This window comes from Rosa rugosa, chromosome 4 (assembly GCF_958449725.1).
Source record: "Rosa rugosa chromosome 4, drRosRugo1.1, whole genome shotgun sequence".
NCBI lineage: Eukaryota > Viridiplantae > Streptophyta > Magnoliopsida > Rosales > Rosaceae > Rosa > Rosa rugosa.
The window spans coordinates 32116611-32188323 of NC_084823.1; the positions used below are offsets into that span (position 1 = coordinate 32116611).

The 71713-nt window shown below is 41.8% G+C and overlaps 4 protein-coding genes, 1 long non-coding RNA gene and 1 other non-coding gene across 7 annotated transcripts; all 6 read left to right on the forward strand.

The window, feature by feature from the left end:
* The first annotated feature begins 2266 nt into the window (after positions 1-2266).
* On the forward strand, positions 2267-3397 carry LOC133743907 (uncharacterized). The gene has a single exon (XM_062171979.1). The coding sequence runs from the start codon at positions 2350-2352 to the stop codon at positions 3196-3198; it is 849 nt and encodes a 282-aa protein (XP_062027963.1). The 5' UTR covers positions 2267-2349; the 3' UTR covers positions 3199-3397.
* A 1401-nt stretch (positions 3398-4798) lies between these two features.
* TRNAD-GUC (transfer RNA aspartic acid (anticodon GUC)) lies at positions 4799-4870 on the forward strand. The gene has a single exon. It is a non-coding gene; the product is annotated as a tRNA-Asp (tRNA).
* A 945-nt stretch (positions 4871-5815) lies between these two features.
* Positions 5816-7144, forward strand: LOC133744658 (aspartic proteinase CDR1-like). The gene has a single exon (XM_062172728.1). The coding sequence runs from the start codon at positions 5816-5818 to the stop codon at positions 7142-7144; it is 1329 nt and encodes a 442-aa protein (XP_062028712.1).
* Positions 7145-13390: 6246 nt separating this feature from the next.
* Positions 13391-19708, forward strand: LOC133745370 (SH3 domain-containing protein 2-like). Its single transcript, XM_062173432.1, has 10 exons — positions 13391-13564; positions 14863-14976; positions 15114-15183; positions 15270-15418; positions 15924-16025; positions 16107-16304; positions 18330-18392; positions 18487-18612; positions 18995-19069; positions 19388-19708. The coding sequence occupies exons 1-10, from the start codon at positions 13505-13507 to the stop codon at positions 19493-19495; spliced, it is 1065 nt and encodes a 354-aa protein (XP_062029416.1). The 5' UTR covers positions 13391-13504; the 3' UTR covers positions 19496-19708.
* Positions 19709-24052: 4344 nt separating this feature from the next.
* LOC133745368 (uncharacterized) lies at positions 24053-39199 on the forward strand. Of its 2 annotated transcripts, XM_062173430.1 has the most exons (7): positions 24053-24390; positions 24667-24816; positions 25952-26476; positions 27285-27416; positions 37468-37515; positions 37607-38034; positions 38427-39199. In XM_062173430.1, the coding sequence occupies exons 1-7, from the start codon at positions 24063-24065 to the stop codon at positions 39045-39047; spliced, it is 2232 nt and encodes a 743-aa protein (XP_062029414.1). In that variant the 5' UTR covers positions 24053-24062; the 3' UTR covers positions 39048-39199. The 2 variants fall into 2 exon arrangements, with proteins under 2 accessions (XP_062029414.1, XP_062029415.1); XM_062173431.1 differs by lacking the exon at positions 24667-24816.
* A 1881-nt stretch (positions 39200-41080) lies between these two features.
* LOC133745371 (uncharacterized) lies at positions 41081-53420 on the forward strand. Its single transcript, XR_009863562.1, has 3 exons — positions 41081-41195; positions 52762-52836; positions 53171-53420. It is a non-coding gene; the product is annotated as an uncharacterized LOC133745371 (long non-coding RNA).
* The last annotated feature ends 18293 nt before the right edge of the window (positions 53421-71713 follow it).

Here is a 71713-nt window from a genome sequence, read left to right on the forward strand (position 1 = left end):
ATGAGGAATATTAGATAAATTTCTTTTTCTTAAGTAAGGCCTGGTGAGGCTTTCCTCAAGTTTTGATTAAAGAAACTGTAAAATATATGGGGGAACGTGGTGCCTATACCCCAGATTACAAAACTCATTAAAAGAACTTCCTGAGATAATAACAGGAGTCTCAACTAAAGAAATGTATACTAACAAGCATCAATTAGCAAAAAATGCTCTATTGGATACTCTATTTGCTTTACAATTGTGGTGAAGCCATAATTTACTACTATGATCATCTTTCCTACTATGTTGCCACCAGAATGTAAATCCGGTGGCACCTAGTTTCATCATGCCACTAGGTGGTTGTAACCATTTGACAAAGTAAGGAACTCGCTGCCTACTTAGATCAGACAAGACACTTTGAGTGCACACACATGCATATAGCTCAACTAGCACTACACAACAAATGTACGGACTTATTACCTCAAAAAGTGCAATAGAACTAAATAACATAAATAAGCAAATACTTTAAGTAAAGTAAAAGCCAAGGCAGGGCCTAAGATATGAGCCCAAACCCAAGCACTAGCAAGGAGATCATATCCATGTAAGGCTCAGCTCAATTCAAGCACAGCCCCTACCGACTGCCCATTGTCCCAGTCGCACCACCACCAGCGTCAGGCCACCACTTCCAGCACTCCACCAACCCAGTTGCCCCGCACTCTCTCAACCTGGCTGCTCCACCGCCAGCGCTCCATGGTCCGCGCTTCATGAACTTCTTAAGATTGAGGACACCACTACCTCATAGCAAGTCCAAACAACATAAGTCGTCCGACGACAACACCCCTAGGACGCTATTAGTATTAATAGTTGTGACCTTGAAATGTCCCTAGTATAATTAGATATTAAAGTCATACACTCTTTATTCTGGATCAAATTAATGGGCCAACAGGTTTTGACTTGATTGGATGCTCATTAGATAGACAAGAGAACAGCTTAGCACTTTTAGCTGATAAGATTAGTCATTCTACTACAAATTAATGAGCTCACTAATAAAATTGTTGCTAATGAATCAAGTTAGGATAATAATTAATTTGTTGGAAAGATTCGATTGTGGAGTCTTGATCATCCTGAGCCTATTGATGCGACATCTTTCGGCTCCAAAGGGGACCCTTTTTTTTTTTTTGTTGGTTATCCCTATCACACCCCACCTTTAATGGGACGCAAGCACATGACCTCCTAATTCCTAAATGAAAAGTCATTGTCTTATCACCCCACCAAACACACGCACTTACCCTTTTTTTTTTTTTTTTTTTTTTGAGAATACGCATGACGCACCTACCTAGATGACCTAATCGTGAGAAAAAATAAAATCGAGTAGTGTTGAACAAATAATACTAATAGAAAATCCAACTTAGATTTTGCATTCTTAATTAGTACCGTCTAGCCTATTGTAAAAAAATTTGATGTCCAAGTTAGTATGTACTTTCATGGATCATCTCCAAATCTTGTCAAGGCTTAGATAATCGCATTATGGTGTCTTGAGATCACGACGGACTTCTTATAGATACAATGGCTAAGCGATGAGCCTATGACATTTCTATTTTGGTCACACTTTTCACCTTACCAACAGGCATTGAATTTTTCTGAGGTGGATAATTCCACTCACTCATTATTATTGATTCTAAATACCTTCAAACAACCATTTGGTTTATATATAGTTGATGAGATTAAGAGAGTAATAGCGTACCTAGGTGTGGATCTTGCAGTCTTGCAGAAAGAGAGAGAGAGATTGATGCGCGTAGGGATATCGAGAAGGTTTCATGCATGGCAACGAGTAATTGCTTCAACCAAGGAACCGGTTATAGAAATTTCATTAATCTACAGTTACCAGCGCCACAGTGATCTCCGGGCTTCTGGCTTCTAAAAGCTGGGTTGAGGCTGCTTCTACTTTTCGACGGAAGCCACAGCAGCTTCTGAAAAAAGCTGCTCACAAGTTCAGTTACCAAACGCTCATGGGTCTTCTGCTTTTAAGCGGGGGGGGGGGGGGGGGGGGGAAGCCCCCCAAACGCAGCCTAAGATGATGATCTCCTAAATGAAAATTAGTTGTTCATAAAAAACGGTACGTCTAGAAGAATACACCAAGAAAAATGATAAAAAGAGACAAAATGAAAATCGCAGTGGTCGTCTGAGAAGAAGGAGGTGGAAATCGTAGTGGGGCCAACGGAATGACAAAGCCGGACCCACACGTTGAAACTTCACCCACAAAACGCCAAAATCAAGAGTGTAGCCGTTACTCTTCTTTTTCTTTCTTTGTGCGGCCAAAAGCAGTAGGGCGGCTTCTACACTGAGCTCGCTCGCTCCCCAACTTTGACCGTCATGGATTTCTCCCACCTCTCCGACTCCGAGGAAGACTCCGCCGTAGAAGACCTCCTATCCCAAGCCAAAGACTACATCCTCCTCGAGCAGCTCTCCGCCATCAACTGCTCCGGCTTCACCGACTCCGTCCTCCCCACCGACCTCGAGTCCCGCTTCTGCAGACTCAAGTCTTTCCCCGTCACCAAACACAAGACCACCGCCTCCCGCCCACCTCAAACCACCGCTTCGTTCCGCCATGATTCGGTTCAGGCTGAAAACCCAGATGAGAAAAAGGCTCCTAATCCGAAATCACAGTCTGGGTATGAGTCACCGCCTTTGGAATCGTCGGAGTTTTCACCGGAAAAGGGAATGACGGCTGCGAAACCGAAGCCAAAACATGGGTCGGTTTCGTCTCGCTCGAATTCTTCGAATTCATCTCCCGATAGTGCAATTTTCTCACCGGCCAAGAGAGTTTCAGGCAAGAAGCAGCGTTCTAAATTGAAATCGAAATCTGGGTGGTTGTCTTCTCCGTTGGGTTCTTGCAATTCGTTGAGGAATGATTCTCCTTCGCCGCCGAGGAAAGCCGGTTGCTTCTGGTGTTCTCCAAAGACAAAGAGTGCTTCTTCTCAGAGAAAGAGCAAGGAAAATGGGGGTGTTGGTGGTGGGCTTGGTCTCAATTTCAGCGACGACGATGAGCTCTTGTCGGATTTGGGAAGCTTTTCGAAGAAAGAGCAGAGCAAGATGCTAAAGAAGGCGATGAAGGAGGAAGAGAAGATCAGTAGAGAAGCTGAGAAAATTGTCAAGTGGGCTAAGCAAGAGTCGGCTAGAATGAATGTCACTGGTATTGATGATGAACTTAGTGATGATTAGAATAGTATTACTACTATGGTAATTAATCATTTTGGTTTTGATGGAAGCAAATTAGCAAGTATAGGTGGAAATCTGTTTTTGTTTGTGTGTTCATCTTATATATAAGTAATGGTATACATGAAAGCTGTGTTATAGATGGTGAAGTTCCTTTGAATTGTTGAAATTGAATGAAATGTGCAAGAAAAGTTATCTTGATACAGAGATATTGCGTTTCCATAGTTGAATTATGTTGCTCTGCCCATTAGATATTTGCTCTTTTGCTTCTTCCAAGTTGAGAGAGTTTATGGCACGTTTGTAATGTTTACTATATCCATATTTCTTTCTCAAGTTCTCTGGGATTGATTTATAGGATTGTGGCGCAAGTTCAAATCTTTTCTGAATCTTGTGAATAAAAGATATTGCAATGATTTTCCATAGTGTAGATACTCAAGTTTGGGCTAGTTCGAGATATCCTTGTGTTTTTTGCCAAGTTGCCGAAACTCCTCCATTGACGATTGATGGGATGAGTTTAACCCAAAACCCTCGGACCATCAGACCATTCATTTCCACTTTACCTGTACTTCAAGAGTTCGAGTCTTCAATTGTGGCTCAGAAACATAGAGGGGATTACGTTGCCTCTGAAACATCAAACATGATAGGATTCCATATCAAAATCAAAACTGTAACATAGGTTGGTTTCATCACCTTTGAATTCGTCAAATTCGTCCCCAAAAGGTGCAATACCACCCCAAATGAATCCCAGCCTCTGTCAATCAAAGGTGAAAACCGAGCCATTTTCTTCGCCATTGGTTTGTTCTAATTCTTTGAGGGATTCTCCATTGCTTTTTTGGTCTGAGGGATTTTCCATTCCTGCTGACCAAAATTGGTTGCTTTTGGTGTTTCCCGAGAAAAAGTGCTTCATCCGACCAAAAGAGTAAAGAAGTGGGATTATTGATGGCTTGGTCTCAATTTTGTTAACTACGACAATGGGCTTTTGTCAGGTTCGGGTAGCTTCTCGAAGAACAACAAACGAGGATGCCAAAAGAATATGCAATGAAGGGGAAAGAGAAGTTCAGCATAGAAGCTGAGAAAATTGTGAAGTTGACTAAGCAAGCTTCAGCTAGCATAAATTACACTGGCATATATGAAGTTACTGATATATAATAGAGTATTATTGTTACTATTGTCATTGATAAGTTTGGTTTTCATCGTCAACAAGTTGGTTGAAATTGTTGTGGTCAATATGTTTCTCATTCTGTAAATCTCATGAAAGTGTAAATGGAACTATGGAAGATGTTTTGCTTCTTGGAAGTTGGCCACATTACCTGGAACTCTGGAAGTAGCAAATGAACAAGAAGTAGCTCCAATTGCTTCAAATTATTAAACGTAGGCAGAGAACAGCGCAAGAAATTAGGAGCCAAAATTGACCGATACTCCAATTATGCATCTATAATTTGATAATTTAGTTATCTAAATGTGGAGCAATCACATAAGTGATATAACTAAACTATTGTACCAGAATTTGAATAACATATCCATTCTATTAAGCTTTTGGTTACAGAACTTACACCTAGCTAGTCTCTTTGTATTTCTACCAGACAACTAGCAACTATAAGACATGGTCGTTGTAGTATAGTGGTAAGTATTCCCGCCTGTCACGCGGGTGACCCGGGTTCGATCCCCGGCAACGGCGTTTTAACTTTTTTGATCCCGAGATACGTGACTTTATTTTTTTGGTACGTGACCTTATTTTTTGTCATGATAAGTTGTATGTTTTAATTTTTTTCGATCCCCAGATGTGTAACCATATTCTTATGGTACGTAATCTATCTCGAGTACATAACCTTATTTTTTTCATATGTAATCTCATAAATTTGACTTGGAGACATAAGTTTTCATATAATTCTGGTTGTTGTTGATCGGCATGGTTGGAGCTAGAGAAGAAGGTTGGAACTTTGTCAAAAAGAGAACTATATATGTTGGAGTATCCCAAATATGACAAGATAAATTGCTGCAGAACGGGTATGTTCCATCTTTTGGCCAGTCTGATGTTGAATCACAAATTATGATAAGGACAATTGTAGCCGTATATTTCTAAAAATGACCTAGCCCTAAGAGAACGGGAAATTATTGAGATCGTAAGTAAGGATAAAATAATTTGGAATGACTAGTAAATTTAGTAGATGTAGGACTGAATAATTCGTAATAGAGTACTAGACTAACCATCAAGCTGATGTAACGTGATAAACATAAGTGAATTATAGAACAACAAAATATACAGAAATTAAGAGAAAAACTAACAGCTTGTAAGTTATGAAATCAATGAGAGGACGGCAGGACGCTAATCAACTTTTGAGTTCTTGACTCTCCATATTTTTTCTTAATTAATTAACGCCTCCATTGAGCATACCATAAATTAACCACATTGAATATTACCATAACATGCATGTAATAATAATTTACCCCTACAATTATATAATTTTCGTTATAGTGCGCCTGTTGACCTTCAGTCTTTCACCCGTTGTTGTCCCTTGACCTCCCAAATCATCCCTATAATTACCACAATGCAATTCCATCACCTTCTTCATCCATCACCATCATCATCCCCCTCCCTCAAAAGATTTTTGAGTACTTCACTATGGCGTCACTAACTCTTGCATGCTTCACCCTCCTTATATCAGTGATTGCCACTACTACTACTGTAGCTGCTTTCACCGTCGATCTCATCCACCGCGACTCCCCACTCTCTCCCTTCTACGACTCCTCAACCACCCACTTCCACCGTCTCCGCGACTCCTTCCTCCGCTCCATCGCACGTGCCTCGCGCTTCACACGCGCCACCACCAGCTCCCCAATCGAGTCAAGAGTGATCTCGAGCTCAGGAGAGTATCTCATGAACGTCTCCGTCGGAACCCCACCGGTGGAAGTCCTCGGAATCGCTGACACCGGCAGCGACCTCATCTGGACCCAATGCAAGCCATGCAAGCAGTGCTTCAACCAAAACCCTCCCCTCTTCGACCCAGCTCACTCCTCCACCTACAAAACCCTACCTTGCCAGTCCAGCTCATGCTCCAACCTCGACCAAGCCACCTGCGCCACAGCCGCCGAGTCCTCCAGCGGCCAAGACACGTGCCAGTACAGCTACCGTTACGGAGACCGCTCCTACACACGTGGGAGTCTCGCTCTCGAAACCTTCACCATCGGATCAACCGCCGGCCATAGGGTCTTGCTTCCGAAGATTGTCTTCGGTTGCGGCCACGAAAATGGCGGCACCTTCGACGAGTCAGGGTCCGGTCTGATTGGGCTCGGTGGCGGCCCACTTTCTTTCATTTCTCAGTTATCAAAATCGGTTAACGGAGGGAAGTTCTCCTATTGCTTGGTTCCTACGGCAGCCAAATCCGATGTAGCGAGCAAGATTAGTTTCGGTACAGCTGGCATTGTCTCCGGTGCCGGCGCCGTTTCGACTCCTTTGGTCTCCAAACAGCCCGACACCTTCTATTACCTCACGCTCGAGGCCATTAGCGTCGGAGAAAAGAAGTTACTCTACAAAAGCCAACCAAACAAGGCCGTCGCCGGAAGTGAGGGTAACATTATCATTGACTCCGGGACTACGTTGACGCTGCTCCCACCCGGATTCCACGACGACGTCGTTTTGGCTCTGGAGGCAGCTATTAATGCAGAGCGGGTTAGTGATCCTAGAGGCGTTCTGAGTCTCTGCTTTAAGAGCAAGAAAGATGATATTGGTGTTCCGGTTATAACGGCGCATTTTAGCGGCGGCGCCGACGTTAAGTTGAACGCTTTGAACACGTTTGCGAGGGTGGAGGATGATATGGTTTGCTTTACCATGATTCCGTCCGATGAGGTTGCGATATTTGGGAACCTGGCTCAGATCAACTTCCTGGTGGGCTATGACCTAGACGATCGGACTGTTTCCTTCAAGCCAACTGATTGCACTAAGCATCTCTAATCTGGAGAAACATGATTATGATATGATCGATGATGATCAGAATTCAGAAAATATATATGTTATGTTAGCTAGCTTTCTTGTTGATGCTTGAATTGCATAAAAGGAATTAAGTATGGTATTTTCTTTGACTTTGAAATCGAATTTGAAGTACTTTCTATAAATTTAGAAAATTTAGTCTCGAATCTTGTGCAAACCATCTTAATGATTCTTATTTTCGCTATGGAACATCCAACAGAACACAATCGATCTGCGAACTATATATATATATTCCCTGCAGACACCTTATATCCAATATGACTGCTCCATATATTTGATTCAAAGTCTCTGTGCTGAGACCAAGTGACCAACGTACCCACAAAATTGATGGTTGAAGGTCTTCTTTGGCTTCTGTTTCTGTTTGTATTTGTGAAATTGTGGGTTAATTAAATGAAGCAGAAACACGGATCACTGGCCACTCTGCCCTTCAAAGCCTGCTGGACTTTGCTAGTCGTAGCCATGAAGCTGAAACTTTGATGTGGGGTGCTTGGTAAGGGACGTGCCCCATTTGATGATACAGGGTCATCGCCTCTGGCGTGCGCCAACACCAACCCTAGCTCGCAACGCAATCTACCAAAGCTAGAAGCCAAGCTTGCCCTTATTTTCTCATTATATAGAGATATAAGGAAGGGTGGTTCTAGTTGGACCTCCAAATTTGCTATTTGGACCTCCCATGCTTAGTACACCTCTAATTTACTTTTTAGAATACTTGAAAAGCTAAGTAGACCTCCTTATTTTTACCAAAATGCCCTTGAACATGAGATACAACAATCTGTTATTCTACTTTTTATCTCTATCTTCAACCACGAGAAGAAAAATGAATCAAAATCACATGACATTGCTCTCTTGTGAGTAGGTCTCTCCTCCACCAAAATTAATCAGATGGTTGGTTCTCGATCTTGATATGTTGTTGGAACCCCTTTGAATTTGCTAAAAGAATGATTTCAAGGGTATTGGGTTGGAAGATCGAGTAATAACTATATCATAATATTTAATTAATTTAGTTTAAGAAAATTTCAAATCAGATTGTTTTGAATTTACCTTTGTAATAAATGATAGGCCATGTATAGAAATTATTATTTTTACTTAATTGTTTTAAGTAAGGGAAAATTTTATTCGCACATCCCTAATTACTTAATACACACCTCTTACTTAATACACCACCCATTTGATTTCTTATTCTATCATTTTATTAAATACACCACTCAAACTACCTAAATTATCCTCAAATCTCAAAATTCTATATAAAATCACTATATATAAATCAATATTAAAATCATCATGCTAAACTAACTTTATCATAATCACATATATAGAATGTTATCATAATGAATTTAAATGCATTTAATTATCAGAATCATCATAATAATTTTAATTTTCTTTCAATTATTATCATGAAATCCTGTACAATCTTAACAATTTTGTTATTCAAAATTGCTGGTAGTCAAAATTGTTGAAAAATGAACACATGAAGAGGATCCCAACTAGGTTTATAACTGCATATATTGTTATTATTTTCTCTTCATTAGTTATCATGAAACAACATATACAATCATAAAGATTTTGTAATGCAAAATTGCTAGTAGTCAAGCTTGAAGAAGAAGATTCCAATTAGGGTTTATATATATCATACTAGGTTTTATTTTCTTTCTATTAATTACCAAGAAACAATATGAACGATCATAAGAATTTTGTAATGCATAATAGCTAATAATCAAGCTTGTCATGAACTCATGACAAAGATTTCAACTTGAATTTATAACAATATTAAAAGCTATTAAACATATTCCAATTATAGTTCCTTTTCTAATATGAATGTCTTTTCAATCATTTCATTTACCCATATAATCTGATTTTAAATGTAAAAAAATTAGAATGTGTATGAAGTATTTAGGGATGTGTTAATAAAATTTCTCTTTAAGTAAATTATAAAACTATATAGACAATATATTCAATCAAAAAAAAAAAAAAAACTATATAGACAATATAAGGAAATATCGGGAAAAAAATTTAAATTGAATGTTATATTTGGTTGGAGGAGGTAAGAAGAGTATTTATTTATTTACTTACTTAATTTTTCATTTTTCTCTCTTTGTCCTTATTTGTCTTTTATATAAGTTGACAAAGTCAATTAATAACTGAAAAAAATTGGAGGTCCAAATATCAAATTTAGAGGTCCAACTAGAATCACTCTATAAAGAAATCAAAAATGTGCTAATCGCAACCAAACATAAAAAAAATAATAAAAAAAAAAAAAAAAAAAAGGCCTTATAGGAGAGGGGCGCTTTCAATTTATTGAAGATGATCACCCAGCTTTTTGGAGATTTCATCTCTCCACTGCTCCATCGGCTTTATCACATGTCCACCACCTTCGTCTACACCCTTTCACTTTACTGTTCTAAAAGTATTTTCTCATCTAATATTCATTTTTTTTATCTCCATCCCATCCAACTTACTTCATGATGCAGGTGAGATTTATACTAGTGATTTACACAATGCAAGTTATTCCAAATTACCAGTATGTCACGTAGAACTAGCAGTTTTGTTCAATTAGCGTCGGTTTGAGTAATCTGTAAACTAAACTATAGTAGTGATATTATGTATATAATATATATTGGTCCCTTTTAAAAAAAAATAAAATAATAAAATAAATAGCAGAGGATTAGACAAAATTAGTATATATATGGGTGTGTGTGTTTGGTGGGGTGGTAAGACTTTGGTCTCATATATAAGAGGTCAAGAGTTCGAGCCCCCTCAAGGGTGGGAATGGTGTGGGGTTTTAAAAAAAAATTTAAAAAAAAAAAAAATTAGTATATATATAATTATATATATATATATTTTTTTTTTTCAATAGCAGTCGGTTTGGGTATCAACTATCGATCAATAATTACCCAATGACAATCCTAAATTTACTTCCAGGAGCCCACTGTCGGCCGTTTCTCTATCTAAATTTAATTTATAGAAGAAAAAATTACAAGGAAATGGTGGAACCATACCAAAACTCTTCCAAAGAAATGCATCAATAGAAAAATCGAAAATGAAGTAAACTAAACCAACCTGTTGCAACCAAACACACCCGAATCCCATATCGCTCCAAACACATGCATGAGCACCTCAGCCTAAACTCCAATAGGGATGGATCCACGCCGTTCCACTCCCCCGATTCGATCTCCATGAAAGACTTGAGACTTGATGATGGTCAACGCCATCCTTGAAGTCGGGAGACACACCAGCCACTGAGACCGATGAGAGGCTAGGGTAGCAGGCGGATGCTGGCCGAGGAAGCCGAACGTTGTGCAACCCTCCACCCAAAAAATCTTGGGCGGCTAGGGTTTTTCCATAGAGAAGCACTCGCACTCTCTCATATCCATTTATGTTAATCGGTTCTTTTGTTGGCATGACTTCTATTTACACACTAGTTAATTTTTGTATGCAGAAGGTGCCCCATGGACGACGCATAAATTCGTTTTCATTTCTTCTTGAGATGTTTCTTTAGATTTGTTAGATGTTGATATGATAATATAGAATGAAGAAGTGAGGTGACCTCTTGGAGCTCGAAACAAGCCAAGGATGGAGGAGATTCATCTGCGGAAGCTGGAGACGACGTCGGCAGCTGCGGGGGTAAAGAAGAGGAGGTTCACCTTAGGATTTAGTGGCGGAGCTAAACGAGCGTTGCAGCTGGTAGATCAGGAGGCTGTGGCAGTAACGTCGGAGGAGTATGATACGACCATGGTCTTGGTCAGTAACGATCATTTGGATGTCCTCTCTACGTGAAGCGGTCCTACAATTTTTTTAATAAGTGGGGAGGACAACGATCTTACACCATGACATTGTCTACTGGTTACATTAGTGCTTCATACAGGGTAATTTCATCTAGGTTAATTGGCCACCTTATAACATGTATGGTTCAATATTGATGTAACTCACAGAATCTAGACCAGTGAGTCATGATATTGTTACCTACATTTATATTCTTAATGGACTCACAACCTTTCGTTAAAAAAAGAAAAAAAGAAAAAAAAAAAAGAAGTCATAACATTACCACAGCACTAATCAAGACGCCAAATAGAGAGAGAACCGTGACCACTTATCCAATTTTAGACTAAAAATTGTCCACTTACTCCACTAAGAGTTTTTTAACCCCATTTACCCAATCTAACAGTGTTTGACAGTATTGCCCTCATACTCCCTCTCTAACTCTCTCTCTCTCGAATCCCCTTCTCCTCCCAGACTCTCTCTCTCTCTCTCACTGCTCAACGACCTAGAAACCTCCAGAAGGATTCAGAGCCTTCGAGACCCAATCGACGACCCGTTGACCCAAACGTGCAACCCGATCGGAAATCTCGTTTCCGGCAACGATACGATGGCAGACTACTGGGGTTAGGTTTTTCTCGACGACGCCGACGTGCCACTAGTCACAGATCGTCCATGCATGGGTCGTGGAGAGAGAGAAATAAGCCTTCGATCTGATCAACGACCCAAAAACCTTCTAGAGGCTCTGAATCCTTCTGGAGACCGGCGATCATCATGCTCAATAAGGCTCTGAATCCTTCTGGAGGTTTCTGGGTCATGTCCTCCGGGATTCGGTGGCCGTACATGGCGATCAGCAGCGGGATTCCCATGACCAGAGTATTGGGAAGCGTGGAGAGCGAGAAAATCTTGATCATCTACTCGAGGCTTCCGTTTCGGGTGAAGTTGGTCCAGAGGGCCAGGGCGAAGGGCATGATGATCTTCTGGAGAGTGTCGGCGGCGATGAAGCGGAAGTTCATGGTGTAAGGGTTGTTGGTGGAGATGAAGTGGAAGGAGAGAAGAGGAACTGCGAAGATTGCGTCGAAGCGGTTGATTCCGGAGCATTGGTCTGGGGAGAAGATCTTCCATCACCGGACGGAGCCGTAGGCTAAAATCATGGCCACGTAGGCTAAGATTTTTTTTTTTTTTTGGCAGAAGGCTTATAAGGAAAGAAGAAAGAAGAATGAAAAAACAAGTTTTTGAGTGGTACCATACATGTCTATTGCAGGCAATAATATGCATATAAATTGATTAATTATGCCTGTAGTGTATTCATTTTTGTTTTGGGAGTTTATGCAATTAACTGGGAGGGCAATAATATGATTATTGGGGGGCAATAATATGGTTACTGGGTATTATTAGGGGGCAATAAATTCAGACGCCGGAATCCGGTCACCAGTTCGGTAGCCCGATTCTGGTGACCGGTCGCCTGATTTCGGTCATTAGTTGCCGGATTCCGGTCGCCGTTCGTCGGAGTCGGGTCGCCGGAGTCGGGTCACCAGACGCCGGAGTCAAGCAATGTCTCTAATGACTTCTTTCTCTAAGTGACAAAGAATGAGAGGGCAAAATTGTCCTAAAAATAAATAAAAATGAATGAAAAAATACTTAATTGGGTATTAGGGAAATAATCTCTTAGAGTGTTTGGGCAAGTGGGCAATCTTTTAGAGTGTTTGGGTAAATGAGCAATTTTTAAGCTAAAATTGGGTAAATGATCATTTCCCCTTAAATTTATGATTTACCAAATTCAAAAAGTGAATAGCTAGTGAATATTACATATTGGCGTTAAGGGCATATTTGATTTCTCAAAATATGTAAGATCAACACATCGATCTCTAAATGAAAAATTCTTAGTTGGCATTTGTTTTTTAATCAAATATAAAATTTCATTGATAATAAATGGTCAATTTATTCAAAAAAAAAAAAAAAAAATGGTCAATACAACCTTTGGATTAAGGTGGCCACATTCAAAGTCCTCCTTGATCAAAGCAAAGTAAAAAAAAGTACAACCCCCATAACTTCAACTCCTACAATCAACTAATTTCAGAAAGCCATGGTGGCCCTGCTTCCTTCCAAAATCTATCCTCTCTGGCAACCATAACATGAAAATTCTTAGTTGGCATTTGTTCAAGGGACTTATTTTTCTTAAATAATTTTTCTTTTCGATTACAAAAGAAAATAACAATAATAGCTGTGTTGTTGCATGGAAAAACCTTTTCACAATCGCCATCAAAATGCAAAGCAGTGGCAGCAGTTAATGACAGGTCATTTTCCCGAAGAGAGTGAAAGAGCTCTATGCCTATATCGTTAATAAAACGGTAAGAAAGTTTTTCCTTTTGGTCTCAAGTTGATAAAAATGTCGTAATCAAACGGAGTTTAAGGAGAAGAAAAGAAGAACTTGGTTACTTGGTTCATATTCCGTTCCTCCAAAAAGGGACGAAACCAAAAGTCGCCACTTTTTCTTGTTTTTTTCTGTTCCCTTTAAAAAGCCACAGAGACTTCTCTCTCACAGACCCATCAATCTAGCTTCAGCTGTTTATGGAGTCCATACGGAAGCAAGCCTGCAAGCTCAGGGAGCAAGTCGCTAAGCAACAGCAGGTCTATGCTTCTCTCCCTCTCTCTCTCTCTCTCTAGCTCAGCAGATTCTCTTCAACTTAGCTTAGCATCTAACTCTTTCTGTTTGTCTCCTTTGCTTAGTTTGATTTTTGTGAACAATAAATGAGTTAACTTTTTCCTTGAGCATTTGGTTTTGGTGGTGTTGGTTTTTGACTGATTTTGTTGGATGTGGATTGTTCAAATTTTGGGTTGTTTCTGTTTGATAGTTCCAAAACATTGTCCAAAATTTCATGGCTTTTGGGATTGTTGTATTAAATCATGCACCTTTTATATCATTTGATTTGAACCAAGATGAAAACTGAAGGAGAACGGCGATATAGAGCAAGATGGCTACTAGATAGTGATAAGAAAGGCCTAATTTTTACCCTCCGGGTCTGCGATTTAGAGTATTAACAGGGTCTTGGAGCAAATGCACTCTCATTTCTTCACACAAGTTTTGTGGCATCATACATGGAAATTTAATATTGGTTGAACTTACCGAATTGATCATATGTGCTGTAAGAATGATCCTTTTCATTTTTTGCCAAAAGAAACAAAAAATATGAAGGAGTTTACTGAAGGGTGAAGTACCTTCCATGCCTAGTAGCTTCGATAGTGATAAGCTGCAGGCAGAGATACAAATTAGTTAGTGCTAAATCTCAACTTAGAAATCCTTTCCTGTCGTTTTCCATGTGGATCGTCCTTGATCCTTCACCAGGAGACAAATAAGAAAAAATAAAATAAGATTGAAGCGGACGGTTTTCCCAACAGGCTTTTATAATTTGGAGATTCTGGATAGATTAATTGAGTTATTTAGAATTCCTTGACATGCTCTGTATCTATGTGGCTTCAGTCTCCGAAACTATCGGTTGTGAATAGAAAGAAAATGTCTTGACATCCCACAAAAACATCTCAAGATGATATGTATTTCCTTTATATGCTCAAGGACTGGGGAAGATTATGTAGTTGGTTGGACCTTAAGATTATGGTATATAAGTCCGTTCTTTTATTTTAAGAATGAATTATAAGTTAAATCCATAAAAAAGTGATGTAAGTTTTGATATTGATACATTCGTCAAACAAACTAGATTTTTGGAACTTTTGTGTGACCTTAGGTAGTTTCTGGGTTCAGGCTTTTAGTCACATTTGATCTTTGAGTCCAAACAAGAGGAAAGCTAATGTGTAGAGTTTCTTGTTACTTCTTAGATAATTTAGTAGAAGAAGAAATAACTTTGTGATTGAATCAACATAATTCCATTTTGTTAAACCCGGGTTCTCAATGGTATTTTAATACGTTGCAGGCTGTATTGAAACGATTGGGAAGTTTAAGTAATGAAGCTGTTATGGTTGATGAAGCTGAAATTCTGTGCCATCAACAACTTCATGATTTATACACTTCTACGAGGGCAGCGAAGGTACAATTATGATGCTTGTCAAGTTGGCTTTCATTCAGTGCATTCGATTTCACCAATGACTCGTGTGAGGCACCACTTGTTAGTGCATTCAGCAATGGTTTATTTTTACAAAATTCTTATAAAAATTATGTTGCCAGCATTTTCAGCGGAGTATTGTTCGGGGAGTTGAAGCTTTTATTTCCATTAGCTCAAAACAAATGGAAATAGGTGACAATGCTTTCCCTGCTTTGCTGTATTTGGTTGCTGACTGTTTCTACAAGTATAGCTGATGAAACTTCATCTTAATAATTTAGTAAGGAAGTTGGCTGAAGATTGCTGCAAATATGGAGCTGAAAATCAAAACACTAGTGCCCCTCTAGTTAGAGCTTCAACTTACTTTGGTACTTCACATGATTCAATTGAAGAAGAGAGAGAGACTTTCCTTAGGATCCTAGGTGAGCAGGTAATTTCTTCACTGTAGTTTTATATTCGTTCTTTGGAATAGGTTGCAACGAATCTTGTGAACTGAAAGATGGCAGCATTTTTCTGATAGAAAGATGGCCGAAGAAGTTGTCTGTGAAAATTAAGAATTTTGTGAGAAAAGTTGTGTAAAAAGTGAGTGAAAATATGCACTACCTTGTGAGCAAAATTGATCCCGTGCCATTCGTTTGACTGCATGAATGCATTCAGCTATTAGAAGTCATGATATATTTTTTTTTCCAGTGGAACCCATTGAGCCTATGGGACACACAAACAGAAGTTGCCTCCCGGCATCTCATTAACCCACTCAACCTTAGTGGGTGGTACTAATCCAGAACTCTTGGACAATGACAACAGGCTTTACCAAATGAATCAACTCACCTTCTATAAGGCTATACTTATCAAAACTTAATACCTATTTTGGAGCTATTTGCAATCTTTCCATTGATTTTTGTTTTGTAATCATGCTATGGGGTTTAAATTTGTAGGTTTATGAACCTTTACGGGCACAACTAACTGGGTCTCCTTTGGAGGATGCTCGTCACTTGACTCATCGTTATGATAAACTGCGTCAGGAGGTCGAAGCCCAGGTATCTCTTGGTTGCAGTAGGTGTATCAATTGGTCTAGGAACATCCATATTCACAGAGAATACGTTCTATTTTCTTATCAGGTGGCTGAAGTATTGAGGCGTCGATTGAAATCCAAGGCTTCTGGATCTTCTGAGAGTTCCTTGAAGCTTCAAAATACAGAAGCAAGATTGACAGAGCTTAAATCCACTGCGGTGGCACTTGGCCGAGAAGCGACTTCTGCAATGTTGTCAGTTGAGGCTCAGCAGCAACAGATGACTTTCCAGAAGCTTCTTACTATGGTAGGTTACTGACTTTATACGACAACTGATAAATCCTGGTTTGCATTATGAATATAAATAAATTGTGTGTTTTTATGTGATAGGTTATTAAAGTAATAGCTGTTATGATGTTTTGGATATAAGGTTTTGTTGCTTAGTTATGCTTCCCATGGAGTTTAACTATGCAGGATGGATACTGCTATAGGAAGTCATATCCTTACCATGCTACTATAGTGATCCCCTGGATATTCATCTGACACTTTCATAAGCGCATCTTTGTTTTATTTGGAGACACGTGCATTAGTCATCAGATTTCATAGTGAAGAGCTATGTACTAATGTACACAACTCTGTCATCTTTACTTTTAGATAGAAAATGACTACACCGGTTGTTGGTTATATACAAAAGGTATTGAAAATGTTTGGACAGGCGCATTTTGAAAGGTTGTGCATGTTTTTATAAATTTTGGGTGACCCTTCTTAGTTATCCTTCTAGTGATGCATTGACACATTCTCATGATCTAAACGGCGTAAGATCTGAATAGAAGTGTTTCCCTGATTTTATGAGGAGGTGATGCTGCCTATTTAGCCGCTTTATAGTCTAGCCGATTTCTTACAGTTGATTTTATTGATTGAATTCACATTTGGTCAATTTTTTCTTTATCTTGATGTAGTTTCACACGATCATTTGACCAGATATTCTTTCCAACTGTTGCATAAGTCATTAATTGCTGTTTGTTCATTACCCAAACTGCTTGTTGCCTTTTCCATTCTTTGAAAGCTCATTCTCAATCATCATGACATATCCTTCTTCTCATCTGTCATAGGAATAGGATGTTACAAGAAGAAGGTTGGTGACGCATTTAAGTGGGATGCCTTTTCCTTTCTCGATGGTGATCCTAAATTGGTGCTATCATTACCCCACCATATTTCTAGATATCTGGTACCATTGTTGGAACATCTGTTGTTGCAGCTCTATTTAACTATTGCAATAAACCTTTTCGGGTGTGCAACACAACAACTCAGCTTGGACCAAAAGTAGTTCCTTTTGTTTTACTTCATCTAGAGTCACTTTTCTTGGGTTTCACAAATGGGAAATAATTAAGATCAAGTCCTTCTTAATCAATATGCCAAAACTTAGATGCAAATGAAGGGTGCCGATTTTATTTAGGCAACCCATTAACAACTCTTCCTAGAGTATAAATTAATTGTAAAGTGTGATACATACAAAAGTAATTAACCAAGTCTAATTTCCACATTTCTCTGTGCCAAAATTTCCATATTTTGTTTCTTTTCAATTCTTCCCAACTTAAAAGACCTCCCTATTGAAGCTAAAACAATAATATCATCCAAAAAATTATATGTCGTTGTAATTCATTTGTTATCGCATCAATTACATGATATTGAATAGCAAAATATTGGCTTAGAAGTATTTAAGATTATAGAATAACAAGGAGTTTTCTTTCTATGTGAGTTGGTTTTTATTGATTTCTCTAAGTTTATATGATTTTCGCAGTTTCACCCTGTAGATTTTGTTTAAGTTTGGACCACCTTATTCTGCTGAACTAGCATCACTTCATACATGGAATTATCCATAACTGTTACTGAATTTTATGGTTCGTTCAAGTAGAGCACAAAGGAAATAGTAGTGGCTCTATTTACTTAGGTAGCTAATAAAAGCACACCAGAAGTATCTGACTTGTGGTTTTGTTCACAGACGAGCATGCATTTTCATGGTAGATTAAACGAGAGAAACAGGTCTATTACTCTTAAGGAAGATAATGCATGCTTTATCTGTCCACAAACAATCGTATAGAAGTGATTTATAATTTTAGACTTAAGTTATCTCTCAAAGTTGTGCAAAGCTCTTTTGCTATTTATTTGGCATCGAAATTTATGATTGTACAATTATCGTGTCCAACTGTGCAATGTAATTGGTGGTGTTGTCATAATATTGTTCTTAATACATTTGGTACGGTACAAGTAGTGTGGAGTTTTATCTTCTTATTTTTCACTTCTGTACTGAGTGTAGCAAAACATTTTGCAGGTTGATGCTGAAAGATCTTATCATCAACATGCGCTTGCTATTCTAGAGAAGCTACATTCTGAGGTTGTATTATGTAGTAGGGCTCTGCTCTGTTTTCTAATATCTTGCCTGCACATGAAAAGTTTTGACTCTGACTGGCTGCATTTTAAATGATTAGATGATTCTGGAAAAGCTACCACAAGAATTTTCATTAGAATCAGAGAAGGTGCATCCAAATGCTAGTTCAAAGAGATCCGATGATCCTGAACAGCTTACTCAAGATGGCAATTTTTTCATTGCAAGAGTAAGGCCTTCAAAATCCTAGATAATTCCATTCTCCGCACCCAAATGAAATTGGGCATGTGCTAGTCATTCGTTATTGCAGTTTCTGAGTTTTTGTTTTGTAGGAGTATGTGCATGTTTTTTTAATCAAATTGATTTTTTTTTACCTTATTTTGTGTGTAATTTTTTTTTCCTGTCCTTAGAGTTTATATTAGATTTTAATGAACTTTATTCAACTTTCAAAATGTGACTGTTTGCAATATGTCTAACTCACTATCAGTTGCATCCACTTTTACTAAAAGTCCACTTTCTGAAAGTATAGATTTATGAGTTGACTTTACCATTTTTATTTGTAATTCCGAGTTATTTTTTCCCCACTGAATTAGTTTCTACATCATATGCAGGCTATACACCCATTTGATGCTCAAGCAGATGGAGAGTTGAATCTATCAATAGATGATTATGTTGTGGTTCGTGAGGTACTTCAACCACTGCTAATTTAATTGTAGCCTATGCACGGTTCTAGTAACCTTTCATTTGGATGTTTAATAGGAAGGCATGACTAGATTATAAAAGGAATGACATTCCCTAGAAATGTCTCTCTTTCGCTGGAAGTGTGTTATCTCTATATTATCTGAGTAATTTTTCAAACTTTGAACACTGCCTGTCAATTTACAAGATGAAAAAAAACAATGAGCATACAATTGCAAAGCCATAATAGAAAGAATTCTTATCGTTTTATTTTCCCATTTTACTTGGTGTAGTGATTTTTTTTTTTTTTCGTCTTTGTTTTGTAGGTGGGCCCTAATGGATGGTCTGAAGGGGAATGCAATGGCAAGGCCGGGTGGTTTCCATCTGCATATATAGAGAGGCAGGAAAAAGCACCAGTGAGCAAATTATTGTAAGCAAGTTCATTCCCACGATCTTCACATCTCGTATATTAAACTCACTATAATCTGTATATACATACGGTTTTGGCTTTATAATAGTTTCAAGTTGGATGAAATGCTTGGCCCTTTATGGTTAGCATTGTGCTGTGCAGATTTAAACTTATATTTGTAACTTTGTATTGTTTGAGGGTAATAATGCAATTAACGTGTCCTACCTTTTCCTTGAAATATGGTCTGAAGTCTGAACTCTGAAAAGATTGGATTGGTTCTTAGGTTTGTAATTGAGGCTTTGAAACAGGATTATTGGTCAAATTGCTCTCAAACTTTTCACTCAATTGGGGTTTTTTTTTTTCCTTGTTGTGGGTGGGCTGGGGGTGGGTGCGTGGTTACTGACGGCCGAATTCCAACTAAACTCTCCAAATCTGTGGTTACGGTTACTCTTTCTTCAAATAATCTTGTAATTTGATCTCGAAGGTTAAGTATGATTTCAATTCAAATAATCTTGTAATTTGATCTCGAAGGTTAAGTATGATTTCAATTCTGGAAAAAGAAAAAGAAAAGAAGTTTGCTTTAATTTTTTGTTTTTGATTGGGCAAAGAAAATTACAAGAAAAAGCCCCTTGGTCAACCCACTTCTAATTTATCAAAAGAGAAAAAATTTCAAACAGTACCCGAACTTAGGCCGACTCCTAACTTCAGTACTCGACTATGCAAAACTATCACTTAGGTACTCCAAGTTTGAAACCCGACCTAAGAATGGTACACACCATTCATTACGGTGTTAACTAACAATTCGCATGCTAAATTTGGATGGGTATTTGGGTCATTTTGTTATCCCTTCTTCTTCCCCTCGTCTCCTTCATCTAGGTTTTGAGCTCTCTGAGCCTAGAAGTTATTGATTCCTCTTCCTCTCCTCAACCACAGCTGTGGATGACCCATTTTCGGAGGTGGGTTTATCTTCATGAGAGGTTACTTCATACTCATGTTAATCGAACCAACAAACCAACATGAACATCAAACCAAATGGCTCAATAATATCCAGAAAACCCAAAACATCTGCAGCCTAACTTTACATATCCAATTCTACAACTTCAACGATTCCAGAAACATCAAATCATCAATTTCTGCTCACTGTTTCATGTCATGGCCAGAAATTGGTCAAGGAAGACCAAAACCAACATCGTGAACAGTGAACCACGGTGATTTAGTAACTCCAAAATTCCAATTTCTGCTAATCTCCTCCAAACTTAAATTGAAGTATATAGCGAGGTAGAGCTCGACAAGGGAAACAAGTTTGAGACCTGAGTTGAAACCAAACGTTGCCGGAAAACATGGAAATTTGTCGGAAAACTCAAACATCTTCTCCTCTTTGATTCTCTCTCCCAAGTTGACAGATGGACAAGAAGGTACCACAGGCTTCTTCACCTCGCCAAGACAAAGCTAACGTCACCGGTCTCGCTTGCAGCCGTGGCCGGAGTCGGAAAATATGCCGAAAAACTCGAGAAGCTTTCGAAATTTGTCCTGCCGTCATCGCTGCTAGTTCGGAGAAGGGAGGACCGGGCTCCGCTTCGCGCCGCCACGAGGAAGCTAACGGCGCCGGTGCGACTTCGGGCGTTGGTCGGAGAGTGAAGAAATCGTCGGTTCCCCAACGGAAAGAAAACGGGTCGACGTCAGAGTCGGTCTGGGTTTGCAATCTGATGCATCTCGAGCTAATCCAACACCTATTAACCAATTCAATATTCAATCTTCCTCTCCCTCCTTCCTTCCGTATGATCACACAAACAAGGATCGAGCAATTATGGGGCAGAGGTTATCTCATCAGAGAGAGAGAGAGAGAGAGGTGAATAGTGAGGGAGAGAGAAATCAAGTTGGTATATTAAAAAAAAAAATCTGGGTTAAGACATCGATTGACCAAAATATGCCACCTAGCACAAAACTTAACGCCGTTAATAACGGCGTGTACCGTTCTTGGGTCGGACTTCAAACTTGGGGTACCAAAGTGATAGTTTTGCATAGTCGGGTACTAAAGTTAGGAGTCGGCCTCAGTTCGGGTACTGTTTGAAAAATGTTCTCTTATCAAAAACTGAAGAAGAGCAGCCCTAAGCGGAAGACTTTGGTTCCAAATAATGCTGGAGTCAAGGGAATGAACCAACTTGGCAAGACTATTAAACTCAAAATAAGGCTAAAAGATTTGGTCGAGCGCTTTATGACTTATCCTTGTAGGAGAAGGGGTTATTGTAACGCAGAACATATCAGATATGACAAATAACTTATTTAGTGATCATTCTTCTTTTGGTAAATGAGAGGTTCTGAGTTCGATTTATTAATAACTAGTTATTAATTTTATAAACAATGTTTAAGTTATTAACAAGAAGGGAAAATTTTGCAAAGAGTACATTAACTAAAGGCCACTAATAATTTTGATACATAAAGTTTCAAACCAATCATTTTGGTACACGAAATCTGAAGCCCAACCCACTATATAGACACGACGTCAATAACGCCGTTAACTTTTATGTCATTGTTCATTTGTTAAAGGGTAATTTAGTACTCTCACATTCTGGCTTACTTTTTTGGTAAAAAAAGAAAAGAAAAGAAAAAAAAAAGAATCTCCTCTCTCTCTCTCTCTCTCTCTCTCGGCCCCGACTCAGCACCAGCACAGCCGCCACTATCCACACACCTCTCTGTCAATCCATTTATCTTAGAACCCATCTCCTCTCCATCTTCCCTTTCAGATCAATCCATTCTTCTAGCCACACCAATGCTCTGACAAGCCTCAAGCAACTCAGAATAAGGAATGGCCTCTTTCCCTTATGTCCCAAGCTTAGTCTTCAAAGCCTCCACATTCACAAGCCTCATAAGCCTCTTGGCCTCCCCAAAACTTATGGGCATTCCTCCCAAACCTGCACCTTTACTGATATTCTCACCCTCTCCATTGACATCCCCACCAGAAGAAGCAAACCCAGCCCTTCTCTGAAACTTTCCAGGAGAATTCAAAAACCCACATTGTTCCTCATCATTCCCAAAACGCCTCAAACCAAACACAGCACATGGGTTTTGGCTTCTGGGTCCTCCATGGTGCACCAAATCCTTGAGCACAACACTGGTTGTTCTCCACCCACTCCTCCACATATTGACCAAAGATCAAAACTTTACTATCTGGGTCGCTCTCTAAACGCCTATTTATCAATACCCATCTATCAATTCCTCTACAATTTGGGATTTTTTTAACTTTTTACACAAAAAAAAAAAAAAAATTGAAAGAAAGAAGAAAAAGCAAGAAACTTTGAGCAATGGGGATCACAATAGAAACCCTAGTATTATAATAAAGAAGGTGGACGAGGAAACAAAGGCAAAATTCACTGTAGGTTAACTCAGGACCTCCACCATCGTTGTGGGGTGCGAGGGAATCTCTCGATCCGACCCGAAACTGAAAGGAGATTGGAGGTTAACTCCTCTGCGACCCAGCCGCCGCCGACCGCCTTAGAGAACCACCACGCCCTCCACAGACCTCGTCAGAGTCTCTTGAAGCCACCGCCGAACAACAAAACATACCCAAACCCATAAAGCTCGACCCCTCTCTCTCTCTCTCTCTCTCGACCTCGGCGACCACCGCATTGGGTTGTTTGATGAATCCTTAATAAATGGCTTGTGTAAGGAAGGTAGGTTGGATGATTCAAATGGGTTGTTTGATGAATCTAATAGAGAGAAGATGTGGATGGTTGGAATTGCAGAGGTAATCGGGATTGGGAGGTGGGAAGAGAGATGGGGTGCTGATAGAGTCATAGTGAGAGAGAGAGAGAGCTCATAGTAAAAATCTGAATAGACCATATTACCCCTCAAATTAACGGCGTCATTGACGTCGTGTCTAGATAGTGGGTCGAATTTCAGATTTTGTGTACCGAAATGCTCGGTTTGAAACTTTATGTATAGAAATTATTAGTGGCCTTTACTTGGTGTACTGTTTGTAAAATTTTCCCTAACAAGAATAACTATCTTGATCAAAAGGGAAAAAAATAATAATAATTATAAGGGAGAATTCCACAAATGGTCACTTAACTATGACTCATTCGACACTTTGGTCACTCAACTTTCAAATATATCACTTTGGTCACTCAACTATTACTCTATCAATCACTTTAGTCACACAAGGGGCATTTTATCTCACTTTAATCACTTCTCTCAATCATTCTAATATAGATTTATCAATTTTTCACAATTGGTTGGACGGAAATATCATTAATATTGTGGCAAATAATTTTTGTTTAATGAAAAAAAATTAACAAAGTGACTAAAGTGAATAACAGAGTTAAAGTTCAGTGACCAAAGTGATATATTTAAAAGGTGAGTGACCAAAGTGTCGAAGAAGTAATAATTACAAATGGTCACTCGATATTCTCCCTAATAATAATAACTATCAATTGCAGCAAGGCATAAGCCAAGATTAAAGCACTAAAACAAACTATTATTCTCCAAAAAGGAAAAAAGGAAATCTGATGCTCAAGCAAGGCATAAGCCCGTGTAGTATATCAATCCCTTAAATCAAGCACTCGAACACGAATTGATTAAGAGATTGAGCGAGCATGGCAAGTACTACTACTGTTACTTGTAATGCAATTGTTCCCGAACTTCTTAACCCACATAACTATAAACACTGGAGTTCTCGGGTGAGGACATACTTGGTGGCCAAAGACCTTTGGGATGTGGTCAAAGGGAAACATCCTACACCAGATGCTGAAGTAGAAAACAAGGCGTGGATGAAGAAGAATGCCGAGGCTTTACATGCGATTAACATTTCTTGCGGGACTGAGATGTTTTCTCTTATCAGTGAGATTGACACAGCCATGGAAGCATGGGAGGTTTTGGAGAAAGTGTTCAAACTACGTCCCAGGTCAGAAATAGAAGAAAAAGGTATGCTTGATCCCTTAATTTTAACAAGAACTATAGAAGTATTAATTTCATGGAAATATGAGCTTCAAATTGTGAATACGATGCAAAAAGCTCTTATATGTGTTCCACTTGCTCATTCTTCTCAATTAAAAAAAAAAAAAAAACTTGCTCATTCTTCTTTACATTAAGCTAAACTTGAACCTCAGAATTAAATTGTCATGGGCATTGGTTGTACACACCCAACATTATAGGAGGTTAAGATAGTTATACATGCATCAAGAATAATTCTATTTGCAGAGAGACACGAGAGAGATACCACAATCGACGCTGGACAGGCTCGTGATCAAGGTACTTGTAATACTTCTTGTTTGCCAAAATTTGCGGACTTGGCAAAAATGGCCGCACCAACAACTCCTGCATCTTATCAACCGTACGCGAATGCCAACCGTAAGTGTATACGCACCTGACAAGTCCACACACACGCACACGCACACGCACACACACATCAATCCCCTTTCAAAATGTTGTCTTGTTTTTAAGAAAAGTGAGGACCTAGCCTAAGGGCAGCCACACTGACCCTTCTTCAAAAAAAAAAAAAAAAAGTGAGGACCTAGCCTCCTCATTAATTTAGGGTCTTTCTAAATTTACCCAGTAAAGTTCTAAGTACACCCAGCAAAATATTTATTTGTAGTTATCTTTCCTTGTATCTAAATAAACTCATAAGTTGTTCCTAAATTACCCTCATAAGATACACCCAGCAAAGAAATTAAAACTTCTTATCGAACACGTCTTTCTACTCGTCGATTTCGGCTATTCAATATTCAATTCTACTCATCGATGGGATGGTGCGTAGTGCACTTACGGCGTTGGTGGTGGCGGTGACTTGTAGTGGTAAGGAGGAGAAGCAGGTGGTGGAGGAGAGGAGTAAGGGTAGTTTGCCGAGGTTTATGAAGTGAAAGCCACTACTGCCACTAGAAGACTCAAAACTAGAGAGGTCCCCATTTTCCCCATTCTTTAATTTGTTGATTGAATGGAAGCTGCAAAACTTGAACTATTAGAAGAATAAAACCTAGCTACCTATTATGTACAATATAGTGCCATAGATCAAACAGAGTAATTGTTCCATAGTTTAGCTTGTTTAGTTATTCTTTTATTTCATGAATCATTGAGAAAGAGAATGAGTTTTGGAAACATGTGTGTTTTGCCTAACTTTCTCTGATTCTTGACCAGCGGCTTTCATAAAAGGATTGAAATATGAACTAAGACCTGGGTCAGGCATGATGGGAATGAACGAGCATAAAAATCTGAGATTTTGTTTTGCTGGGTACATTGTATTGTAGGGTATTTTGGGAAAATCAGTTGGTTTAATTAGACATAATTAAAGGTAATGGAAAAAAAAAAAATTACTGGGTATACTTAGAATTTTGCTGGATACATTTAGAAAGACCATTAATTTAAGGCCTTTCTTTAAGAATCATTTTGACAAAAGACTATTCAAATCGGAGTGATTAATTATAGCCATGCAGTCTTCTGAAACTCAAGTTTAGTTCTAGCAATTTGACAATACATGCACAAATGGCAGCGGGCGAGAACAATGCCAACAACTTTCATGACCGCTATATACCATTCTTCCGTTATGTGGAGGATGGTGATTGGGATAATGCAAAGGAGTGTCTATTAGGACTTGGATCAGATGCCGACAACGCATTAAGAGCAAAAAATTCATACCAAAACACAGCTCTTCACGTAGCAGCAATCTATAGGCATGTGCATATTGTGAAAGAATTGGTGCAGCTGATGACGCCGGAAGATTTGGAAATCATAGGCGAACTTGGTGCCACACCTTTGGTTGCTCTTACAAGGAACTGCAAGGTCGAAGGAGATTCGATCGAGATGGCAAAATACATGATTGAAAAGAACAACAGATTAGTTTGGATCCCTGTTACTTTTAGTAATATGATTCCAGTTGTGGAGGCTTGTGGTTGGAGCAAATGGGAATTGGGTCGATATCTCTATTCAGTCACTCCAACAGAAGCTTTAACGCCACAGAACGGGCCCAGTGGCACTGAACTTCTACGCTTATGTTTTGTCCGTCTGAAAATGTTACGTACGTATGTTTTTTTCTGAGAATATTGAGTGGCATGTTTAGTACCGTCATTTGGTTGCTTTTCAAATATTAAAAGTAGGCTAGTATTTATTATCTATGTTTCAAGTAAGTTAAAAATACTAGACTGAGTAACATGTCAATTTGCTTTTTGATTTTTGTTTTGTTTTGTTTTGTTTTTTTTTTTAAACAAAATTGTGAATCACGTGTACGAACATACAATCCTATATTTGAGGAAATTTCTCATTTTTTGGCTAGAGATGTTGTAATTTTTTTTTTATAATTCTTATTAATTAAATTCCTATATATCGTGATTAATTTGCATGCATAAATTAATTTTGTAGTTTTTTTGTTAGTAATGTTTTGTTGAAATTTTTTTTTCTTTTACTATTGCAATTATAAATCCCACCCCATGACTCCCACTTTCCACGTTAGCTTTTGCTTCTTTTCTGTTTCCTTCTTTTTTTTATTTCCAACATTTTCAATTACCAACATATCCTTTATATGTTGGATGATATATTCTAGAGTTTTAATGAACCATGGGTAAAATAGGTAGTTCAAAAATTTAACCATTCTCCTTAAGAATTGGCTTAATTATATATATAATATAATATAATATAATATAATATAATATAATATAATATAATATAAGATATAAGATATAAGATATAAGATATAAGATATAAGATATAGAAAAGAAATAGGAAAAGAAAAATATGAAGGAAAAAAAAAAACAATTAACACATATTGGTGCGTACTAATATACTAACCTCTATAATTACTTCCTTCTTCACTCTGCTACATACTTCAGATATTGCATGGGACTTGCTTCAACGTTGCCCAATCTTGGCCATAAATGCACCTATGTTAGCATTGGCGGAAACACGCACTGCATTTTTAAGTGGAACTCGACTTACATGCTGGCAAAAATGGATTTACAACCGTAAGTTACTACTATTACATTTTCTTTTCTCTTCAAACAAGTGTTAATTCATTCGTGATCCTTTAGAGTACCTTCAACACCATTATCTAAAATTTTCTTATTTTATTCGAAAATTAGATCTAAAAGCTACTTTAGCTAACCATATTTGAAAACTCACTGCCACAATGTTAGCAAAATGTAAATATCTTACCATTTATGATTGACTAATAATCAAAAAAATTATTAGATGTCTTAAGTCATTAGTAGCATCTACAACTAAAAAAGAAGCAATGGAATAGTGTTAGAGAACTAAAGGTCATAAACCCTAGCCGTGCATGTGTGAGCAGAAAGAGAGAGAGAGAGAGAGAGAGAGAGAGAGAGAGAGAGAGAGAGAGAGAGAGAGAGAGAGAGAGAGAGAGAGAGAGAGAGAGAGAGAGAGAGAGAGAGAGAGAGAGAGAGAGAGAGGAGAAAAACCCTAGTTTCAAAACCATAACTTGGACATGAATGTAGTGGATGAAATGGCAGTACGCCTGGTGGACTCGTTGGGGTTGGCAGATGGCCGTAAGCCGGTGGATCTCAGACCACCGAAGGGGGAACTATTGCGCAAGTCGCATACTTTTTTGGTTGGGAAATTGTTGACTGCTCCCGCTTTTAACAAGTGATCTTTGATGGGCATGTTCTAGCGAGCATGGAGGCTCAATGGCCGGTATATGGCCTAGGCACACGGTGGCCGGTTTCTATTCACTCTGAGTGATCCTTAGGACCTTAATCGCATTCTTCGGGGCGGGCTGTGAGGCTTTGATCAAGCACCTATGGTTTTGGCTCCTTATGATGGAACAGGAGATCTGATGCAGGTACCATTGTCTTCTTGGCGTTTTGGATTAAGGTGAGTGGCCTTCCACCGGCATACCATTTTGATCAGTATTTGAGGCGGCTTGGAAGTACCCTAGGTCATTTTATACAGAAGAATACTACCGAATTTGATGCTAGCTGAATCCGGATTAGGGTTGAGGTTGACTTGCTGCAACTGATGGTGCTTCACCATAGTTTCACGGTGGATGATGGGATAGTGGTGGATTTGGATTTTTTCTTTGAAAACCTGTATGGGAGATGCTCAGAGTGTGAACTGTTGACTCATGTTGGCTTGCCTTGTGTTGGACCACCATTGCCAGCAGTTTTGAACAGTGCAGCGCCGTCAGCAAGGCGAAACCTGAAACGCGTATTGGCTCAGGTAGAAGCGACACCAACATTAGGGATTTGGTGTTTGGAGCCTAAGGTCAAAGGTCAGACCTTAAGCTCAGAGCCTAAGGTAGAAGCGACTACCTTGTTTACCCGTGCATAAACCTAAAAACCGACGTGAGATTCATGTTCGTGCTGGGCGTGCAGAGAAGAACGTTGATAAGGTTGTGGCGGAAGCTGTTGAGGTTGAACTGGAAAATGGAGATTAGCAGGTAGTCGTGCTTTTGCAGGAGATCGAGGCTAGTTAGGAGGCTGTAATGCCGGTGGGAAAGGACCTACTTCCGGTTGAGGGTGGATTGGTTCAAGCAGCTGCAGCAAACAAGGCACTAGAAGCTATGGATTGCATGGCTCTGAAGGAATTTGTAGCTGCAAGCACATAGCAGGTATTGAAGCCGGTGATATATCGCCATCGGAAAAGGGTCGTTGAAGATGGGTGTCGCCTAAAAAACCGAGGTTGAGTTTAGCTGTGGGAAGAATTAACCTGGATGCTGTTTTGATGGGTCCGACTATCTTGAAGAAGGTGTTGGAGACGCTGAGAAAGATAGGTAGACCGAGGGGAGCCAAGAATAAAGCTAAGACAGTGGTTAAGGTTGTGAAAAAGTCCCCAAAGAAGAAACCAAAGTCTTTAAGGAAGACAGAGAAACTGGTCCATGGCCTGTCCTAGTTTAGCGTACCGATGAGCCTTTGTAGAAGTACTTAATTCGAACGTACCACAATTGCATGCTCGGCGTTTAGAATTAGGTAAAACATAGTGCCTACGAGGCGAGATGTTTTTGTTGCATAGACTACTCTAAGCTATTAATGTCTAAACGGAGTAGTCAAAATCTTATGTACTATTTCTAATCTATGAACTAGGGTCATACAATTGGTATGAACTCTTTATTTTTCAAAAAGGAAAAATGGATTAGTGTTAGGCATTACCAATATTTTTCTCATTCGGTATATAAATAGGTGATAAAAACATGAAATTTAAATGATCCCCTATAATAGGGGAGGGGATACAAGATTTATTGAAGTTGAAAATTTAGAAAATGGTGCGGCTACTGTCACCTTACCAAATCTTTTTTTCACCCTACATGTTTTTCATTGAAAAACTAATGTATATTAATTCAATATTACCAGTAAGGACAATAGTTTATTAAACATTAGATTTTATTGTACTTATTACATTTAACAAGGCAATTTTGCCTATACTGATGCAGACCCTTAACAGGATCTAAACTAGAGGTTGAGTAGGAAAGCTAAAAGGATGAAATTTGGAACCTTAAAGGTAGAATGAACGATGTTTTGATAAAACTGTTTTTTTTTTTTTAATTGAACTTCCAAAACTGAAACTTACATTACCTACAACCCCCTTAAATAACTCAGACTCAACTACTCGTAATTAATGCTTCTAAACTCCAGAACCCTCTAGCTAAAAACTACACAAAACATAAGAATAAAGACAGATAAGAAACTTAAACTGACACAGACGAAGCATTTAATGAAACTCTGGCCTCTAGGAGAACTCTTAGGTTTCTCCAGAGTAATTACTGTTACTACATTCTCCCTGGGTTGCAGAAAACTCATCCTCGAGTTTGTAAGTGCTGAGGTGTTTGACATTGAAAACATCTGAAGTCTTGATGAGGTCCAGAAGTTGTAGTCGATTAAGCATGATCGTTTGTCTTCTTAAAAATTTTGCAAAGGGCAACTTTACGGTCTTTGAGCTTACTGTAAGTTTCGTTAGGAAACCTATCCTTTGTCATAACTGGCCACACCAAATCCCCTTCTTCAAACACAACACTCCTTCGGTGTTGGTCAACTGCAGCCTTAAACATTAGATTGCTCTCTTCAATCCTCTTCCTTACCATAGTCAGCCATTTCTTCTGCCCTCTTGGTCACTTTGCTTGGACTTAGAAGGGAGCTCAAGTCTAGAACACTGTTTGGATTCTGGCCATACACTACTTGGAAGGGATTGCACTTCGTGGTTTGATTTTGCAATCTGTTGAAGGCAAATTCAGCATGGGGTAACACCAAGTCCCATTCCTTAGGATTATCATCTGCTAGACATCGTAGCATATTAGCCAAACTCCTATTGATAACTTTTATTTGACCATTAGTTTGTGGATGGTATGCACTGCTAAAGCATAACTTTGTTCCAATGATCCTCCGTAAGGTCCTCCAAAAATGGCTGATAAACTTCGGATCACGATCTGAAGTAATGGAGCTTGGTAGGCCATGCAACAAACCACTTCTTTAAAGAATAGATTGGCCACATTAGTTGCATCCATGGTTTTATGACATGGAATAAAATGAGCATCTTTGAGAATCTGTCCACCGCCACCATAATTGAATCCATGCTTTTTTGAGTTCTAGGAAGGCCAAGGACAAAATCCATGCTCACATCTGTCCATGCAGACCTAGGAGTAGGAAGTGGGGTGTATAACCCAGCATTTGTCAACCCCCTTACTTCTTTGACACACATGACAACGCTCCACATGTCTTGTGAGATCTCGCTTTAACTTTGGCTACCAATAAGTCAAAATGATTAGAGATAGGGATCTTGTCACGACCAAAATGGCCTTCTTGATGAAGTTCCTTGACAATTTTCTCTCTCAATGAACCTTCTGGAATATATAGCTGGTCATCCTTGAAAAGATAGCCATCATATACATTAAAACCAATTGTTGACCTGCCAATGTTTGCTCCTAAATGGGTGCCAAATATGGATCTTCCTTGTACTGATCTTTGAATGCCTCAAACCCCTTCACCTCAATACGAATAGTAGGCAAAAGAAAGGCCTTTCGACTCAGTGCATTAGCCACCTTATTATGAATTGCAGCTTTGTGATTTATAGTGTAATTGAATTGTTCTAGGAAATTCACTCAGCTAGCGTGCTTCTTGGTCAATTTGGACTGCCCCTTAATGCATTTCAAGGCTTCGTGATCGGAGTAGAGAGTGAACTCTCTCTGGGCCAAGTATTCACTCCAATGTCGTACGGCTCTAACCGCTGCATAGAGTTCAATGTCATAGGTACTCCACCTAAGCTTTGCACTAGTGAGTTTCTCACTAAAAAAGGTAATTGGTCTCCCTTCTTGACTTAGCACTGCTCAAATTCCCACCCTTGGTGCATCACAATCTATTTGAAACACCTTCTCAAAATTTGGCAGAGCAAGAATTGGTGCTTCACATATTTTCTTCTTTCATAGCTCAAACTTTCTATAGCTGCTGGTGTCCAACAAAATTTCTGATTTGTCTTCAAGCAATCAGTAATTAGGGCAACCATGCTGCTGAAATTAGGAATGAATTGCCTGTAAAATCAAGCTAGCCAATGAAAACTTCTGACTTCGTGTATATTTTGAGGAGTAGGCCAATCAAGTACTGCTTTTACCTTTGATGGATCCAAAGAAATTCCTTGAGAAGACATAACCGAGAAAAGTAACTTGTTCAGTCATGAACATGCACTTTTTTAGGTTAGCATACAGCCGTTCTTCCATAGTGTTTCAAGAACTTCTCTTAAATGTTGTTCATGAGCATTGCAGGATGGGCTATAGACAAGTATATCATCAAAGTAAACCACAACAAATCTTCCAATAAAAGGCTTTAGGATCTGATTCATTACCCATATAAATGTGCTAGGAGCATTGCATAAGCCGAATGACATTACCATCCATTCATACATCCGTCACGAGTTTTGAACGCCATCTTCCATTCATCTCTAGGACAAATTCAGATTTGATGGTAGCCGCTTCGCAAATCAATCTTGAAGAATATTTGGACCCTTCCAAACGATCTTGCATATCATCAAGGCAAGGTATTGGGTAGCAATACCGAATAGTGATCTGGTTGATCGTCCGACTATCCATGTACATCCTCCACGTTCCATCCTTCTTTGGAGTCAACAAGGCTGGAACTGCACAAGGGCTTAAACTTTCTCTGATCAATCCTTTCTTTATTGCCTTAGCCACTTGCCTTTGTAACTCGTCATGCTCTTTTGGACTCATTCTATATGCTGCTTTATTTGGAAGGCTAGCTCCGGGAATGACATCAATCTGGTGTTGGATATCCCTCAATGGCGGTAATCACAGAGGAAGATCTTTTGGCAACACATCTACAAACTCTTCGATTAAAGGCTTTACTTCTTACTAAGGACTAAAATATCGATATTTTCGCCGATATTTCGGCAATAATTTCATTTTTTTTAGTCCCCGAAATTTTCATTGCCTACCTCCATAATTTTGCGAGATATTTACGAAATTTCGCGAAATATCCTTACATGTGCGATATTTTTCTAAATTTAGGGAATATTCCAAAATATTCCTCAAAGAAAATCCAAGCAAACCTTGAACATAAACAGGTTTCGAACCTGTCCCCTTCCAAAATATGGTTAGGAAATGCCCCAAGCCCCAACCAACTCGACTGACTGTTGGTTTTGGGTCTAATATACTCTTTTTATATTAGAATGTATTTTTCATGGAAAAGATTACTAATTTCGTTTGTCAGTTAATTTAAACTTCTAAGATATAATTTCTAGCAATTTTGTATTTTTAATTTGTTGACTCTAACATTTCAAAATAGTTTAATACTTTACAAGATCTCCTAAATACTTTTGCCATGTTTTAGTAATGTTAATTCGTTTGTATTTTGTCATCGAAAAAAAAATCGTTTGTATTTGATTTGAATAGTTTTACCACTTTACTAAATATCTAGTTATAAACTTATAATTGGTACTATATATTTTACTGGCGGCAGCATACATACTCTAAATTACTATAATTCACTATGAAATGAAGGTTTTTCACCAATTTTTTTTTCCAAATATAATAGATAATGGAGCAAATAAGTAGCTCACAAAGTTTCATTTAAAATTTCAATAATTTTCTCTCAATTTCCACCACTTCTTTCAAAAATTTATCGATATCTACATTTCCTCTATATTTCTGTCGAAAATTCTATTTTTTAGAGTATCGATATTTCCTTGATACTCGATATTTTGGTCATTGTTTCATATGGAATAGATGAAATAAGGTTGCCTTCTTTTGTATTCAAAGCATGGCATACTCCAGCCTCTCCAATTTCTTACAGGAAATTGGTGAATGAAAGGATATTTTCTCCTTTCACTACTGCCCCTTGTTTAGGTAAGCTGTCATCCTTCATTGGTGCTAATACTATTTGTTGGGTGTTTTTACTAGGGTTACAGTTTTTGTGGGCTTAGTGGTATGTTTTGGGTTTTGAGCTGTTTAGCGTATATTCCAAAGTAGATGCTTCTAGGGAAGCTCCCTCTCTATAGGAAGGTCCTAGAAGTGTTAAGAATAAGTTGGGTTAGAAGTTTGGCCTGGTCCCGTACCCTTCCTGATAGTAGAGGTGGCAAACGGGCCGGCCCGACCCATTTTAAGCGGGCCTAGTCGTGCTTCGTGCCGTGCTTGGGCCGGCCCATTTACTTAAACATTAAGCCCGGTCCGGCCCATGGCCCGAGCCCATATCGTGCCAGGCCGTGCTCGTGTCGAGTCAATAACGGGCCGTGCTCGTGCCTACCCACTATAAAACACGATTTTAAAATCTTAATTTGAACAAATAAAAATTAATTTTATTTAACTATTTAAAAAATTAAAATAAATTAAGTTCTACAACGTTTTTCTTAATCTTAGCTTTTTAAGATTAGATTTCTAATAATTTTTTATATTCCACTATAAGAAAGAAAGAAAAAAAAAACTCAAAATATTTTTTTTTTAGTATATTATTGTGAGATTAATCTTTATTAATATAATGAAGATTTAGTATCTATTATTATTTCCTTCATTCTATAGTTATATTATTATGAGATTAGTCTTTATTAATAAACATATATTTAATATTTAGAAAAAATACTTATGTCAAAACAATGATATAATGTTTTGTTTCATTATTTTGACAATATAAAAGAAAGCATTGGTGGAATTGTCATGAGATTTTAAATAAAGAGGTCTCATATTCAAATCTCATCATTGTAGTTTTTTAATATTTTTAAAAACAAAATGAAATTTTGTGTTTGTAACGGGCCGGCCCACAATATGTCGTGCTCGGGCCGGGCCAGGCCAATGGGCCAATATTCTTAGGCCCAGCCCGACCCGTTATTCTAACGTGCTCGGGTCGTGCAGGGCCACTAACGGGCTTGGGCCGTGCCACTTTTAAGCGTGCCGGGCCAGTACCGTGCTCGTGCTTAGTGGCCCGTTTGCCACCTCTACCTGATAGTGTCATGTTATATTGGTTATTACTTAGGCTCAGTTGCTATCAAAGGAATCTTTACGTAGGGTTCTAGTTTCTAGGGCTCTTAGCAGTAGATCATTTTTGACAGGCCCTTCATAAGGCGGGTTATTCTGTAATTGTCTCTCACTACTTTTTAATGGATTAACACCCCACTTTGATAATATATATATATATATATATATATATATATATATATATATATATATATATATATATATATATAGTATGAATGTTGTGTTTTTTTTTTTTTTTAATCTGAGCTTTTATTTTTCTTTCTTGATAGATATACATATACAAGCAGTTGACGTTAACATTCTTGGTATTTCCATTAATGTTTCAAACTTAAAAGAAGATCAAGATAAAACAAATCACACATGCTCAGGTACGTTGATGTTAAATATTTCATAATTTAACTCGAAAGTAGTAGTGGTGTTCACCTTCTTAGTAATTGAGCAATGAAACTTTGATATCAACCACTATTGGATCTAAATCTAACGGTAGAAAATAAAATAACTCAAACTTAAAAGTAATAATTTTCATCAATGAATCTAGATCCAATGGTAGAAGATAAAATAACAAAAACTTAAAAATAATAATTTCGACCAATAAAATTATACGTTTATACGTTTTATAAAATTTCGAATAAAAGTAACTAATACTCATTAGCACTCACTAAGAACTAACGAGCATAGGGTCCTAAGAAAAGGACTTATCAGAAAGAAGAATAAACTGACTAAAGGCCCAAAACTCAAAGAAAGCTAAGCCCTAGGCCCAACAAGTAAGGCCCAGGTTCACTCCAAATGCACAATCTGCAATCTGCGTACCCACGAGCGTTAGCCACCACAAATTGCCGCAGCAGTACCGACCTGACCTGCCGCAGCCTTACCGCCACGATCCGCCGCCGTCCTGCCCTACCACATCGAACCGCCGCCGCTTCCTCTCGCTTTCACTTCAGGAATCACCACCGTTGCCCACTCAAGGACGAAAGAAAGAACGACCTACAAAAAGGTAGATCCACAATCCAAATAGGTGAGAATCCACCGCTTCCCAACCCCCCTCACCGCCGCACTTGCTTGGGCCCGATCCCAGTTCGCTGCCTCCTCTTCAATCCTAAAACGATGCACACCGACAACAGTTTGCAACAATCCGGAGAAAAAACCTCAACCTTCACTGTCAACACCCATAAGACCAAGCCCTCTCAGAACTCAAAGACCATAGACCCAAAACATCACCCGTCCGGCAGCATCCCGATGCCGACAAGGCGACATTAGAACACCACCGGACGAGTATGGGATTGCAGAAGATAGCCTTGGTTTGGTGGCGGCTTCTGTGAAGAACCCTAGAGAGGGAACCGTAATCTTTTGTTATCTTGACCTCAATTCCCATGCAGTAACATGTGTACCAAACAAAAACAAGAAAAACCCTTAGTCCATGCTTGTAATGAGAAATTACAAAATCTTGAAGATAAAAACGATGGGAACCTGTGTACACTATAGAGTTTGCTAGAAGTTCAACAATTGTTGTACTAACCCAAGTCCTTTTCACCTTCCCTTACTAAGATGCCATGAAATTGACGACTTTGCCAATATCAAAAGGTGCACAACAACTAGGGACAAATATGCCAAGCCATATATGGCATCATTGTTAACCTGGCGATTTAGATAGAACTACTTGAAAAGGCGTAACTGGGCTCTCTCTCTCTCTCTCTCTCTCTCTCATTCCAAAAAATGAGAAGTCACACATGGTCGGAACGATAAGAACCAAAATATTGAGAGAATCAACGGTTACAGACACCATGAGCGAAGGAGGTCCAACTCTGTTAACGTTTGTGAGAGAGAGAAAGACACAAGTAGTGGTTCATCTCTCACTTTGGAGGAGACTACATCCACTTGAAATTTCTACTATGTGTTGGGCCTTGAGGCTCAAGTTAATTACAACATGTTGTAATGGGATGTTGAGCAAGTGGGAAGGAGTCTCCTTTTATAGGGAAGGGAGGCTCCTTCCTTTATATTTTCTTCAATGTGAGACAAGAAGTCCCCATGGCAAGGCCGGGAAGGATGCTTTCCGGCGAGGTCTTGGCCGCTTCCGACTACCACATGGTAGGTTGAATGTCGGACTACGGAATATGTGTCGCGGTTGGGCCCCACCATGGCTTGTGGGCCCCCCTAAGAGGGTGTTACTTATGCTTAGTGACATATAAAACAGGCTTGCTAGTAGATTACCCTTTTTCAACTAACAAAACAATTCCAAATAAATATAAAAATAAATATATGATATCCACTAACTTCTTTTTCTTCTTAAATTGTTGCATTAGGTTAGGGAATGTGATATTCATACTCCCTTTTCTCTTCATTATTTAGGCGCAAGAGGGAATGTGAATGGTATTTTGATAACAAAAACATGCGTAAATATTGTCAGCTTAGATTAATATTGACGTATAGTTGTATACTATTGCATGAAGCTAGTCTATAATTATGTCTCAATCTATTCATGCATTTTCAAAATATTGTTGGAAGAGTTTAATTTTTAACTTACTTTTTGTTTTTACATTCATAATTGGTATTTCCTTTGAAAGTCTTTCATCAACATATCTCAATTTGGAATGCAGTAATGAGTTTCTTTAGAAGAATTCTTAAGGGTCTACTCAAACTTTTGGGTATGTAACATCCACATTGCTGTTTTATTTCTTTTTATGTGAATATCAGTTATTGCCAAACAAAACTAATATTTTTTCATTGTCAACCTAGGAATCAATACTATATATGAACTGAAACTTATACATCTCCAAATCATAAAGTTTGTGCATTGGATGGGCCAAGTTGCAAGCAGCCAAAATAATCCACATGAATACTGGCTTGTTAAATCAATGTTCGCAGCCACCAAAGAAGGGCATGTTGAGTTTGTTATTCATATTATTGAAGGACACAAAGAATTCATACACATGCATGATGAAACAAACAGCACCATATTCCATTTTGCCGTCGAATGTCGCCAAGAAAAAATTTATTCACTTATCTACGGTGTCGAGAAAGAAAAGAGGAGACATATCGGATTAGCAGGAAACCAGTCCAACAAGAGCATGCTATTTAATGCATGTCATTTATCTCCACTATCACGGCTAAATCATATTCAAGGTGCAAGTTTGCAAATACAGAGAGAACTTCAATGGTTTAAGGTGAGACACCCATAACTTGATGTAGTGTAGCTCTAATTCCACTACTACCATGCTAGGACACATTTCATAAATGAGGCAGGGTTTGATGGAAAATATTGGGTTATGGACTACTATAGGGGACGTCAGGGGGTGACACGTTGAGCAATTCAAAATTGATCATTCGCTAAACTTCGAAGTTGAATCAATCATGTTATTTCAACTAGCTAGTTGATCATTCACAAAATAGTTGAGTCATGCTCCTCTCTTGGAATCGAAACTGGTCTTTAAGGTGTGCAATTGGGTTCTTTAGTGTGTCGCAAAAATGTTCGCACATTTGTGTGCACGGTGCAAACAGAATTAATAGATAGTTGCTTCATAGTCAAATCACAAACTTTCTTCTCATTGAAATGCAGGAAGTGGAGACTATGGTGCCTTCCGAAATCCATAACTTGCGAGATAATGTAAATAATTTGACAGCGCGTGAACTTTTTACCTTAAATCACAAGAACTTGATGGTTGAGGCAGAAAGGTCAATGAAAGAGACGGCTACTTCTTGTACAGTTGTTGGTGCTCTCATTGTCACCATCATGTTTGCTGTAGCATTCACAGTTCCTGGTGGAAATAACGGCGACACAGGCCTTCCAGTGTTCATAGATAAAAAGTTGTTCATGGTTTTTATAGTTTCAGATACTATATCACTCATTTCTTCCACAACTTCGGTGATTATATTTTTGGGAATCCTCATCTCACGTTATGCAGAAAATGATTTTCTCAAATCCTTGCCCACCAAAATGATGATAGGTCTTTTCACCCTTTTTCTGGGTATTGTTGCTATGATGGTCACATTTTCTTGTGCCCTTATCATTATGCTTCATGGGAAATATTCATGGATCATTCTTCTGAGCATTTTGGTTGCAAGTGTGCCAGTGTCCTCATTTGTTTGGATGCAGTTTCCTCTCCTTATCGAGACTTTCATTTCTACTTATGGACCAGGAATATTTGACAGAAAAGTAAAACCTTGGTATTATAGTTGATGTTAATCGTTTGTTTTGCTTCTAGCCATTGAGTTAATAAATCCAACGTCAATTTGGAGCTGTATTTTATATATCATTTGGAAAGCAAAACAGCTATTCTATAACGTATGTGCTGGGAGTTGGCAATAAGGTATTTTTCAATAACCAACTGATTTCCTCGATCTATATTCTTCTCTATGTATTGTTTTTTAATTTAACCTGCTATAACTTAGAATTCAACAGTATGAACAATTTATATTGTCAGTGTTCATAAATTTTCAGCCTAGCTTATGTATAAATAAGGGAGTCTCCATAAAGGCATAAATTGCTCTAAATCAGCTCCAAATATCCAATAAAATAACTTAAACCCTAACTCGGGCTAAGAGAAGAGATCGCGGCGGCATCACCTAAACCCTAACTCGGGCTAAGAGCATCTGCAAAACCGCGCTTGTCCGGTAGCGTGCGCATCGTCTAGCAGGCCTCCGGGCTCTGCCAGCGTCTGTGTGCGGTTGCCGGACGGGTACTCTAATGGTCGGGCTCAAGAGCCGTGATTTGGATGGTTTGCTCGAAGATGGGCCGATAGGAAGTCATATCCTTACCATGCTACTATATATAGCATTCCCCTAGATACTCATCTAACACTTTCATATGCGCATCTTTGTTTTATTTGGAGAGACGCGCATAGGTCATCACATTTCATAGTTAAGAGCTATATAATAATGTACACATTACACAACTCTTAAAATTTTGTCATCTTTATTTTGAGATAGAAAATGACTACACCGATTGTTTGTTATATACAAAAGGTACTGAAAATGTTTGGACAGACGCATTTTGAAAGGATGTGCATATTTTTATAAATTATGGTTGACCCTTCTTAGTTATCTTTCTAGTGACGCCAAGGTTCTAAAAAACGCTAGGCGCTAGTCGGGCGGTGAGACGGGGACTAGCGCCTAGGGGCTTAGGCGGTTTTATATTTTTAATTATTTTATGGCATAAACTTAATAAATAATAATTTCTAATCACCTAGTATGCATAACTTATCGTCTTATCTCAAGCCTTGTCAGATTAATTGATAATGAAACTTTAAAAAGGTGGGCAATTGATGATGAAGCTCTAGTTGTCAACCACTACACCACTTCTTTCTTAAAAGAAAAAAGAAAAAAGAAAAAAAAAACAAACCACCACACCACACGTCTCATCTTCTTCATCTCTCTTCTTTCTCATCTCCTGCATCTCTATTTTTCTCTCATGGTCTGCATGACTGCATCTTTCTTCTCTCTTTACTCTCTTCTGTCTTTTGTTCACTGAAATTGAAGTATCGAACCCAGAAATTTGCTTGAGCCTTAAGGACATCTGCTTTGCTGCTTTGCTGCTTGAAGAATTGAAGAATTGAAGATTGAAAATTGAAGACCGAGAAAGTATTCAAAGTAAGAGACCGATCGATTGATGGATTGAAGAGTGAAAAACAGAAACCCAGACTTACCAGTTACCACCATCAGTCAGTCACGTCGTCCGTGCCTGAGAGAGAGAGAGAATAGAAAGGGAGAGAGGTTGTGTGGAGAGGTTTATGTTTAGGTTTCTGATCGGGTTTGGTTTTGTGTTTTGTCGAAGAGTTAATAAAAAAAAATATAAAAAAAAGCACTGAAACTCCTAATCGCCAACTGCCCAGCACCGCCTAGGCGGCCAACTTTCTGCCCAGTGCCTAGCTCGATCGAGTAGGCCAGAATCGGAACTGGGTGGAGGCGCCTAGGCGGCCGCCTAGGCCCTTTTTAAGAACCTTGAGTGACACATTGACACATTCTCATAATCTAAACGATGTAAGAACTGATTAGAAGTGTTTCCCTGATTTTATGAGGAGTTGATGGTGTGCCTATTTAGCCACTTGATAGTCTAGCCGATTTCTTACAGTTGATTTTATTGATTGAATTCACATTGGTCAATTATTTATTCTTTATCTTGATGTAGTTTCACACTATCATTTGACCAGATATTCTTTCCAACTGTTACATTAGTCATTAATTGCCGTTTGTTCATTACCCAAACTGCTTGTTGCCAAACCCACCTAGGAGGGGAAGCTCTCGCTTCTCTCTCCTTCATCCCACACAGACTCACCTCCATCTTCTCCCCTATCCTTCTCGTGGTAGCTCTTTGCCCCGGCGGTGACAGGTATGATTTCCCTTATGCTTTTGCTTTCCTTTCCTTCCCAGATTCCTTCTTCCAACCCTTCCTCATCTTTCAATTTCAGAATACCCATCCCTACCATCCCTCTATTCTTCCATTTTCTTCATCTTCCCCACCATCCCTCTTTCTTCTCATGTCCTTTCCATCAATTCTCTATTTTCTTTTTCTTTCCTATTCCTCAATTTCTCAAATGTTTGATTCTTCATGGTTAAGATGAACATCCTCCTCACCCATCAGACTGCACTTCACCAATTGCTCGCTGGTCCTTTAGAGCTCTGACGTCGGCGTCGTTTGGCTTGTCTCTTTAAACGGGTTTTCCCGTTACTGCACATAAATCCGATGAATACGGTAGTGCATCAAGGGTCTGCACGGTCTTCGGCTGTCTGTCCCTTTGATCCCTCTGCAGATCGTTTTTTTTTTTTTTTCTGTTTTGGTTCCTGTGTTCGTATCTGAGGATGTTTTGTATGGCTTAGAGATTTGGGTTATGGAGATCTTTGGATGGTTTAGAGATTTGGGTTGTCTGCACATGAAAAGTTTTGACTCTGATTGGCTGCATTTTAAATGATTAGATGATTCTAAAGAAGCTACCACAAGAATTTTCATTAGAATCAGAGAAAGTGCATCCAAATGCAAGTTCAAAGAGATCCGATGATCATGAATTACTCAAGATGGTAATTTTTTCGTTGCAACAGTAAGGCCTTCAAAACCCTAGATAATTCCATTCTCTACACCCAAATGAAATCCGGCATGTGCTAGTCATTCGATTTTACAGTTTCTAAGTTTTTGTTTTCTAGGAGTATGTGCATGTTTTTCAATCAAATTGATTCTTTTTACCTTATTATACTCTTTTTCTTTTTTTTTTTGTCCTTAGAATTTATATTAGATTTTACTGAACTTTTTTCAACTTTCAAAATGTGACTGTTTGCAGTATGTGTAACTTGTTGTAGAGAATTGTAATTGTGTGTTTATTATTGATAATAGGAGCCCTTTAAATAGGGAGTTACAAAGTACACAAAAGGTAATAGAATCCGAATACATTGAATACCTAGAACCTTCTCCTATTACAACTTTAAACCCTAGTTTGTAGAGGCACACATTATGTCGACATCCTTCAACACTCCCCCTTGTGCCGCTCAAACTTGGTGATGACGCTTTGATCATTGCCTCACTAAAAACCTTGCCAGGTAACAAAAACCCTGTGGGACAAAAATAACCCTGGTCGAAGGACAAAAAGAGCACAACACGTCCTTCACTCTTCGAGATCGATCATGTAGACATCATTCCTTCCCCTGATGTCGACATCTCCCCCTGATTGCTACAATCATGGGAGTTCGGATAATTTTCTCAATCCGAGGCTCTTCACATGTTTCTCGAAGGTGGATTTAGGTAACGACTTAGTGAATAAGTCCGCTACATTATCCTCTGATCGGATTTGATTCACTTCAATCTTTAGAAGTGACTAATGTTATTGCTGATCGTAAAAGAACTTAGGCGATATATGCTTGGTGTTGTTGCCCTTGATGAAACCTAATTTCATTTGCTCAATTCATAAATGCATGTAGGTTCATCTATGGTAGACTTCAAACCACAAGCTCCTCGAATGTGTCTAATTACAGACCTTAGCCATATGCATTCATGCACGGCTTCATGTAGAGCAATAATCTCTGCATGATTTGAGGAAGTAGCAACAAGGGTCTACTTTGTAGACCTTCAAGATATCGCGGTGCTTCCCATGGTAAAGACATAACCGGTCTGGAAACGACATTTGTGAGGGTCAGAGAGATACTCTACATCAGCAAAATCTATCAAAACATCATCATGGTTTTGATTAAGGGAGGAGGATGACGCGGGCCACCGTTGGTGGCGGCGTCTTGGACGGCGCTACTTGGGCTAATGAGATCCGTTCTCATTCTTCCATCATTCTTTTCTCTCTGCAGGGATAGAACAAGCCCATATCTATCGTACATTTTAAGTAACGAAAGATTGTCTTTATACCAGTCCAATGGCGTCGCATTGGCGCAGGGCTACATTTAGCCAACAAGTTCATAACAAATGAGGTGTCCGGTCTTGTATTGTGTTAAGTACAATAATGCGCCTATTGCACTTAGGTAAGACACTTCTGCCAATTAACACGTCTTCGTCATCATCCCTGGGACGAAACGTATCATTCTTAGGGTCAAGACTACGGACGACCATGGGAGTGCATCTTTGACTTTATCAAAATGCCAAAGCATTCATTGACACGGTATACAAGTTCTAAATCTAGACAAAAACCATGTACTCCCAAGGTCCTTCATCTCAAACCCGGATTTCAGGTGTTCAGCGGTTTCCCTTAACTCTCAAGGGTTCCAATTATGTTTATCAACATAAACCGCAACAATTGCAAATCCGAAACTTGTCATGGAAACACGTGGGCATAGTTCATCATATCACTTCCCAATCAAATAGTCACTTTAGTGAGCATTTCAACCTCATTGCAAACGCGCTCCGTGGTCTAGAGCCACTTGATTTGGGTAAATGAAGTCTACAAGAACCTTCATTATATTCTGTATCTAGATCCCCATAAAGATACGTAGTGACCACATTCGTAAGCTGCATATTCAGTTATTTGGAAACTACCAAACTGACAATGTAGTGGAGTGCAATGACATCCATTACGAGAGAATATGTCTTCTCGTAGTCGATTCCAGGGCGTTTTGTGAGAAGCTTGCGCCATAAGGCGAGATTACCATCTCTTTTTCTCATCACGCTATCTAACGAAGAACTATTAATGTCAACAGGTGTACATACCTCCAATAATATGGAGTATTTACTACATCACCAAGCATAAGTAACACCCACTTTGGGACATCAACGAGACATGGCAAGGCCCAACCGAGACATGCATCGTGTAGCCCTATGTTCAGGCTACGCGGCGGTATCCGGAAGTCGCAAATCCGCCACCGGGAAGCCACCTTTTCGCCCTTGCCAAGATGACTCCACAACATGGCTTTCTACATGTTAAATAGACTAGAATAGTGTGGTTTCTTGTCCCACATCGAAGAACAAGTAAATGAGAAGCATTCCTTCATCTATAAAAGGAATGCCTCCTCCCACAACTCAAGACATTCATTACATCTCTTGTAATCTTGTTAGGCCGCAAGGCTCGACACACTAGTATAGCTTTCAAGTGGACGTAGTCTCCTGCTCATGCGGAGGCGAACCACTATACATCTTGTGTCAACTCTCTCTCTCTCTCTCTTTTACTTATCGTTAATTAGATCCCCACGGATCAAAGCATTAACATTGGCGCCGTCTGTGGGAAGCCAACACAGTGGCTTCGTCACCTACCATGAGCTAAGTCTGCTCAGCGGAGCTTGAAGAAATTCCTTCCTTCTTTGAGTTTATGTTTGAATTAATGTTTCTTGGCGGCAACTAGAGCAGAGTGTGCAGAAATTTGCACCTTGCGGGCCGGTCAACACGTGGTCAACGCCCAGCAGAGTTGGTCAACGCCCATGGAGTGGTCAAAACTTGCAAAAACACCCGGTCAAAGCTCGGTCAACGCCCATCAGGCTTGATCAAACTTTTGGTCAACGGCCAACTCGCAAAAGTCAACGCTGGCACCACCAAAAAAAAAAAAAAAAAACAAATTTTTGGGCGGCCAAATGTTCTCTGGACACCCAGAAATCTTATCTGGGCACCCCTCCTATTTTCAAATTTCCCGCCACTCACTACCAATTGCAGCACCTTCGAACTGGAACTCGTGGCCTCCGCCCAACTTCCAGCTCCGCCGGACTTGTTCCGCTGTAATTTTTCAACGGACAGACTCCGCCCATTGCTGTATCGCTCAGCATCCCCAGCGAGCCCAGCGGTCGTCTTCCGCTCCTGTGACTCGCAGGCTCATGCCCCGGGTGTCATCTCTCCGCCAGGCACCTCCGCTGGTCAAGAGAACCGCCCGAGTTTTCCGCTAGCCATGGCCCAGACAGCCTCCGATAAGCTAGCCACTGCTCCGGTGACCACCACCAGCGGCAACACCTCCGCCGACCTCCAGCTCCGCTGAGCTCCAAGAACCGCTGAACAAACGCCCCGCTCCTGCTGCTCGCAGGGCTCCGCTCCGCCCACTGTCGGGCCACCGCCGGCAAAACATCCGCCAGCAACTCACCTCCGCTGGACAATGCTACCGCTGACCAAAATTTCTGCCGCTAGCACACCAAAAAGCGCCAGCAGCACCGGCGGCCTCCATTCGGCCACCCTCCGCTGGAAAATCATTCCGCCACCGCTAGGCCTTATAATCCTCCGCCGCAATCCTTGAAGACACCCTCTTCACTTAGTCACAGGCAACTCAAGGCCCAAGCCGACGCTATCACCCTAACGCCAGCAACAATCACGGCAGCGCCAGGCGATATCCGCCAGGAAACTTTGAGTCTTTATGGCAAAGCTAAGTTTCCCTCAATATATACTTCTCTCCTTACTGATGCAAGCACCACGTGCTTCTGCTCTTTGCATAATGCCACCTGCCTGCACTGCTGCACATACAGTTCACATATATAAATATTTATATATGGGCCGCTTATGCCATCACCTATGGACACGTACAAGTCCTGTTAGGATAGTTGTCACATGCACAATTATATGTTTAATTCCTTTGTCAGTCACCTCTCACACAGGTGTGGACCATTCACATATGCCACTAAGTATTGTCCACTTCAATTCAAACACATGCATATAATCATATATGCGGACACTTTTCTTTCTTGGTGTATATGTGTGTATATATGCATGACCTACAACATGGTCAAACGCAAAACACATATAATTATTTATGCTCCTGGTCAATTCATTACTTGCTCCATAATCCATATATGCCCTCTGCTCATACTTCTTGCAAAGCCATATATTATCTCATAATTACTATAATGATAAATGCACGAGCTGAGTATGATTCATAGCATGATATACTTGTCCGCTAGGCTTCTCTTGCCTCTCAAATCATATATTTCCTGAGATATATATCAACGCCACATAGTTGAGTTAGTTATTGTGTGAGAACAATGCACCCTTTGCCTATTTGCACATAGTCAGCCGGGGCACTTGTCACGGCTATTTCACTTACACATGCTATTTATGCATAATTTATCTGTGAGTTCCATTTTTTGGGCTATTCAATTCAAACTTGCATCTGGTGCTCATCAAAATTCAAGTCTTTACATCTACGCATGTTTACAACGTGCATGTGTGTATATGCTAATTAACGCCATGCATATATGTGAAGCAATTATATCACTGTGATCACCACTATGACATTCTCGCATGTCACATTAAATATCTTTGGCATATATATATTTAATCAATTCAATTATATGGAAAGAGTACTAATTGTTTACTGTATCTTATGCTAAGGAAACATAATCACCGATCACCTTTCCGATTAGGAGCAATGGAGCGTCATGCTTGCACAACTCCAACATGATTTGGGTACCTACATTGATTCCAACTCCAACTCGCTCCAAATCGGCATAAGATAAGTAGCTTCATCTTATCTCTTACGCTCTTGCAATTTGAGCTACCGCACATGCCATGTCTATACATGCTTGCTCTGTGTGTTTTGTCATTTTTCATGCAAATACATACTGTACACATCCACGGTCTACGACCAAAACCGCCAAGCGGTCAGGCAACGCCTCATAATAGCCATTGATCCGGCAGCAAGGGACTAGTTAACACAGCCTACGGCAGCCATTGATCCGGCAGTTAACCCCGACGCTTGGGTACCAAAGATTGGGATCGCTTCCCAACACCCTCTGCTCCGTGCAGCTCCCCCTCAACGAACATGGCTGGGGAGTCGGGGACTCTCTAGCAGGCCTAGCAGGGGCCCAACCCTTGAGCTTCCCGCTCATGCCTTCCCGGCACCCCATTGAGCTTCCGCTCACGAGCTTCCCGCTCATGCCTTCCCGGCAACCCTTGAGCTTCCGCTCACGAGCTTCCCGCTCATGCCTTCCCGGCATCCCATTGAGCTTCCGCTCATCCCCCTTGAGCTTCCCGCTCATGCCTTCCCGGCATTCTACTTGACACACCACACGTTAATGGAACATGAAATTCTTCTACCATTTGTCGCTCCCGACAAATTGAATTCTTTTCGCGTTCCTTTAATACGAGCGACGACCAAACCAACACAAGCGTTCACGTACTCATCCTTTACACGCTACAAACGCTTACCTTCGCACCACTCGTGCAAACTTACATCTCCTTGTGCGCATCACACATTTATCATATGCAATCCATATGCTCACACGGCCATACGCGCTCTCGAGTTTTGTACGTCATAATCGATCGTACTCGGCGCCATTCGCGTGTCTACATCAACCATGTATCACGCACCCTATACGTTTATATATGCCAAAACGCATATCGGTGCAACTCACATTTGTTGCCCAATGCAACGAGCATTCTACGTATGCCTGCTTTTTGTTTTTTGTTGTGCAGGTTAACGAGTCCCTTCTTGCTTACGGAGTTCGGGGACTTGTAGGGGCTCCATACCGCCCGGTTACTTATGCTTGATGACTTCATGATTTGAACTCCCTAACCAAGAAGCTCCTCTTACTCAGGGACTTCGGGGACTTGTACATACCTCCAATAATATGGAGTATTTACTACATCACCAAGCATAAGTAACACCCACTTTGGGACATCAACGAGACATGGCAAGGCCCAACCGAGACATGCATCGTGTAGCCCTATGTTCAGGCTACGCGGCGGTATCCGGAAGTCGCAAATCCGCCACCGGGAAGCCACCTTTTCGCCCTTGCCAAGATGACTCCACAACATGGCTTTCTACATGTTAAATAGACTAGAATAGTGTGGTTTCTTGTCCCACATCGAAGAACAAGTAAATGAGAAGCATTCCTTCATCTATAAAAGGAATGCCTCCTCCCACAACTCAAGACATTCATTACATCTCTTGTAATCTTGTTAGGCCGCAAGGCTCGACACACTAGTATAGCTTTCAAGTGGACGTAGTCTCCCGCTCATGCGGAGGCGAACCACTATACATCTTGTGTCAACTCTCTCTCTCTCTCTCTTTTACTTATCGTTAATTAGATCCCCACGGATCAAAGCATTAACAACAGGTTTTATGTTAGGAGGTGTTGGCATATCAGGCCCAAAATCCTTCCTCTTCGTTAGTGAATCCAATTCAACCTGGATCGCATCTTTCCATTTAGGCCAATCCGCTCTTCGTTGACATTCTTCGACAGAGCGAGGTTCGATATCATCATATTCTATAATTCCTTTTGCAACGTGATATGCAAATGCATCATCAATAGCCATAGAATTTCTATCTATCATCTCATGTACACTAGTGTAATTCATGGAGATTTCCCTATTCTCTGGAATTGGTTTTGACATTGGCGCGTCCCCCAATGATGTCTCTTGGACATAACCATAATCCGGAATATTATCATGAGATGAATTATTCACATCGATGATTAATGGATTATTTTGTGCCAAACTCGCTTTCTTCCTAGGGCGAGAATCCATCAAACTTACGGGTCTCCTACGCTCTCTAGCGAAACCCATGGCCTATGACGCCATTATGCCACCTTGTGGCGTCACAATACCATCATCCATGGTGGTGGTGCCGTGCCCATCTCTTCTGGGTGGCGCTATGTCTTCTTGAGGGGACATCTATCCTTGCAGGCATGTTTGCAGTAGGTATATATGATATCGTCACTTTTAGGGGATCAAGATGAGACATAGTGGGGACAGACCACGACAATTCCTGTCATTCCTGTTGAACGTTGACGTTCTAATCTCCCCCTAACGACAGGAAGACTGTCTCATCAAAGTGACAATCGGCAAATCTAGCGGTAAAGAGATCGCCTGTCAAGGGTTCTACATAGCAGACAGATAGTTGGAGATTTATATCCAACATAAATATATATATGCATTCATTGCAATGACCTATTTTGATGCGCTTGTGGCGGCGCAATTGGCACATAAACCGCACACTCAATATGCATAAGTACGAGATATTAGACTTGCACCCAGTCACTAGCTGTAACGCAAATAAAAGTTGAGTGACTATGAGTCGTAGACGAATTAGCATAGCTGCATGCGATTTTGCATAACCCCAAGCGGAAATATTAGTACGCATTACCAATGTCTGGGTTACCATCGTAGTCGTTTAATGGTGGCTTTTCCGCGAGACCATTGGGGTGTGTACATGGGAATATGATGCCTAATATCAATCCCCAATGATATGCAATAGTCATCGAAATTTTTTTGATGTAAACTCTCTAGCATTATCAAGTCGAATTGATTGAATGGGATGATCCGGGTAGTGAGCCCGTAGCCATATGATCTGGGCCAGGAGTTTATCATAAACAGCATTATGAGTGGACGATAGAGCGACATGTGACCAGCATGTCTATGTGTCAACCAACACCATAAAACATCTAAACAGTCCGCAAGTTGGTTGAATCGATCCACAAAATCCCCTTGGATTCTATGTAAGAATGGAATTATTTCTTTAGTATCCTTTGCATAGGATGGTCTTGATCCTAAAAAAACAGGCTTTACAGAACGAAAGATTGGCCTTATAATCAACCAATGAAGGTTTTGGTTGAGCCACAATGTCACAATTTACTTTGAGAAGTAGAGAGAGGAGCCAAGTCTCCATACATGGCGTCAAAGCCATGATTTTGCCGCAGGGGGATCGCGGCGCCGGGGTTTGCCGGCCAGTGGTGCATGGCTGCGCCGCCGCGCCTTGTGCAATGCTCTCTTTGAATCAACTTTTGATTCTCACTTCCCTTCGTTCTGAAGAAGAGATGTCCGTGTGAAGTCTTTAGTATCACGGATCATCATATCATGACCTGGGTGTCCCAAACGGTCGTGCCAAAGCCTATATGTGTCAGAATCCCATAAGTCATCTCTCATGACATGGTTGGATTCAATGACTCGAATAGTGGTTGCATACAACCCACTATAGCGACACATAAGTTTCTCTAATACTCGTTTATGTCCGTAGTCATTAGAGGTGATGCAAAGGAACTCTTGTCCATTCTCACAATGTGTTTCCACATGAAAACCATTGGCTTTTATATCTTTCAAATAAAGTTCAAATTAAGGTATGTCCAAGACATTAAATAAAAGAATCGACACTTTATTAATAGCCAATGATTACATCAAAGTTTCCTAACCAAAGTCTAATTCAAAATAAAAATCAAACTTAGACAAATCGTAGTCACTCAATCCGTTTGGTAACTCTAATCAAATATGACCAGGGAAGTAGAGAGAGATGTCGGTGGAGCGAGGCTCTCTTAAGTACCACTAAACTCAATCACTTTCCTAGACATCATACTTCATTGGATGCGCCACTTGAGAAAGAGTTAATACAAAATTGTCATTTATTGATTAAGGCATAATTGCCATTACATTCTTGGAAAATAAATGGACTATTTAATCAAAATCTGCGGCATCAACATGGTTGTTTTCCTCGCCAAATTTGAAGTCTGTAATGATGAGATTCACGTCATTGTCATTTCCATCATCTCCTTCAACTGCGAGATGAGCCTCATGCTCTCTCATATCTTTATATACTTGTATTGTGCAGCTTTGTTTTTCCACTCGCATTCTAGTGCTTAAACCAATGCTTTAAAGATCCCCATCTATAGCATTACCTCACCCATTAATTGAGATGCACCTTGTGCATTTGGACATCCTCCATGGACGTTGGTGGCGACACCACCACTACGGACGACGCCTATTATTTTGTCTCTCCCACGTTGGTCAATGTTGCCATGTGTCCGCGTATCTCGCGGTTTTCCTTCCTTTGTAGGGCGGTTGTATGGACCCACACGTCCATTTTGTTGTCCCCTAACTTTTAGGGTTCCGCTCCTTGCGCCCTCCTTTAGGTGCGCAATTTATAATTCGCCTCATGAACGCTCTTAATTCCAACGGGCCTTTGAATTATAGTTTTTCACGAGTATGTTATCAGCTTACTCAGTAACTGACATAAGTTGATGAAACCTCGTGATCCATCTAACATTGCACACAAGCCTATATTGCTTGGCAATCATTAGTGCTGAGACGGGGAAGGTTGAGAGGATTTTTTCAATTAATCTTTATTCTGTGTGCTCTTCTCCACAAAATCCCACTAATAGTGAGGTGATTCTTGACGTTATTCACCCATCGGTGATAACCAATGTTATTTGAATCTGGTTTAGTGAAGTCGATTTTTTGCACGTTTGCATTCGACATTCAAAAACGAAGGAGAATAGATTAGTTTCGGAGTAAAAACTTCCACGAAAACTAAAATAATAAGATTTCCTAGCTATGCTACCAAGAAATCAATTTCCAAGAATATTTGGATTAGACCAAAACAATGATGTTTAATATGGTCAAAAATTGATGCTTGCGGACGCTCTTAGTCCGAAGATTATGAACACTCTTAGTTCATTGATTACGAACGCTCTTAGTTCGTTAATTATGAACACTCTTAGTTCATTGGTTACGAACGCTCTTAGTTCGTTAAGCATGAATCCCCACAATTCCGCTTATTTAATACTCAAAACCATATTCATATATTTCAAAATTCTGCAGCAAATAAAAGAATTTAAAATACAAGAATGCAGCAACTTTAATCACAAAAACTTACGTGATGGTTCGGGGCTTGAGAACACGCGCGTGTTGGAGCAGGCGTGTTAGGACAGCAGCAAATAGCAGCGGCAACAGTGGCGGCAGCAGTGCAGCAGCGAGCAGCAGTGGTGGCAGCGAGCAAGCAGCAGCGCGGTAGGCAGGCTGTAGTGTGGATGCGCACTGGGCAAGGCTGCAGCGTGGTAGGTAGGCTGCAACGCGGGGGCAGGAAGCGAGCTGGGCAAGGTGGTGAGGCTTGCGGCAGATGGCAAGCAGCATCAGGGGCTTGGCGCTGCGGTGAGACTGCGGTAAGGCTGCGGTGAGGCTGCAGTGAGGCTGCAGGACTGCAGCAGGCTGTATGCGGATGCGCGCGAGGGGCATGTTGTAGGCGAGCGAGCGGAGGCTGCAGCGGGGGCTGCTAGGTTGTTGCGCGGTGGCTTATGCTGTAGGGGCAGGGCTGCAGGGCGTAGGGCTACAGTGAGGCTACGGTAGCAGGGGTAGGCCGAGCTAGGGTTTACGTGGGCAGGGGGCTGTGGCAGATTTTTGTGCGGAGAGTTTTTAGGGTTTTGGTTTTTTTTTTTCTTCTTTTAGGCTAGGGTTAGAACTCGTGCTGATAACGTGTTGTAGAGAATTGTAATTGTGTGTTTATTATTGATAATAGGAGCCCTTTATATAGGGAGTTACAAAGTACACAAAAGGTAATAGAATCTGAATACATTGAATACCTAGAACCTTCTCCTATTACAACTCTAAACCCTAGTTTGTAGAGGCACACATTATGTCGACATCCTTCAACATAACTCAGTATCAGTTGCATCAACTTTTATTGGAAGTCCACTTTCTGAAAGTATAGTTTTGTTAGTTGACTTTACAATTTTTATTTGTAATCCTAGTTTTTCCCCCACTGAATTACAGTCAATTACTTCTACATCACATGCAGGCTATACACTCATTTGATGCTCAAACAGATGGAGAGTTGAATCTATCAATTGATGATTATGTTGTGGTTCGTGAGGTACTTCAACCACTGCTAGTTTAATTGCAACCTATGCACGGTTCTAGTAACCTTTCATTTGGATGTTTGATAGGAAGGGATGACTAGATTATAAAAGGAATGATATTCCCTAGAAATGTCTCTCTTGAGCTGGAAGTGTGTTATCTCTTATATCATCTGAGTAATTTTTTCAACCATTGAACACTACCTGTCAATTTACAAGATGAAAAAAACAATGAGGATGCACTTGCAAAGCCACCATAGAAAGAATTCTTATCCTTTTCTTTTCCTATTTTACTTAATCTGTAGTTACTTTTTTCTTTTTTTGAGTTCTCTTTACGTCTTTGTTTTGTAGGTGGGCCCTAATGGATGGTCTGGAGGGGAATGCAAGGGCAAGGCCGGGTGGTTTCCATCTGCGTATATAGAGAGGCAGGTAAAGCACCAGTGAGCAAATTATTGTAAGCAAGTTCATTCCCACGATCTTCAAGTCTTGTATATGAAACTCGGTATAATCTGTATATACATATGCTTTTGGCTGTATAATAGTTTCGAGATGGATGAAATGCTTGGCTCTTTATGGCTAGCATTGTGCTCTGCAGATTTAAACTTATATTTGTGACTTCGAATTGTTTGAGGGTAATAATGCAATTAATATGCCCTACCTTTTCCTTGAAATATGGTCTGTGTTTGAGCCCAAAAGTAATTTTGGCAATATCCTTTAGTGGATCTAGCACAGCGGGCCGATATATACCTGCGGCCCAAAAATAAGCCTACTATGGTTTGGGTTACAGCTTCGCCCATTCCGGAATCCATGAGGAAAACGAAACCTTATTGGAGGTAAGTAGCAGAGATCGATTAGGAAACTTCAATCAATAATCCTTCTACAACAAGGAACAGTCAAAACCCTAGGTATATATACCGGGTTTCAAGGATGAATTAAGGACCTCTATCATATCAATCAATCCTAGCGATTACAAAGCCTCCCCGGAGCAAACCTTCAACCTTGTTGAAACCCGGTGACCGTGCGCCAGTCCTAGTCTCTCCAAGAGCCGACTGTCAGCATCACCAGACCAACCCGGCGACCGTACTTCCAGTCCCAGTCTCCCAGCGAGCCGACTGCGAGCGCAACCGCCACCGTTACTACCAGCGAAGCAAGGGTAACGCCCTCGCAACCCAGCGAAGCTAAAGTCACGCTTTAGCGCAACCCGTGCTTTCTCCCAACTTCCCAGTGATTGCTCTGCTTAGTCTACAACACTAAGTATCGATTCGGTGAACGCAAGAGACCACAACCAAAGTCCTTATCCGTAAGGCAAAAGTCCTTTTCCGAAAGGCTAGAGAAGAACCCTGTGACGAGGTTGGTGCTCTCCTTGTCCACAGTGCTTGAAGTAGAAGTCAGGTCAAGGGACTACCCCAACGATTGCACCCCGCGGTGCTGGCACGCCTGCGCAATCACTCGCTCAAAAGAGACAGTTTGCAAGCCAACTGGTTTTGGAGCCAAACATTTTGGCACGCCCAGTGGGACCCACTAAGCGTCTCTTCGTGAACGTTAGCCATTGGGAAGTCAAGCGAAAACCCTTACAAAAAGGGCTACGCTAACTGCTCAAAACACAAGACCTCCAGTTACAAACCGCATCCTCGCGCGGATTGTCGTGGTCTGTCAGAAGAACAAGTAATTCAAAAATTCTCTCTTTGTTCCCAATTCTCCGATATGTCAACTGAACAGGGAGAGAGTCATTCGACCGCTACTGAGGGTCAAACTGTCATCACTGATCAGGCCAGTGAGCCTGTCGCTAACCCTGCCTCCAATACAGTGGAGAGTGAAGAATCAGAGGATTTCGTTGAGAAGCCTATTCCAGAGGGAGCGACCGTCGAGGTTGCATGTGCGATCATCTCAGAAAACATTGAAAACAATCGCAAGAAGATGGCTGCTGATCTGAAAAGGGAAAACGCGAAAACAGATAGAATCTTACGCAAAATAAACCAGCGTATTTCCCAACAAGCTATGGAAACTAAGCAACTGATGTCGCAAACTGAGAGTACATTAAAAGCTCAAGCTATAAGCATCGCCGATGCCCAAAGTCAGCAGCAGAAAAAGATCATTGATGCTCTAGCGAATCATACCAAGCAAACAGCATCAGATATGGCAGGTCTTCGCAAAGATGGAGCAACTCTCGCAACCGAGGTGGCCATGCAACGAGCTGAGTTGAACCAAGCTAAAGAAGTGTTGAATAAGACGTTAGGAGATCCTAACGCTATCCTTGGTTCCCTGGGCCAACCATCTGGTTCAGGTAAATATGTGCCGCCAAATCAGCGGGAAAAGGGTACCGCCACACCTACCGCTACACCTGCCGTGACCGTTGCTAGCACGCAATCGAGAGATAAGGAACGAGCTCTGGTTATTGGCGGCAGTAAGGAAAAAACCACGCCGTCAAGTGGACAGACTGCCAGACAGAAGCAAAAGGCATCGGGAAGTGTTGAAACTGCGTCCGACCCTGCTGTGTTCATTCAGTACGACAGCGATGGGGCAGAGAATGTATACCAAGAGCTGCCAGGAAGCTATTATGGGATTGACCAGGCTGGCAACCCGATTAAGATAACAGCTTTGGCAAAAGAGATGCCTAGGCCAGCGGTGACTCTTCAACAACCAGCTACAACTCGTGTTGCGCAGATAGGGGAAGGGACAGCGACTGTAAACCAAGCAATACATGTGCAGCCTGTTCGCCATACAATGGCCATACCACCTCCTCCTCCTCCGGGTCCAGAATATGTGAGACGAGATGAGGTAGAGGAGATGATCAGACAGGCTAACCCTAGGGCCCAGATGGATGGGGTGTATGAGGGACCTTTCCCACCGCACATAATGCTCGCGCCTTTCCCCAGGGGCTATAAAAACATCATATTTGCTACCTTTTCAGGGGAGGATTCCGAGAATGCGGCAACTCATCTGGCCAGGTTCAGGGTACAATGCGGCCAGTACCAGAATGATGACATCCTCAAGTGCAGGATCTTTGGCACTTCTCTATCAGGGGCTGCCTTTCGGTGGTTCTCCAAATTGCGACCAGGAACTGTGGCAGATTGGCCTGCAATGGAAAAGCTCTTCCGAGAGACTTTCGGGGCCACAGAACCTGAGGTAGACTTGGCTTCTCTCACCCAGATGGCCCAACAGCCCACGGAGTCTGCTGTGGCCTACCTTCAGCGCTTCCAGATTCAGAAGGCCAAACTGAATGTGATCCTGCCCGAGAAAGAGTTGATCAAGTTGGCGATCAAAGGCTTAGAGCCGCGCCAGCGAAAGAAGCAGCATGGAAGCATGATTCAGTCAATGGGAGAGCTCATTACAGAGGTGGGAAGCTTCGAACATCTCCTCAGAGAGACTGATGCCAGAAAGAATGCGTCCAGAGGGACATATGTACCAGGGAAAAATCGCACCGTAGCGGCCCTGAGCTACCAGCCGGCTACGTATGATCCTTACTATAACTATCATAGTGAGGATTCGGTTCAGGAGGACGATGAGGAAGATGAGAGCGACATCGCCGCTTATGAACTGACAGGGAGAAAGTACCCAGCCTTGAAGCAACTGAAAATCTCCAAGGAACCTGTCAAGCTCAAGTCAATGGCCTTCACTAAACCTGAGTTCGCGGCGTATACATATGATGCCAACAAGGCACACGAGATTCTCGATGAGATGATCGCCGCGAAGATGGTGAAGACCGATTTTGGACCTTTCCCTCGACCAGATCAGCTGAAAGGAAAGAAGTATTGTAAATTCCATAACTTGTGGAACCATAATACAGCTGACTGTGTGAAGCTCAAGGACCAGATTCAGGTATGGCTCAATAACGGCAGTCTTCAAGTGGAGGCTCCAGTAACTGCAGCGGCGCTTGTTGACCTAAACCCTTTTCCTGATACTGGGATCAACATGGTCAATGTGAACTGGACCAAGCAGAACCAGAGGAAAACAACCCTGGATTTGAACACACAGGGGCGAGAAGGAGAACCTGAAGAGGCCCCTGCCCAGAAGAAGGCTAAACCATTTGGTCAGGCCTCACCCGTAGTGTTATGCTCTCGGTGCAAGGAAGAGTGTGGTATCCAAGTGTCGCATGAAGAGGTCGAGCAGACATTTCGTTTTGGCTCTCTCCCATCCATCAAGTGGACCTCGCCATCGCGAAACTATCAACCTTCCAGCCCGAGAGGAAAAGGAGAATTGGGATCACCTACAAAGGACTCCAACCTATTTAAGAAGCTCAGGGCAGCTGCGGTTGATCAGCAGACAGAGGAGAAAGCTGCAAACAAACACAAAGACATTCTGACAAAGCCCTACATCCCACCTGCTTCAACCGCTACCATCAAAGAAGGGAAGTGGTACACCAGGGAGAAGGGGAAGGCAGTGGAGATAAGCCCTTCCAGAAAGCGAAAACTGCAGCGCAGGTTTGGGGAAGCCAAGCGCGCGCTCGAGGCTTTAGACCAGGGCCTGATCAAACCTTCTCAATTGGTCAAATCGCCTAAGCAGTATCAGAAAGAGATGGAAGCACTTGCTGCCAAGCCATTAGTGGCCCCTCGCAGTTTGCGAAAGCAAGCGAGCTCAGCAACAAGGGTTTCTGAGCCCAGTGTTTTTTGCAGAATTACCAAGGAGAAAACACTCCCGCCAGCCAGAAAGGAGAGCTCGCCGTCCAGGCGGCCGCACGTTAAGCGCCGTTTGTTTCGCGATGAACCGGAAGCCAAATCCTCAGTTTTCGAGAGACTGAGGGGCAAGGATAGGCCTACCGACACTTTACAGTGGAGACCTAAAAAAGTCCAGAGTGTAGTAGTTGCTCCCTTAGAGGCGGATTCTGCTAGGGAACCAAAATCAGTTTCTCCTGAAAACGCTCCTGTGGTTCAGGAGCATGAGCAGTGTGAGATAAAGGGCCTCACTGAGGAATCCTTAGTAGACAGGTTGGCTAAACAGTTCAACACGGTTATCCCTGTCAACGAACCCAAGCTCAACTTGGAGGACGACATAGGTGAATTAGACACGTCCTGCAATATGGTTTATGTGCTCCCAGCGCGGTATGCAATACCGGTCGCGGCTCAGGAATGCGTAGAAGCTGAGGAAAGTAATACACAACCCCTGCAGATCACGTCAGCAGTCCCAACACCGGTAGAAGAGATTGTCTGTCTGGAAACAGAGGACGCCAACGGTAAAGAATTCTTCATGAGCTTCACTAGGCCAACGCCTGCTATGGTCCAGCACATGAGACCTTTATACATCACGGCGGACGTTGGCGGTACCAAAGTTAGCAAGATCATGGTTGATACTGGAGCTGCTGTTAATGTCATTACTACTCGGACCATGCACTTGCTTGGAATCAAGAAGGAGAAAATCCAGTCCACGTCCCTCACTCTCAAGAACTTCGCGGGGACTGTAACAAAGACCTTGGGATTGCTTTTCTTGCGTATCAAGGTAGGTCCAGCAGAAGGAGTTTATGCTTTCTTCGTGACAGATTGCTATGCGGCCTACAGCGCTATCCTGGGAAGGGACTGGATTCACCAGAGCTACTGTGTTCCGTCAACCCTCCATCAGGAACTTATTATGTGGAACCGAGAGACAGATAAAGCTGAGGTGATCAAAGCCGATCCTCGTCCATTCCCAGTTTCCGCAAACTATGTAGATGCCAGGTACTATTTGGAGCCCATTGCTCCATTGCAAGTCAGTGGCCTCGATAACAAAGGCCGCCCCACAGGGGTGACGGCCTCTGAACTGGCACAGTGGGGGCTTACGCTCGCAAAAGAAGGCTTGGAAAGGCCTGGCCACGCTGTGCCTAAACCCTTAAACGATTAATGGATTACGACCTTCCAGAGGAAGGGATAGAGGCCCTCCACTCGCTGTACGAAAGGTTATCATCATATCTAGTGGAAAAAGAGGCCTATGAGCGAATCGCGACTTTGGAAATCGTTGAAGAGGAACTCTCTGATCAGGAACAAGAGGATGAGCTGGAGATTCAGCTCGCTCCGCAGCGTTGGACGACACGCCTCCTAAAGTCAGAGACCCTACCGAGAAAGTTAATCTCGGGACAGCAGATGAGCCCATGGAAGTGGCTATCAGCGCTTACCTAGAGCCTAGCGAGAAACAGAGGCTTATCGACTTATTGTTAGAATTTAAAGACTGCTTTGCGGAAAAGTACGAAGATATGCCCGGCCTGTCACCGGACTTGGTTTGCCACCAGCTACCAACACTCCCTGACAAGAGGCCTGTGAAACAAGAACCGCGAAGAATGAATTCAGAAACTCAAATCCTCGTCAAAGAGGAGGTTGAAAAAATGCATAAATCAGGCATTATCAGGGTGGCCAAATACAATCAGTGGCTATCTAACATAGTGCCTGTCCGCAAGAAGAATGGCAAGATGAGGGTCTGCGTAGACTATAGAGACCTTAATACTGCTACACCTAAGGACGTCTACCCCATGCCGGTCGCGGATATGTTGGTCGACACCGTTGCGCGACATGAATTATTGTCCTTTATGGACGGCACTGCAGGATATCACCAGATTCCGGTCGCAGAAGAAGACAGACACAAAACCGCGTTCCGCTGACCTGGGTTCGCGGGCGTTTTTGAATACGTGGTTATGCCTTTTGGACTGAAGAATGCTGGCGCGACTTATCAAAGAGCCATGAACCTGATCTTCCATGACATCCTTGGAAAGATTTTGGAGGTTTACATTGATGACGTGGTTGTTAAGTCTCAGAAAAGAGGGGATCACATCACAGATCTCAGGAAAGTGTTCGAGCGCATGCGACAGCACAAGCTTAAAATGAATCCCGCTAAGTGCGTCTTTGGGGTTCAAGCAGGAGACTTTCTTGGGTTCATTGTCCATCAGAGGGGAATTGAGGTCCCTGAAGACAAAGCGAGCGCAGTCATCAACGCGTCTCTGCCACGCACGAAGAAAGAGTTGCAGCGTTTGCTCGGTAAAATCAACTTTTTGAGACGCTTTATCTCTAACTCTGCAGGTAAGATCCAGCCTTTCTCTCCTTTGTTGAAGCTACAGGGCCAGAGCGAGTTCGTCTGGGAGCATAAACACCAAGAGGCTTTTGATAAAATCAAGGCCTACCTGGCGAGCCCACCAGTGCTCGTTCCTCCTAGGGCTGGATTCCCATTAAAACTATATATTTCAGCAGCTGAGGCTTCCATTGGCAGCCTGCTCGCCCAAGATGATGAGGATGGTGTCGAACATGCCATATTCTATCTTAGTAGGACACTCACAGACTGCGAGACAAGGTACACCCCGATGGAAAAGTTGTGTCTCACATTGTACTTCCCAGCATGCAAGCTGCGCCACTACATGTAGTCCTTTACCACTTGCATCATCGCTCAGACCGACTTGGTCAAGTACATGCTGTCGCGGCCTATTTTGAGAGGCCGCATTGGCAAATGGGTATTGGCTTTATCTGAATTCTCCCTTCAGTACGTGCCACAAAAGGCAGTAAAGGGACAGGCTATCGCAGATTTCCTGGCACACCACCCTACCTTGGACATCCCCGTAGTGAAGGAGTTAGAGATAGTAGCTGTAACCATAACTCGGCCAGATTTAGCGCGCATCCCAGAATACGCTATTCGGTGTCAAGCCACAGTCTCCTTGCAGCCCTGGATACTGTACTTTGATGGTTCAAGAACGGAAACGTTAGCAGGGGCAGGGATTGTTCTGGAGAATCCCGCGGGCGATCGTTTTTCTTATTCTTTCCAGTTGGAGTTCAAATGTACAAACAATCAAGCAGAGTACGAGGCCCTGATCATTGGCCTAGAGGTTCTGCTAGAGTTGGGAGTCAGGGACGTTCAGGTACACGGCGACTCTTTGCTTATAATCAATCAGCTCCAAGGAAAGTACAAGTGTGAAAGCCTTTTGCTTATACCCTATTTGCATCGCGCCATTGAGCTTCTGGATCAATTCGAGGAGGCAGATTTGGAACACATACCCCGTGAGCGCAACTTTGCGGCCAATGAGCTCGCTCAATTGGCTACAGGCATAACATTGAAGTATGGCGTTCGCGAGCGCATCCTGAAGGTCGAGCGCCGCACACTGCCTTCGTGGCTCGCGCGGCCTGACCCACCGGATGATCCAGTTGTCGCGGTTCTCGAGCCTATTGACGTCGATTGGCGCATTCCACTGATTGACTACCTCAAGGACCCAGACCCTACAGCAGACAGGAAGACTCGTTTTCTCTCCTTGAATTATTTCCTCAAAGGTGACGAGCTGCGACGACGTGGGGAAGATGGCGTAGACTTTCGCTGTGTCTATGGCCGCGAAGCCAAGAGGTTGATGCGCGAAGCGCACACAGGAGTATGTGGAGCCCATCAAGCTGGCCCCAAGATGCGTTGGCTTATCCGAAGGCATGGGTATTATTGGCCCAGCATTTTGAAGGACTGTATCGCGTTCGCGAAAGGTTGCCAAGACTGTCAGGGGCATGGTCCAGTGCAGCACATTCCCAATATTCCCATGCAACCTATTATTAAACCTTGGCCTGCCCGTGGCTAGGCTTTGGACTTGATTGGGATGATTCACCCTCATTCCTCGCTCTAGCATAAGTTCATCATTGTAGCCACTGATTTCTTCACGAAATGGGTTGAGGCTGAACCTTTGAAGGAAGCCTCCGGCGCTACCATTCGCCAGTTTATTTTTCAGAATATTATTTGCAGGTTCGGCATTCCAGAAGTGTTGGTCTCAGACAGGGGGGCAGCATTTATGGGCGGCGAGGTCGAGAAACTTGTCACGGACTTGGGCATCCAGTTCGTCCACAGCACACCTTATTATGCCCAATCCAATGGTCAAGCAGAGGCCAGTAACAAGATCATTATCACCTTGCTCAAGAAGATGCTTGTTGAAAACCCTAGACAATGGCACGATACGTTGTATGAGACCTTATGGGCTTATCGTACCTCCAAGAGAAATCCCACTGCTACGACCCCTTATGCACTAATGTTCGGTCATGATGCCATCTTACCATTGGAGATCAACGTCCAGTCTCTGCGCGTCCAAGATCAGCCCCACTTGATCGGGGAAGATTATGTTCAGGCGATGTGGCAAGAACACGAAGATCTCAGCGAGCAACGCTTGGCAGCTTTGGACAACTTGGTTTTGGAAAAGCAGAGGATTGCTCGCGCCTATGATAAGCCGACACGTGGCCGTAGTTACAAGGAGGGTGACTTGGTTTGGAAGGCTGTGTTGCCTTTTGGCGAGAAGTTGACCGGTCGCGGTAAATGGACACTGTCGATGGGAAGGGCCCTTCGTTGTTCATCGCATTCTGGAGCGCGGGGCCTTTCACCTCAAAGATTTGGATGGCGACCTCCACCGCAATCCCATTAACGGACGTTTCCTGAAGAAGTACTACCCTAGTGTTTGGGAGTTTGACGATCCACCGGAGCAACCTTCTTCTCAGACAGGGGGGCAACCTTAGTCTCCCCAGGTTCGCTTCATCCATATTCAGGCCTTTCCTGTGGCCTTAGTATCCTGTACTTGCTTCACCTACGCATACTAGGGGGGCAACACTCTGTACATTCAGGCCTTATTTGAGGCTTTTCGGTCAAAAATTTCAAATTTCAATTTCAATTTTTCTTTTCTTTGACATTATGGTGTTAAAAATGCATGTAATGGCCTATACCTGAGGCCTTATTTTATACTTTGATTTGCAAAAAGTGTTAAAAACTTTCATTCATAAAGTGGCTTTGCGGCCAAAAGCAATACAAAGTGCAAATCAAAATAATTACATTTACGGTTTACAAGGCCAGAAGTGGCTTAGAGTAAAAACCATAAAGTTACAGATCTACTGAGATTTCTGGATCTTGTGGCAGCAAAGGGGCTGTGCTCGGCCATTCCTACTCTCCCTCTCTTCACCCACATGCCTCATCTGCTCTGAGTTGCAGCCGCTACCGTCTGTACCGGACCAAAAAGGAAGGAAATAATCCATCGCAACCCTTTTGGTCGGATTATCCTCCGGGATGGAGATGGTCTTCACGGGGAGTGCAACTCATAACCACATCTACCTCCAGGGGAAAAAAATAAGTCACGTAGTCAGACCCTGGAGGCAGGCTACGGAGCAAGAACAGGCGACCCATATTGGTCTTCCGCCCTTCTTCCTCCTGCTCCACGCGGGCAATCTGAGAGAGGAGACCCCTCAGAATCAGGTTCCGCCGCGGAGGGAGCACCACATGTTCTTCAGTCTAAATGAAACCGATGGGTTTCACCGCGACTTCCAGAGACCAAAGACATGTGGTTGGACCTGAGGTTAGGCCATAAGACCTACTCAGGTATTGAGGTTAAGCCATAAGGCCTAGGAATTTGAGGCTAAGGTTAATATCGTGAGGAGAAGATTGTAGAAACTGGAGGAAGAGAAGTAGAGATCGTGTTGCTATTTCTGGGAAACCCATATTTGTTTGTGTATATCTTCTCCCCAGAGTGCAGGTATTTATAGTGCCAGTCTCAGTGGCTTTGACCGTACGATGGTTAGTTGTGATATTCTCATTGCCATCAATAAGCGTATCAATCGGAGTTAAATGCTAAGATCTCGGAAATGAAGATAATTGAAAGCGCGTGGGAGACGGGGCAGTCTCCAAGGAGGTAACCGCTCCGTTTCGAGATTATCTTTTCAATCTTTTCAAACAGTTTTAAAAGCAATCAAAGCGCTGAACAGTTCGAGAAGTTAAATTGATATATATTTGGGCCAAGCAATGTGGGCTAAATATTAAGTTAATAATAATATTGTTGTTCATACAAAACATGGGCCTAATTCTAGAGGCCCAAAAGTCTGCGGCCTGCATGGGTCAGGCGAAGGAAAAGTTCATCCAAACGAAAACTAGCATCCGCAGCAGCTTGTGCGGCTTGCTGGGCTGCCAAGCGAGCTTGAGCCAGTTCCTGGGATAGCGTCTCAAAGGCAGCGAGGGGTTGTTCCAACTGAGGCTCCGCATGAGTAAGCCTGGTGGTAACGTCAGTTAACCGGGCTTGAAGAGCCTGAATCTGGGACCTCAAGTGGTTCCTTTCGAGCGTCAGGTCCTTGATGAGATTAGCTTGGTCACCCAAGAAATCGCGCGCGGTCTCTGTTTGTTGAGTGAGGTTCTGATAGTGCACCTCGGTCTGCCTAGCCTGCGCGCTCGCGACTGCCCGCTCATTGAGCCCTTGAGGGAGATTTTGCAGCAGTTGATCGACCTCTTGGAACTGATCTTCAGTGATGGCTCCCTCGCGGAGAAGTACCCTCAAATATTCTAAGACTCTCACGGGCGCACCAGGAATCAGGATATCAGGACCCAGGAAGCGACGAAGGCCTTCTCTAGCTTCATCGACGACCCCAGGTGGGGTCACTTCAAGGACACGAGCTAACCTTTCCAGAGTGGAGGGAGTTGGTTGCTCAGCGACGGGAACCTCAGGAGGTTCAGCGACAGGTGCTGCCTCTGGCATTGGTTCAGGAAGTGTTCCCAATCCTCCGGCTTCAATAACTTGGGGGGCAGGGGGAAGAGGTTCCTGACCAACCATATTAAGAGCGGGCTCAGCAGCTTCTGCCTCTACAGCTTCAGCTTCAGCGTCCTCAGTGTTGAAGGCATTTGGATTCTGGAAGAAGGTATTGTCAGAATAGAATATTAAGCCAGGAAATAATAATAATGGATTAATTGGGTAAAGGAAATACCTCCTCGGCTGGGGGCTCATGCTCAACGACCGCTGGCATTGTCTCTGGACTAGCTTCGCTAGGAATAGGAATTGAGTCAGGCGCTATCTGTTCCAGGACAGGTATATCGCTCGGTGCCTCGTGAGGCGCATCCGGTAGCGGTACTCTATCTTCGGCCTCAGGCGAGCTATCATCTATGATCTGCACTGGGATCGAGGCCGACTGTGCATTACTGGCAGCGCCCGCAGGAGGTGGAGAGTTGTTCGCAATAGTTGGCGTTTGGACTTGGGAAGCAGATGTGCCTTCACCAGCAGCTGAAGATCCTTCTTCAGTTGGTCTCAAGGACCTATGGCTAACCTGCGAATGAGGATTGTTACATGGTCGCATAGAATAGAAAGAAATTGCTAACAAGTACTGAGCAGGCTTTTGTCTTACCAGTCGGTCAGCGATTGGTTCATCTTCTGCCCATAGGTCAGCTCGAGGATCCGAGCGACTGCGTTTCCGAGCCGAGAGGGCAGCGATCTGTTGGGGTCAGAAGATTAGTTTGATTCGTGGAAGAAGTATGATTTACTCAAACAATAAAAAATCTTCTTACCGTCTGCGAGTCATCATCATCAGAAGAGGATTCATTGTCTTCAGGCTCTGTCATTACTGCCTTTTGTTTCCCAGACTGGCCAGTGGCTTGGGAAGTTTTGGCTGCGCGACTGCCAGAGGATGGCGCGTTTCCCTGGAATAGCAAAATTTTGAATTAAAAGGGAAGAGCAAATGGGCAAAGGACAAAGCACGAGTCAGGATATTTACCTCTTGAGGGGGTTCGCGGATCACGATACCAGCCTGGGCCTGACGTGGGGCTCGCGCGGGTCGCGGAGCCGGCTCTGCAGCAGGAGGAGGAACTTGTGCAGCATCTTCAGGGACGCGAGCAAGTAGATCAACGTCGGCGGGGTAGGGGTATCGCAGCTCCCCGAAAATGGCAGCGAATAGCTCATCATGCTGTTGCCTCCAGCAGTTAACAGAAACTTCTGCCCACCATGCTTCATATCCTTCCTCAGCTCCATCCACAGAGTCAATCTCTCTAGCCCAGTCAGGGAGGTCAACCAGTACTAGGGTGCTTTGTGCTGGCGGAGGCCCAGAAAGGGGCCCAAGTCTACGCCAGGAAGTATTATAATTCCAAGCATCGTATAGAGGGAATGGCACTAATTGAACAAGGCCGAGTTGGCGAGCGAAGTGGTTGGGAGCATAGAGTTCGTAACTGAGTTCGTCAGCGGCAATCCTGATGTCAGAACAGGAGATTGCGCGGCGAAAGGCCAAGCGCGCGCGATCACTGTAGCGAGAGGCGCCAGGGAGAAATTCGTGTTCAAGCGGAGCCGGGAATCTCCTACTCAGCACTAAGTCGCAGTATGGCATCTCGTGCAGAAGGTACAAGTATGTGAAGCACTCAGAATAAGGAGGGGATGTGTACCTTTCATCGCGACAGAGCCATCGTCCCAGGAGTTGATCAGTAGGTGGAAGCAATGGGATGTCGTCGCGGCGAAAATATGGGAAGTAAATTTGAATCCAGAAGTCAAGAATCCAAAAAGGGCTAGAAATGCTAGTCTCGAATGGATGCATTGTGGCTTGGTACAAAGTGCGATAGAGGGCACCCAGCACTGGTTGTCCTAATCCCACGCGGCGGCCGTTGTAGAGGGCCGTTGCCAGCAAGGTCCAGGCACCAGTGGGCTTACAGGAGGAAGTGCAGAAGATAAACTTACAAAGCCAGTACTCCAAGAAAGCAATCCCGCCAGTCGCATTGTGCTCCTGGCGATAATAAGCCAACCACCGCGGATAGGAGCTGCTATGAGCGCTGCGACCATTTTGGGCCATGGTGGAAGTAAAGGTATCAGAGTCGAATTGGCCATGCAGATAAGGCTCACTGTCGATGGGTAGGCCAGTGATGGTGAGAATGTCCAACAAAGTGATACTCATTTGGCCAAATCGAAAGTCGAAGGTGTTGGTGGCGGTATTCCAGAAACAGAGAAAGGCAGCGAGTGGCGAACGATTGCCACCGCGTGGAAGACGAAAACAAAGATCGATAGTATGAGTGATACCTGCTGCGTTCCAGCGAGCCAGATCTCGAGCTCGCGCTTCACGATACCAGGAAAGCTCCGCCGCACTGATAAAAGATGGCCAATGCCCTATTTTTGATCGATGGTTAGGGGCACTCCAACTGGTAAAATCCCCAGGAGTCATTCGGAGGACTGGGATGGGGCGGCGAACAGGTAAGCCATAGAAGGCGATAGCGTCGGCCGGGAAAGAATCTCGCGGCGTCGGACCCAGTCCGGCATGGTTATTCGAGAGTCGGAGGAGCAGGGGTCTCTGGATAATGGTTTGGAGGATCAGGCTGGCACCTATGTTGGCTCCCCAGGAATGGGCGGCTTGTTCATTCAGTTCTTCTTCTTGATCGATAACTATCTTTTTCGGGGGAGCCATTTCTGGGTTTCGAAGAGGAAGATGTATGCAAAAGAGGGTTTCTGGGTTTAGGAGACTAAAAGAGTTTCTGATGTGACAGGTCTGAAGTGGCTGCGGATTTAAATAAGAGATTTTGTGAGGGAAACGATACGACAGAAAGGCGTTTCGCGAGTGAAAAGACGCAACCCTCATTAATGACATCGTTTCGAGCATCGAACGCGTCGTTTTAGTCCCCTTCAATCAGTTACATTTTCATGGGCCTGATTTCGAGGCCTGGGGGGCAATGTTTGAGCCCAAAAGTAATTTTGGCAATATCCTTTAGTGGATCTAGCACAGCGGGCCGATACCTGCGGCCCAAAAATAAGCCTACTATGGTTTGGGTTACAGCTTCGCCCATTCCGGAATCCATGAGGAAAACGAAACCTTATTGGAGGTAAGTAGCAGAGATCGATTAGGAAACTTCAATCAATAATCCTTCTACAACAAGGAACAGTCAAAACCCTAGGTATATATACCGGGTTTCAAGGATGAATTAAGGACCTCTATCATATCAATCAATCCTAGCGATTACAAAGCCTCCCCGGAGCAAACCTTCAACCTTGTTGAAACCCGGTGACCGTGCGCCAGTCCTAGTCTCTCCAAGAGCCGACTGTCAGCATCACCAGACCAACCCGGCGACCGTACTTCCAGTCCCAGTCTCCCAGCGAGCCGACTGCGAGCGCAACCGCCACCGTTACTACCAGCGAAGCAAGGGTAACGCCCTCGCAACCCAGCGAAGCTAAAGTCACTCTTTAGCGCAACCCGTGCTTTCTCCCAACTTCCCAGTGATTGCTCTGCTTAGTCTACAACACTAAGTATCGATTCGGTGAACGCAAGAGACCACAACCAAAGTCCTTATCCGTAAGGCAAAAGTCCTTTTCCGAAAGGCTAGAGAAGAACCCTGTGACGAGGTTGGTGCTCTCCTCGTCCACAGTGCTTGAAGTAGAAGTCAGGTCAAGGGACTACCCCAACGACTGCACCCCGCGGTGCTGGCACGCCTGCGCAATCACTCGCTCAAAAGAGACAGTTTGCAAGCCAACTGGTTTTGGAGCCAAACAGTCTGAACTCTGAAAATGTGTTATTTCGTATTGGATTGGTTCTTATGTTTGTAATTGAGGCTTTGAAATAGGATTATTGGCCAAATTGCTCTCTAACTTTTCACTTAATCGGTATTTTTTTTATTTTGGGGACAATTGCAATGAATTGTTAACTCACCCCATATCGCTTACGGGAGGAGATCCTCTCTTCAGCTCCTTTTTAACCTGAGCTTCCCAAGCGTGGCTCTCTCTCCTTTTCTTAACAGCCACAATTTCTTCCCTTTCTCCCTCTTCTGTTCTTCTTTTCCTTCTTTTCTCACTCTCATCATTTACGATCTTGTCATCTCCATACAGAGCAACATTGTACTCAAAGCTTGGATTTTCAGCAAAATTAGTGAAAGAAAATGAGGACGTTGAGTCTGCAGCTGAGGCTCTGAGGATGAAATGAGCAGAGCCAAAGCAGCTAAGTGGGTGGAAATGGATAATGAGACCATGGCTGAGACCTAAGATGGGTTTGAGCTGAATCTGGGTTTGGGGGTTTCTAGGGAGAGAGGCAATTGCATCTTAAAGGTGAGTTATATCTAGGGTTTGAAGGTAGAAAGCAGGAGGAGAAAAGTAAAGAATAAGGGGAGGTTGTGAAAATTAAATAGGTTTAATTTGGGTTTAGGGTTGCAATCAATCGATTGTGTTGATCTGGGGTTGGGCGTTTCATTGATGTTTGAAAATTTTTAATGTCTAGTCTCTTCAGACAAGTTTGCAAATAGTTTTCTCAGAAATTGTGATGGAAAACGTATAATCAGATATGACGATACTGTTTTATCTAGTGACATTAGTCTTCTTTTTGTAAGTGATAGGTTTTGAGTTCGATTTACGGATAATTATTTATTATGTATTATCAGTTTATTAGTTAAAAAATGTTATGTTAAGTTAATAAGAATAACTATATATCTTGATAAAAAGGAAAAAAAAAATAACTACCAATTTTTTTTTTTTGAATAGAAATTGATATCATTAAGATCAATAGCAGGCAAAGTGCCAATGGCTAGAGTCTAACTGTACTTACAACAAGATAGCTAGCAAGAAAATCCGGAACTCTATTCTAAGCCAAACAGACTCATTACAAGTCGATGATAAGATCGCTAGAATTAGCGAACTTATAAATAAAGAAACTCTGTGTCTTCTATGGCAAAATCATTGACTAACATCCCCATTGGTCAAGTGCGCAATTGCAGTACCAACAGAAAACCACTTCCTAGTAAACAAATAAGAGCACTTCCTTATTCATAAGCCGCTTGAATAAAACGTCAATCTTATTCCAGATAATTACCAACTCACGTAGCATCTTGATCAATGATTCTGGACCATTTACTGACCCAAATGCCCAAGAAAGTCCACATCTTAAGCCAGACCCACCCTCATCACTCATTAGGGTGGCAATGCACCCTCCCTACAAGCCCCCAAAGTAGAGCCAAGCAGCCCAAGCCCAAAGGCCCAGACCCAGGCCCAAACTCGAGCAAAAGGAACAGCAGCCCTAGCCTGCTTCTGCCAACTTGTCGCAGCCGCCGGCCAGGCTTCTGGCGGTTGTCCCGTCCACAGCACCATCCGCTGCACAGCCGAGACCCAACGCTCAGCAACACTAGCCGCACGTTGTGCCCCTCTCTGACCAACCAGCTGGAAAAAGAAGAAGGAAACAGAAGATAACCCTCTTCCTCCAACCCCTGCAGCCAAAACCCCCTGTAAACAACCACTCCGGGATCCGCCCAACCAGATCCGTCGCAATTCGTCGCCGTTCAGCCAAAACCGATACTAAGCAATAGCACCGGAGGCGCTGTGCTTCTTGTCAACGAGGCCAAGCCGTCACCTTTATTTTGCTCGGTCGAACGAGATCCGAGGCTAGCCAAGGATGCCGCCGCCGCTTATCTTTGACTCTGAAGTCATTCCAATTAGTTTATCAGATTTCTCTAAAGAGTTTAAGAATAACTATCAATTGCAGCAAGGCATAAGCCAAGATTAAAGCACTAAACTAACTATTATTCACCAACAAGGAAAAAAGGAAAAGACTAAATAGCAAGGCTGGAAACTTTATCTGATGCTCACGCAAGGCATAAGCCCATGCATAGTGCAGTATATTAATCCCTTTAACCAAGCACTCGATCACTCATTGATTAACTGATTGAGAGAGCATGGGACGTGCTACTGTTACCTGTAATGCAGTTGTTCCCGAACTTCTTAACCGACATAACTATGAACACTGGAGTTCTCGAGTCAGGACATACTTGGTGGCCAAAGACCTTTGGGATGTGGTCAAAGGGAAACGTCCTACACCAAGTACTGAAGCTGAAAACAAGGCGTGGATGAAGAAGAATGCCAAGGCTTTACATGCGATTAACAATTCGTGCGAGACTGAGATATTTCCTCTTATCAGTAAGATTGACACGGCCATGGAAGCATGGAAGGTTTTGGAGAAAGAGTTCAAATTACGTTTCAAGTCAGAAATAGAAGAAACAGGTATGCCCATTCCCATAATTTTGATAATGAGTATTAATTTCATGGAAAAATGAAATCTCTTAGAGTGTGTTTGGATGAGGGAAAAAATGATGGAATTTAATTGAAAGTGAGGATTTCATAATTCCTAAAAGCCAATTCCCTCGTTTGGCATTATCAGATTGGAAATTTTAAATTTCTTTGTAGAAAAAAACGAAGGAATTCGTTATTTAAATTCCTCACTTCAATTTCCATCAAAATAGATGTCATTTACGAATTCCTTTGCAGTATTCAATTTTTATTTCTAAAACAAGACTTTTTTCTATTTTATCTTTTTATTTGTTTTAAACTTTCTTAATTTATTACACATTTCAAATCCTAAATAGATGCAACCAAACAATAGAAATTGCAATTAATGGAATTTTAGATTGATGGAGTTAAAGATTCCATCATTTATAAATTCCTACGGATTTTATAATTTTCTCATCCAAACGCACCGTTAATTATATGTTCCTTTCTCATTGTTTGCATTAAGCTAAACTTGAACCTAAGAATTAAATGGTCCTGGGCATTATTGGTTATACACACCCAACATTATAAGAAGTTGAGATAATTAAACATCAAGAATAATTCTTGCAATAAGACACGATGCTGGGCTGGCCCGTGATCAAGGTACTTGTACCTTGAATAACTTGTTCTTTTGCATTTGTCATTTGTATATAATGGTTGATTCAAAAGATTTCATGAAATCTTCATTTTCAAGTATTTACTAGAGTTCGTCTAAAAAAAAAATGTATTTATACTAGAGACTATATATACAATAAAATTTGCAGACTTAGCAAAAATGTACACACATGGTAATGAAAGGAAAAAACTTCGCTAACCAGCCCTGGTCAGCAAGGGCTGCCCATAGCCAATTAAAACCCTACACATAAGACACCTTTTTGCCTCTCTTTATCTCTTCCTTGCTTCACCTCCCAAATCTACCGCAGGTTTAATCCTTTTACACTTATTACTAGGGAAACATAGTGGGCCCATATTTTGAATTTGTTTGTTATAATATGATTGCAGTCTATTCATCCTCAATGCTCAAAGGTAAGCAGTTAAGTTTTACTATTCATAATTTCGATCGTGGACAGACTTGAACTAAATGCTATTTGCAAAAGCACTAGCAAAGAATTGAAAACAGAAAGAGAAAAGTTGAAAAAATTGAAAGACTATAGAGAAAGTCTTAACAGAGAAACTCCCAACTACTGGGATATTATTTATAG

What these genes read in the sequence shown, in the direction of transcription:
- LOC133745370 (XM_062173432.1), top strand. Translation starts at nt 13,505, where the DNA reads ATGGAGTCCATACGGAAGCAAGCCTGCAAGCTCAGGGAGCAAGTCGCT. An exon ending in CTTCTACGAGGGCAGCGAAG is followed by an intron (nt 14,977 to 15,113) that starts GTACAATTATGA and finishes TTATGTTGCCAG; the next exon opens with CATTTTCAGCGGAGTATTGT. An exon ending in GCAATTTTTTCATTGCAAGA is followed by an intron (nt 18,613 to 18,994) that starts GTAAGGCCTTCA and finishes CATCATATGCAG; the next exon opens with GCTATACACCCATTTGATGC.
- LOC133745368 (XM_062173430.1), top strand. Translation starts at nt 24,063, where the DNA reads ATGGCAAGTACTACTACTGTTACTTGTAATGCAATTGTTCCCGAACTT. An exon ending in GGGTCTACTCAAACTTTTGG is followed by an intron (nt 37,516 to 37,606) that starts GTATGTAACATC and finishes TTGTCAACCTAG; the next exon opens with GAATCAATACTATATATGAA. An exon ending in GAGAACTTCAATGGTTTAAG is followed by an intron (nt 38,035 to 38,426) that starts GTGAGACACCCA and finishes ATTGAAATGCAG; the next exon opens with GAAGTGGAGACTATGGTGCC.
- LOC133743907 (XM_062171979.1), top strand. Translation starts at nt 2,350, where the DNA reads ATGGATTTCTCCCACCTCTCCGACTCCGAGGAAGACTCCGCCGTAGAA.
- LOC133744658 (XM_062172728.1), top strand. Translation starts at nt 5,816, where the DNA reads ATGGCGTCACTAACTCTTGCATGCTTCACCCTCCTTATATCAGTGATT.